Consider the following 71857-nt stretch of genomic DNA (forward strand, 5'->3'; position numbering starts at 1 on the left):
AACTGTCTCTGAAGTTTCACAGGCTGTGATCACAACAACTATCAGAGGAAAATAATCTGATATCACTAGTCATTAGCAAGGCAGATGGAACCAAGCCTCCCACCCAAAAGAGGTAGTTATCCATTACATAGTGTGGGTAGAAAAAAAGGACAAAAAAAAAGCAGCTTTGAAAAGAAGTCATTTTTTATGCACAGAGCCCAAGTGGAATCCCTTTGTTATGGCTTATCTTGTCTGCAGTAAAATTCATTATCAGAAGCCCTTGGATTCGCTTAAAGTCATTTGAGGATTTTATTTATATAAGGGAATACTTCTTAGTGGTCTGGTCAGAAGAATAAAGATATCAAGAACTATTATGTATGGTAGTTCTGTAGGAAAGTGAGTGGAGATAGGTTAGCTTATTGATTGTTTAGTTGAAGAAAAGGGATAGTATATTTAGATATGAATATATGTAAAAGATTTGAGTTAAGAGATATATCTATGAGGGTGGAGGAAATGGGCAGACTATGAGTTGAATAAATGTTAAATTAGGATTTATTATATAGTTTTATAGTGGAAGGTTGCTTTGAAATGTCATATTAATATACAAAAAAGATTTGATTTAAGAGATATATGTATTGGGGAGGAGTAAAAGAGTAGATCATGAGTAGAAATTGTTAAATTGGGGGATATAATAATATTACTATGCTAAATTAGGAGTTATTATATAATGTTATAGTAGAATGTTATTTCGAAATGTATAGTATAAGGGGGATATAATAATACTATTAGAAAGAAAGGGTCAGCATATGGGGGATGGAGCAGGGGGATGGTAAAGTATTATATAATCTGTTATGAATTTGGGTTGTATCCTGAAGAAGCCACAGGGGGAGGGGGAGGGGGAGGGGGGGGTCAGGGAGGAGGGGGGGAAAGGGGGGGGAAATCTGTATTTGAAAAACTTTTTCAATTAAAAAAAAAAAAGAAGCCCTTGGATTCTTGTGCACCTATTTAATTATTTCCAAGACAATTCAGACCTAACAAATAAGAAACTTTTCCAGTGTTCCTGCTCAACACAATTCTTCCTTTGTATTTTTAGCCTGCTAGCCAGGGTATTTCTGAACAACGGTCAGGTGCTCTTTCAAAAAAAGGATCAAACCCATGCTCAAAAGTTGCCCAGTTGACAGGTTAAAAAAATATGGAGGGGGGCACAGGGTCAAATGGGAGTGACTGAAAGCAAGCAGAGATGGCAGAAGTGACACTGAGCAACCAAGAGGCCCAGGTGACTGGCAGATCCAGAAATAGCTATGGGCTGCTATGGGAGTGCATGGGTTGGAGCAGATGTTCAGTACTGCACAATTGTAATGATAGTGCCACCAAAGTTGGAATGAAGGTTAAAATGACACAGTTCACCTAAGGCACATAAGTAACTAGAATTCAGTGCATGACCAGCTATTCCAGCTGTATATAATTAGGGTTCCAGGCTTGTTTACCAGGCAGAGGAAGTTGTACTTCTTGTACTCAAATCGACAGAATAAACGTAGTAAAAAGAATGGAAAATGCATCAAATGTTTAATCACAACATGACTGTGTGTGTCATCATTTTGATGAAGTCTTGATTTCCTCCAGACAAGTATAACGCCATGAGGATGTGCCCTAAAAAAGCAGTAATGAAGACATCTTTCTACCATGGTTAGAGTCAAATGAGGAAGATCCTAGACCAGGGGTCTCCAAACTTGGCAACTTTAAGACTTGTGGACTTCAACTCCCAGAATTCCTCAGCGCTGGCTGAGGAATTCTGGGAGTTGAAGTCCACAAGTCTTAAAGTTGCCAAGTTTGGAGAATACTATCCTAGACTGAGAAGGCTTTTTTAAAAAAATATTTTTGTTTTTAAAATAACAGGAAAAAAAATCCCAAAAGCAACAAGACACAAAAGTACATTTTTAAAGAAAAAGAAATACATACTGTGTTTCCCCAAAAATAAGACCCTGTCTTATATTTTTTTGGACCCCAAAATAAGTGCTTGGCCTTTTTTTCGGGGAGGTCTTATTATTTTGGGGCGCATGGAGCAAGATGGGGCTCCTCTTGCCATCTTACCTGATTTCCAGCTCTGTATTTAAATATTTTCGGGGAGGGCTTATTTTCGGGAGGGGGGAGGCTTATTTTAGCACATGCGCTCAAAAGCCCGATTTGGCTTATTATCAGGGGATGTCTTATTTTCAGGGAATCAACTTAAAACGAAGTGAAAACTTGTTCACTTATTTTTGAGCCCTAGAGAATGCTTAAAACAGTAATTCATTGTCCAGAATGCGGCTTATTCTTTGCTAATATTCAGCAGATTGCTGAATCAAATATTGTTACTTATTAATATTAATCTGGGCCACAAGCACAAATACTTGAGGCAAGGAAAAAACTTTTCATTAAAATGGTCAAAATGACTTCAACAACTTCAGTTAAGACTTTGGGGATACATACTACATACCCTGTATTTTAACCTTATTCATTCACTTAATGTAATGGAGTTGCAGGCTAGGTTAAACGTTTTAGATTTCTGCCGCCCAAAAAAACAACAACACCCCTAATCCATGTCCATTTGTAAAATGCATTTACGGTACATTAATACTGGCTTCGGAATTCTGGGCATTGAAGTCCACACAACTTTTAAAAGTTGCTAGGATTGTGAAGCACTGCCGTAGTTGTGTTGCAAGTTCTTAACATTTTAAAAATACGGGTGAGTTATTCTAAACACATTTATCTGAGAACAATATTATCGCATGTCTACATAGCGCTGAAGTCCAGGAGGTTCAGTGAAATTTAGCTGCAGCTAAATTTATCTAAAACCGAAAGACAAAATATCCCACCGATTTGTTCCTTCTGACCAAATTACCAATCGCGATAGGAGGAGTCAGAAGAACTTCCCTCCAGGCTCGTTGCAAAGAGAAGGCTGCCAGGACTGGATCGGCAGTTCCACGAATGCGGCTTGCCTTGGCCCAGAAATACCGAATTGTTCATTAATTTAGCCTGGGAGTTGCGGTGGCGAGAGGCGTGGCCTTGCTTACGAGCAAAATGTTACGGATCTGTTTGAGTCACTGCTCGCGAAGGACTTCCATTGTGAGCTTCGGAGGTTGGCGGAGTCGGCGGGCGCCCTTTTCCGCCTCTGCTTGTGTCATGGAGCCTCGCTTCAGCCTTTCTCCCCGCGACCACAGCCTCTTCGATCAGCCGCTGGCCATCTCGGTAGAAGGGCTCCAGCCCCAGCAGGAGATCGGGCTCCGTGCGTCCCTGGAGGATGAGAAGGGGGAGCGCTTCGAGTCGCACGCCTTCTACCGAGCAGACGGCGAGGGGCGGCTGGATCTGCAGCGCTCGCCGGCGCTCGAAGGCGGGACCTTCTCAGGTTTGGAGCCGATGGGGTTGCTGTGGTCGATGCAGCCGCTAAAACCCCTCAGGCGCCTGGTGAAGCGCGACGTCGAGCGCCCCTTTCGCCTTGAGCTGGAGGTATTGGAAAGGCTGGGAACGTCTCTGTCTGGTCGCGTCCTGGCCAAGGCCTCCCACGAACGGAGATTCCTGGGCGACGGGGTGAAGAGACTCCCGGTGCGGGAAGGGAGCATCCGGGCCACTCTTTTCCAGCCACCCGGTAAACTGTAATTTCTTCCTACAGAAATGGCTCTATTAATAATATACTCATGTCCCGGAGGATCAGCCAAGAGCGAGTTGATTAATAATCCACTTTTTGGATTCTCAAGATCACGCTGAATTGAGCTACGGTATAACTGATCAGGCAGGTTGACGCTGTTTCGATTCAGTGCTTTGTTCGAACTCAGTTTGGTGGTAGCTGATGTTTACATATTTACCCAACAGCATTACAGGTTGAATCACAACCTGTAATGCGACCATATTTTAGCCTAGTGTGTTATATGAATTATGAACTCAGGAAATAAGATTGAATAAGGTGTAATTACTTTTTTTTTAGTATGCTTTCAAACCAGTCTTGGCTCCAAGTAACTGCCTGGACTAATCCCTGCAGCTTTCTGGACACCATTTTTGGAAATTTGGCTTTCTGGGGTTGAGAGAGAGTGACTGGCTCAAAGTCACCTAGTTGGCTGTCTACCCAAGAGAGGCTTAGGAAATAGAGTCCCTCAGTTACCATAGTACTCTAGTACCTTCAACCTCTACACCAAATTGGCTTTATGATTTCTGAAATTAAAATCAGTGGAATACAATTCACCATCATTATATTAGCATACCCAGCCTTTATGTTCACATATTGTATTAAATAATGGTTGATTTACTGGAGGTTTATAAACCACGACTGACTGGTTTTTTGTAACATGCTAAACCATAAATTTTGATTTCCAAACCACAGTGGCTAGCTTTATGTGACAGAATAAGCTAAACAATGAAACCATGCTATCGCTTGGCCAGTTGTTTAAATCAAGCGATGTGCCCTTTTGTGCTTTATCTTTGATGCAGAACTTCGTTTAAAATATGCTAAATTCTTAAGAAATCTACAGTAACTAAAAACCACTGCTTTACTTTATATCTCTTGCAGGTAAAGGCCCTTTTCCAGGTATCATTCAGGTACCTGGAACTGGAGGAGGCACTCCAGAAAGTTCAGCATGTCTGATGGCCAATCATGGCTTTGCCGTATTAGCTTTGGCCTATTATGGGTATGAAGATCTTCCTAAGGACATACTGGATTTGCGTCTGGAGTACTTTGAAGAAGCTGTCAATTATATGCTAAAACATCCAGTGGTAGGTTGCTATATTCATGGCCTTTGCAAGAGGTTTAGCTGAGATATCTTTTTTTTAGCCACAGAAATATATTCAGTCAGTTGGGGTCAGACTCAGCTCAGCTTTCCAGACAAGATGATTGTCAAAGGGAAAATTGGAGGGGGTTAAGGTTAGTATACTGTTACGTCATACTAGATCAGAGGTGGGCAATTGATTTTCCCAAGGGGCTACAATGAGAAATTGGACTGTTGTGGAGGACCACTACCCACATATCCCCCACCACCACCCCACCTGCCATCCTGCCCCCCTGCCATTGCCAATTGGGACAGTAAAAGGATGGCCCCTGAGCTGTAAAAAGGCCAGGTCTGTCCTAGATAATTTAACCAGTAAATAAATGCATTTACAAGAAGTCCTTGTTTATAGACTGATACATTTAGCGACCATTTGCAATTACTATGATAATGAAAAAGTAATTAATTCCTGGCATTTATGACCTTTGCATTTCTATAAAGCAAAGGAAAACTGAAGTAAGATCATAAGACAACTGCAGTTTCACTTAGCAATCATTTTGCTTAACAACCAAGTTATTCCTCCTCCTGAATTTTTACAAGAGCCTTAAGACCTGGCTCTGCCAGATGGCGTGGGGACCCAATGTAGGAGCTTCACACTGGAGGTCATTGACTAATTAAAAGGTAATCCTACCTCCTTCCCCTCCTGTGAATCTGGCTCCCTCCTATGCTATCTTCTGTTATTTTACCTGCTTTGTTCTTTTATATCTGATGATTTAAATGTTTTTCTGCTGTAAGCCATTCAGTCGATGGAAAGGCAAAGAAATTTCTAAATAAATAAATACCGTATGTTTCAGACTATAAGACACACCTACATTTAGAACCGGAAAACAACAAAAAAAGTTTTTGGCATCCCAGCATTCTTTTTTTGGCTCTTTTCCAGCCTTTTTTCAGCCTGTTTTTGAGGCTTTTTTTGGCCCATTTCTTTGGGAAAAAAAGGGCTGAAAAAAGCCCAGATAACAGGTCCAAAAAAGGCCCCAAAATGAGGTGTGCAGAAGCCAAAAAATGGCCAGCGGATGGGCAATATTTGGTGTATAAGACGCACAGACATTTTCACCCCTTTTTGGGGGACAAAAAAGTGCATCTTATAGTCCAAAAAATACGGTAATTATATTGTGTTCTCCAAATCAGAATTACCAATATATAAATATATCAAAACTATCCGTAATCAGTTGAAAAGAAAAATCATGATTAGCAACAAAATCTATCCATATATTAGCTCAGTACGTCGCTTAACATGTAAGTTACTTCAACTAGTGTTATCAATTAAAGGTTTCCTATATTTTGTAAAGCTAGAAGAATGGTTAATTCTGTGAAATTAACTAAATTGAACTTTGTTACTGTATTGTTTCAGCATGTTGAATTTTTTGTGCTATGTTCCTGAAATAGATCATGGAAAGTTTAAGGATCTTAACAACTCATTTCTTTCCATTTGGGGCAGCCAAAGGGATGTAAGGTTAATTGAAGCATGAAAGCTTTAGGCCAGGGTTGTCAAACTCGATTTCATTGAGGGCTGCATCAGGATTATGTTTGACCTTGGGGTGTGTATGTGTGTGTGTGGCCAGCTTGACATCACTTGTGTCGGGGTGCGTGTGATGGCCCGAGTGCTCTGCCAATGAAAATGGACTCCCACGCTCTATTTTTGGTTGGGATGGCTTCCTGCAACCCACTGCCAGCGAAAACAGAGCTTGGGAGGGCCACATGCAGGAACTGTGGGCCTTCACTGTTTCCAGGGCAGCCCCACGGGCCAGATCTAAGCACCCCACAGGCCGAATCCGGCCTCCGAACCTTGAGTTTGACACCCCTGCTTTAGGCAGTTACTGTAACAGAAAGCGAAATAGCATGGATAATTTTCATGGAGGCTGTGTCCGCATAACACATACTTCTGGTTTGCTTAAGGGGTGGCTGACTGATTAAACCATAATATGCTGTGCTGGCTCCAGAATATTACTAAAATTGGAACAATACAAATTGTAATATGCTGTGCTTAACAAGATTCATCTGCTTATTCATTTAGGGTTACTGTATGAACATAGCCATAGGATCAGCATGCAGTAGAAACATTGTTAGCAGTGTGAAACTGATTTTCCTTTTATTTCTTTCCTTCTGTTTAGGTTAAAGGTCCAGGAATTGGGGTGTTAGGACACTCCAAAGGGGGTGACCTCTGTATCTCCATGGCCTCATTTTTAAAAGGCATCACGGCAATAGCCACAGTTAATGGTTCTATAGCCAATGTAGCTACAACATTACGCTACAAGGATATCACCATTCCACCTCTTGGCACGAATATAAATCTAATCAAGATTGATCAGAATGGGATCTATGACATTATTGATGTCCTGAACAACCCACTTAAGGGTCCTGACCGCCAAAGCTTAATTCCATTGGAGAAAGCTGAGGGACGTTTTCTTTTTATTGTGGGAATGGATGATCATAATTGGAAGAGTGAATTTTATGCCAAGGAAGCTGCCAATATTTTACAAGCCCATGGAAAAGACAAACCTGTAATCATTTGCTACCCTGAAACAGGTCATTACATTGAACCTCCTTATACACCACTGTGCCCTGCTTCAGTCCACTTTTTGGTGGGCAAAACAGTGATCTGGGGAGGTGAACCCAGAGCACACGCAGCAGCGCAGGTGGATGCTTGGAAGCATATTCAAGATTTCTTTCATGAAATCCTCAATGACAGCAACAGCAAACTGTGAATGAATTAGTTATGACCTGGGTTCAGCATGAATATTTGCTAAGCTAAATACTGGGGATGGGAGAATAATGCTGGGAATGGATATGAAATGAGGGCAAGAAGAAGGAAACTCAGGTGATAAATCGCATTTGAACATTGTTTATCTAGTCTTCAAATATTGTTTCTGCATTCAGTATTAAAATCCTGAAGATTAGAAATGCGATAAATTAAATTAAATTAAATTAAATTAAATTAAATTAAATTAAATTAGATTAAATTAAGACTGGGATCTGCATGCAAGCAAGAGCACCAGATGGTGGCCACGACTGATTTTGATTTATTGGTTTATTTAAATCTATATGGCCACCCCTTTTGCAACAGTGACCCTGGGTTATGAGCAGTTTAAATGGAAACCACCCTAGAAAACCTTAAGATACGTAATGCTAAATATATAATTCAAGTACAAACACCAGCGGAAAAGTCCTGGGGTCCATTGGGGGGGGGACGGGACACACCATATGCACACAATCGGGTTCAAAGCCCCAGCTCATTCCAAGTGACAACTAAATTCTTCAGCCAGATTGCACCAGACCTTCAGAAATAACCAGAAGCTTCCTTTGGAGCCCAACTGGGCTTGAATGAGGAACAGCATCAAGCACTGAGCCCACATTCTCCAAGAGTGACCTGCCCCTGGACTAAGTGCCTGCCTGCACTTGTGAATGCCTTAAAGGTCGTCCTCAATTTATGACCACAACTGAGACCAAAATTTCTGTTGCAAGACAGTTAAGTGAGTTTGCCCCATTTAATGACTTTTCATGCCACAGTTAAGTGAATCTTGATAATAACATTTTAATAAAGTTAATAACATGGTTGATAAGTGAATCTTGGCTTCTCCATTGACTGCTTGTTAGGTTGCAAAAGATGATCACAGGTCCCTGGGACACTGCAATCGTCATAAATACATGCAAGTTGCCAAGCATCCAGATGTGGATCACATGACCATAGGACTGCTGTGAATGTCATAAGTGAAAATCCTAAATTACTTTTTGTAGTGCCATTTGCAACTTCGGTCATTAAACGGATGGTTATAAGTGGAGGACTGCCTTTAATCTTCCCGCTCACCCTGAATTCCTCCCCAATAAGGTGCTAACCTCTCCATCAGCCTGAGGGTCCCCTCCTCATTTTCCCAATCACCCACTTTTTATATATGTTGTAGGAAGTTCAGTCACATGGTCATGGACTTCACCTTGACTTGTTTTTGACATGCTGATTTTACTCTTCCAAATTAGGAAGAAAAATTATTTGTAGGTTCCAGTTGTGCAAGTTAACAGTTTGGCAATTTTGTCTTTAACTTTTAATGACTTTGAATTTATATAAAACAACCTAAAATAATACTGGCAAAGAAAATTAACTTTAAAAAATGAAATAAATATGGTGAAATAGAAATGTGCCCTCTTCTCTCCAAGTTGTTTTTAGCACAAGAAGAATAACTTTATATGAATGAAGAATTTGCTGTATAATATTCATCTGCAAAAATAATTAAATTGCACTTAAGAAAATGTATTTGCTGCTTCTGTCAAGGGCCAACTGGGGGAAAAGACCAATCATTTCATCATATTTTAGATAGTAAATAAAGGTTGATCGTATAAATTAACTCATCCTAAATTATACAACTCTGTTATGCAGAAAAATCAAACTCCATACTACTGTGTTATGTGACTGGAGAAAACTTAATTTCTGGCTGCAGTCCAGTTTAGAAACTTTTCTATTTTTTAACTTTGCTCTAAATTTTTCTTACCTTGCTTTTAAATTGTTCTTATTTTTATTCTTACCAAATTTCATTACCTTTGTTGTTAAAATTAACAAGACAGCATGCATGTTGCTGCTAAGTTAAAACGAGTTTAGAAGTTCAAGAAATCCTAAATCAATATTTGCAGATCCAAATATGTGTGATTCCTCGGATAATACTTTTTCTTTTCTTTTTTTTGCACTGTTGGTGAAATGTTTCAAATGAAATAAAATTGCTAATACTTGGTTAAGACGTCTCCAGTTGTGTAATTCTTGTGGTCACAAAGTTTGACTACCAGTTTGATGCATTCAAATCCGACCTTGAATTCTCCGTTTCGGAAGCCTGATCTCTGCGATCGATTGCTATAGTCTCTCGCGTCTTAACCTGGAGGCTCTGACTGAAGAGAAGGGCATCGAGCTCTGCTTCTAGTCCCGACATTCAGCGGCTCTTGCAAGGAGTCCGGACGTCCTCGGGGAGCTCGTCATGTGGCAAAAAGTCATGGGCAGAGCGTGGGATTTCCGCCTGGTGTTCTTGCGCGGGCCGGGCCACCCTTTGGGGAAGATCTTTCCGAAAAGCTACGACCGAAGAGGACTAATAACGATGTCGGTCACTCCCGCTGTAGGCTTGTCAGATCAGCCCGCCAAAGTGACGATCGAAGGACTCGCGCCTTTGCAGGGAGTGACGCTCCGGGCGCTAGCAGTGAACGGGCAGGGCAGCCTCTTCGACGCCTGCGCGCATTACCAAGCGGACCAGCAGGGGGGAATAGACCTGTCCAGAGATGTTTCTAAGGGTGGGGATTATGTCGGAGTTGAGCCCATGGGGCTGTTTTGGAGCCTGACCCCCGCTACCATAGAGAAGCCTTACCAAAGGCTGGAGCCCGAAGACGTGGAGAGTCCCGTGAAAGTGCAGATCACGGTGCATAAGGAATACAGCCAGCCCGGGACCATCCCCGGACAGGTGCTTGCTCAAACGAGCGTGGAAAGGTGGTTCACTCTTCCTGACGTGAGAAGGATTAGGTTGAAAGAAGGTGCGGTAAGAGGCAGCTTATTCCTTCCGCCAGGTGAGTAGAGGAGGAGAAGAACCTTCTTATTATGATGGTTCAGGCTTTCCCGAGTTAGGGCATTTCCTCCTATCAGTTGTCTTGACAACTGATTCTGAACTTTTGCAGTCGCAGTCGAGGCAACCAAACGGGAATAAGCAGTGGGACATTAGTGGCACAATATATCTATATATCTATATAATACATACATACATACATATATATATAATATATACATGCATATATATAATACATGCATATATATATATATATATATATATATATATATATATATATATATATATATATATATATAATAGGTGTGTGTGTGTGTGTGTGTACAGTTAATATTTCGGGTTTTTTCCCGTGTAATTGTGAATTTACAATTACACGGGAAGAAACCCGAAATATTAACTGTACACACATATATACCCGTGAAAACTTACATAGACATTATATATATATATATATATTCTGATTCTGAACTTTTGCAGTCGCAGTCGAGGCAACCAAACGGGAATAAGCAGTGGGACATTAGTGGCACAATATATCTATATATCTATATAATACACTAACCCATGGCAGTCGTACCAAAAAGTCTTCTAAAATGAGCTTGTTAAAGACATTTCAATATTAAAAAAGGCAATTTTTAAAATCCTGTTAATAATGTCCAGGCCCAACACAATTTGATCAATATCTACTCCTATTAGGGAACGGCCCATTTCCAGCTGTGATAGACATGTTTGGTGACGAAGGTGGGTTAATCGAATTCCGATCCAGCCTTCTGGCAACCCATGGCTTTGCAGCTCTTTCCTTGCCATATTTTAATTTTGAAGATCTTCCAAAAGTCATGGATGATTTCCGTCTTGAATATTTTGAAGAAGCAGCCAGGTTTTTGTTGCGCCATCCGAAGGTGAGTGATGTGAACAAAACTTCTCTGACTATAATACAATTTGCACCAAGGCAACATAAAAAAAAAATTCCAATGGATTCTGAATAAAAAAATTATGAGGAAACTAAGGAAAACTTACACAAATATCAATCTTTTGTTTTTCCAGGAAATATACATCACTGTTAGGTGTTATGATCAAGCTTCCACATATTGATACAGATAACAAAATAATTAGCGCTTATATAAAGGTAAAAAGGTAATGTCCGACTCTAGGAAGCAGTGCTCATCTCCATTTCTTAGATGAAGGTTCCAGTGTTGGACGAAGTCATTTCTGTGGTTATATGGCCAGCATGATTACAGGCTGTGGCACATGGGATGCTCTTACCTTCCTGCCAAACTGGTACCTATTTATCTACTTGCATTTGCATTCTTTTGAACTCCTAGTGGACAGGACAATGCTTATATAGCTAGGTATTTTTTCTGGGCATTAAGAAGAATGGGAAAACTTTACAGGAGGTGGAAAAAGTCAGAGGCAATAAAATTACTTCGAGAATATTGGATGAAAACTTATTTATTTTATTTATTTATTTATTTATTTATTAGATTTTTATACCGCCCCCTCTCCCGAAGGACTCGGGGCGGTGAACAGCCAAAATTCAAAAACATACAATATAAACATTAAAAATACGTTTAAAACAGAATTAAATCCAAAATGGCTCCCCAATTTAAAACGCCTTACCCATGCCCCTATAAATAAGATGAATTTAAAATTTAAAAATTTAAAATTTCCACATTTAAAAAGGGGAAGATTTAGGCCAGGCCAGCTTGATAAAATAGAAAAGTCTTAAGCGCGCGGCGGAAGGTGCGCAGATCCGGGATCCTACGTATCTCCAGGGGGAGCTCGTTCCAAATCGTAGGTGCCCCCACAGAGAAGGCTCTCCCCCTAGGGGCCGACAGCCGACATTGTTTGGCCGACGGCACCCGGAGGAGCCCCTCTCTATGGGAGCGTACTGGCCGGTGGGAGGCTATTGGTGGTAGCAATAGTTTTATAAGAAACCTGGTTTCTAAAATCTACTGTATTAATATTTTGTGTATATAAGTATGCATAATTGTAATACTAAACAAATAGGTATATCAGTTCAAAATAGCATTTCATGTACTGATGTGCTTCTCAGTGATAATGCTTTCTATGTCAAAAGGCATACATTCATTAAAATATTTTAAACATTTTTCTTTATGTTTTGTCAAAATCCTGAAAACCATTGTTTCCAAGAAAACGATGGAAATATACCTAATAATCACAGCATATTACAAAGATTTAATCACACACATAGATATCCATTTTCTGAACAAAGTAGGATTGTTCTCCCCTATGCCACCCCTAACACAGGGTTAGGGTACAGGAGAATAACCCTATTTTCCTTATACTGTTGCTCATACATTTTTCATTCAGAATATTTTGAAGAGAATTTGTTTAGGTTAGCCTTAAAAATAATTTAATATACAGGAATTTGTCTACCATTCTGAAAGCAGTATGCAGTATAAAATAGAAAAGCAACTTTTGAGGGAGTAGTTAGATTTTTTTTTATTTTGAAAAACATACATTATACCCGTGATGGCGAACCTATGGCATGCTTGCCACAGATGGCACGCGGAGCCATATTAGTGGGCATGCCAGCTCAGCTCTGGGGCGCATGCGCGTGCCGGCCAGCTGATTTTCGGGCCTTCTGGGCCCACCAGAAGTAGGGAAACAGGCTGTTTCCTGCCTCTGGAGGGCCTGGGGTGGGTGGTGGGGAAGGCCCGTTTTTCTTTCTTACCTGGCTCCAGATCCTCTCTATTTATCTGGGAAGGGCGAAAACAGCCTTTCCCACTCCCTTGGAGGGCCTACGGAGGCTGAAAGGCCTCATTTCCCAACTCCCGGTGGGACAGGAAGTAACGTTTTTTTGCTGTCCCCAGCCTCCAGAGACTCCTCCTAGAGACTCCTAGAGAGGCTCTGGAGGCTGGGGACAGCGAAAAATGTCACTTCCTGTCCCACCGGGAGTTGGGAAATGGGCTGTTTCAGGCCTTTGGAAGGCCTCTGAGGGAGTGAAAAAGGCTCTTTTCGCCCTTTCCAGATAAATAGAGAGGATCTGGAACCAGGTAAGAAAGAAAAACGGGCCTACCAGGCCATCATGTGCCAGGAACGGGGGCGGGGGGTTGCGCGCACATGCACGTGGGCACGTGCATGCACGACCTTCCCCCGCCTCCCCCTCTCCTGGCACGCGATGGCAAAAAGGTTAGCCATCACTGCATTATACAGTTCTATTATGAATATACTAAGCTTTTACTCATGGAGGTTTCTTCATTAACCAGTGTTTTTAACAAATTAGCCTGAGATGCTTAGTGGCATTTATAATAACATAATTTAAAGAATAAATGTCTTTTTGAAAACAATTAATAAAACATTTCTATTCTTTTTAATTCTGTTCAATAATTTAACCCATGCTATTTCATTCATGAAGGTTAAAAAATCAGGAATTGGTGTTATTGGAACTGGGAAAGGAGGAGAACTGGCTTTGTCAATGATGACCTTCCTTCCAGAAGTAGTGGCTGCTGTCTGCATTTCTGGTTGCAGCTCCATCACCGCCACTTCCCTTCATTATGGAAAACAGACTCTGCCTGGGCTTTGCTTTAATATGAGTAGGATTAAGATTTTGGACAATGGAATATTTGATATTTACGAAGCTTTGGATGACCCAAGGAATCCAGCCAATTCACAGTCCCGGATCCCCATTGAAAAGGCAGAAGGCCATTTCCTTTTTGTGGTTGGAGAAGATGATCACAATTGGAAGAGCTCCTTGTATGCTGAAATAGCTACTACATGCCTACACCAGCATAAGAAGGCCAATTTTAATCTCTTGAGTTACCCTGGAGCAGGCCATCGAATTAATCCATCTTTTTCTCCTGTTTGCCTAGTAGCTTTAGACCGTGTTCTAGGGGTGCCTATTCTGAGTGGTGGAGAGAACAAAGCTCACGCCCACGCGCAGGAACATTCCTGGGGAAAGATTCTTGAGTTCCTGAATTTGCACTTGAAATGAGATGAGCAGGCAGATGGTTGAACACTGAAACAAATTGAGAGAAAAAGGTTCCAAAGAAGATGAAGAAATAGTCAGGAACTGAGCAAGAAGGATGGGCAGAGATAACATAAAGTGTATGCCTTGGGTTATATTATGAACAGATAACAAAATAAGGTTAGTTCAGATGGAGTGGCCAAAAGTATATTTTGTAGAAATATAATTTAGACTACTGCAGCGAAGAATGCCTTTGTTTATAGTGTTACAAATATCAGTTAACTCCTAAAACACTGCAACAAATTATACATAGCCAGCAGCACCAAGTGTAGCTTCTGCCATTTTGAGATCATAAATACAACTATTTCCTGCCTTCTGGAAATGTTATGTTTTTGGAATATAACTTCAGCACACATAGCAAGTACCGTATTGTTGCTTGAATAGAGAACACAAATGAGAGGTGGATATTATAATTGACAATGATAAATGAAGTCACCTGCAAAGGGTATTAGCCAATTTAATACGAAAAATGACTGGTTTTCTTTAGCTGCTAATCAAATTATACTGGCTTTTACAACACAGATACCTCTTTTCATAAGACACATTATAGCTTATGTGTAAATTCAGCAAAAATAAATCTTGCCAAAAGTGCCAAAATCTTTAGTTGGGATCAGATTTTTAAAAAAACAACGAAATTATATAAAGCATAGTACAGTTTCAAATTTTACTAAGACTGGAATTTGCAGTTTTAACTAAAATGTACTTCCAAAATATAAGAACTGTCCCATTAAAATGTTTAGAGCATGTCAGTTTTTATGGCTTGTTCATTATAGGGGTGTTCTATCACCAATCACTATAGTGAGAAAAACTATATATTTTATCTGCTCTGCATATTGGTACCACCTAAATTGACATTTATAATGATGCTAAAAATAAATTGTCAAACATTTAATGCTTAGTATGAAGTATTACCGAAACTATATTCTTTAAAGTATATTTTATTGCAATTTCTCAAACACTATATATTACTAAAACACTCTTGTTTGTATGTATACATTACCTGGATGAAACTGTGCATTGTAGGGCAACAATTTTTGAACTTCAAATGAGCTAATTTACAGAATGCATCCAAAATCCAGAATCTATGATTCCTGTGGAATTGAAATTTGACAAATTCTATAAAATATTTTATGATTTAATACAAAATATCATAAAACATTTCAAGTGGTCAAATCCTGATGTTTGACTGTGCTATACAGTTCAACATTAACTACTTTCAAGGCAGATACATCTCTGAATATCTCCCTGAATTTTAAAGAATTTTTCCAGTGAAGGCAATACATTAGAAACTCTGCCATTGTTGAAGGTATCTGGTAAGGAAATATCACTGAAACAATGACCTGATGGTTCACAGCTTGTCTAGTACTTTGTAAAATTACACCAAAGTTTAATAACTTTATGCACAAACATACTTGCTTTTCTACTGGGAAAAAAAATACATTTTCTAAAATCAAACCAGCAATTCTTTCAAATTGAAATGGGTACAATAACAGTGTGACCAAGAACAAATTATACATAACAATATGTCTTATTCCCAACTCATACCCAAGCTCAGAAAACAAAACAATTCACAGGGTAGTTAATGATGGCAAAGAAATTGGTATTGGTGAGTTCAAGCAAGCAGACACAATATTTTATTCCACTTTAGGGCTCTGGAAATTGAACAAAACTGTGATGTACTGAAATTCAGTCCTATTTATTTGTTCAACTTAAAAGCTACCTCAGGCAACTATGTGCTGCACTGCATATTAAAACAATGAAAAAAGTAGAAAAAAAGTATTACAAGTATTTCTTACTGTATCTGGAAAAAGCAATAACTAAAAAATCCCAATATCAGTTAACAGGTTGACAAATTTCTGTGCCCTAGAACCTCCTGAAAGACCTACTGTTTAAGGGTCTTCAGTGTTATTTAATGTATATGATGTATCTGATTCTGATTAATGGATCTGGTAATTGGAAAGTGGTTGGCAAAAGTTTTGTCATAAATGTGTTAATATGCCAATACAGTAGAATACTGTTTTTCCTTGCAGCTGGAACAGTCCAATATAATTTCTGCTCTGGGATGTATTTTTAGTCAGCAAATGTTTCTTCAGCATTTTTGCAAATCAAGTGAAACACTATTTACATTCAAAGGCTTGATCGTTGAAAAAAAATGATCTTTGCTTTTACTTTTGGGGAAATACCAGTATGTGACAGCATCGGATCACTGAAAAGCACTGAATTTCACTGTTAAGTAGCACTTAGCTGCCAGCTGCTTGCAATTACTGCGAGTTCAAATGTCACCAGGCTCAAGGTTGACTCAGCCTTCCATCCTTCTGAGGTAGGTAAAATGAGGACCTGGATTGTGGGGGCAACAAACTGACTTTGTATCAGCTGACTTTGTATAAAAAAGAACATCACTTGGGGGGGCCAAAAGCCCTACTAAGCAGGTATATACGAAAGTATGAAGGCTATTGCTTAATGCATTGTAAACCGCCCTGAGTCTCCGGAGAAGGGCGGCATATAAATCAAACCAATAAATAAATAAATAAATATTCAATGAATTAAGAGGATCATATCTGGCCTATAAAAATCTGGACGATCATGGCATCAGAAAACTCCGGATTTTTAAATCCCAATCATGATATGTCTCGATGAACTACAATTTTTGTCCTTTCCTCCCTCGATAACGACAGTCACATTCTGCTATTGCATAGGGCAGAGGTCTTCAAACTTGGCACCTTTAAGACTTGTGGACTTCAACTCCCAGAATTCTCCAGCCAGCTATTCTGGCTGGAGAATTCTGGGAGTTGAAGTCCACAAGTCTTAAAGCTGCCAAGTTTGAGGACTCCTGGTTTAGGGCTTCTACCCACGCGTGCGCACAGATACGCTCATGCAATAAATCTCATTTTTTTAAAAAAAATCTAAACCGAACTGCTACGGTCAGAGTGGTTCAACGCCTCGAAATCCCGCTTGTGTAGGACGCAAAGCGTCCCCTCCTCCCGCTGAAAAAAACAGAACGGGAAAACAACGCGCCTTTAGCAATAGGACCTTTCCCCCTCCCCCGCCCCGTGCCTCTAGGGGGCGACTGCCTGAGTGAAAAGTCCCTCTGTTTTCAGAGGGATCTCTATGATCCGGTTGTTGACTTTGCTTTTTGCTCACGTGTCCGCTCCACCTCCCCCTGCTCCCCCAGCTTTCAGGTGAGCATGCGCGCGGGTTTCGCTTGCCATAGCAACCAGGGCTGGAGATGGTAGCAACTGGAATCCTAACAATGGTGAGTTCCTTCGAGGGCTACCGAGGGGGGGAAAGAAGAGAGGCCCCGGGGGAAGATGAGGCGGAGGGAGGGGTTTCTCCTTTGGGAAGGGGAGTTGGGGGTCCCACGTTGGCTGGCTGGCGGTAAGTACCGGTAGTAGTGGCAACAGTTTTTAGATAGTGTCGATGGCTGATGGAGAGAAGGGAAAAACAGCAACGGGAATGTTCTGGCAAGAGAGGGGGGAGCTTTGAAGGGAGGAAGGAGTGAATGAGTGTCAGTCAGTCAGTTGCTGAAGCAACAGGTTTCGGACATTGCTGGAAAAAGGAGATTCCCTTGGGGGAAATGGGAGACCAAAGAGGCCTATGAGAAACCGGCTTGTGGAGTGGGAGGTACTGGAGAGTGTGAGTGCTTTTAAACGTTTTAGAGGGAAGAAGCCCCAGCAGGGATACAGTCCCACACAAGGGTACAATAGAGGAGCAAATGACCGCCATCAGTTATGTGAGTTGAAGTCTCAAACATCTCGCTTCCTCCTTGCAAATCTTCCCCCTTTACATCTACAGGTATAATTATTTCCTCTGATACTTCCTCAGATCAAAAAAAGACAAAACAAAACACCTTGTGAGAACTGAAAACTGTAAACAAACAGAGGAGAACTGAAGCTTTTTAAAAAAAAGTGAAATTAGTTTTTTTTAAAAAAAACAAAAAACCAGGCCAGGTACCTCAAGAGTTGTGCAGTTGTTCCATCAGCAACAACAAATTCCCCTTAGGACCCACTGCTGATGGAAAGTGGGAGAAGATTTGCTGATTTCTATCTCCCAGTTCAGCCTCCTGCGCCACTTCCTCCACTATTCAAGTGGTCTGCTGACTCTCTAGGAATTCTAGAACAAAAATCCAAATTTATTTATTTATTTGTTCAACTTGTATGCCGCCTTTCTCCGAAGACTCATAAGACTGCTTTTATGGAATCCCAGCTAGTATGTTTATGATAAGTGTAAAAGGACAGTGTTAGGCAGAAAGCACGTTTGGTTTACCTGCAGACATCTGCAGTAAGGATTTCAACCTGTCACTTGATAAGCAAAATTTCCTCATAATAATACAGCTATAAAGAAGGGATTTTGAGCATTAGGAATAAATTGTTATGTGGAAGGGCTTTTCATTTTATTTCTGTTTGAAAAAAATTCTGGGCTCAAGAATTCTTTAATTGGAAATGTTCATCTTATCCACAAAGTAGTAGGTAATTAATTTTTGAATAAAGCGACAAGATTTTTTTAACTTTTGCCTTTACTGTGGAGGTGATAGTTGAAACCTGATATAATCTTAATTTATTCCCATAGGTGGGGTGCTCATTTGAAGAGTGATCTGCATAATTAATGCAAATTAATCATAATCTAAGAGTTGTCTGAATATCGGAAGTCACCTTCAATAGAATGGTAAATAAATAATTTAAAATTATGACAGAGAATTTGCATTAAAGAGTTTGCCTGAAATTTTCCAAACCATACTTCTTAATATGTATCTACATGATAAATTTAAATATTGTTTCTCTGGCTTATGATTTAGTGTGTATTCAATATTTCATACATAGATTGACCAGTTATTCTTTCTTTTCACATATACATGACTATTTCTTTTTCTTCTTAAGAGGGATTAACATAGGTTTTTATTGCAAGAGTATAATACTTAAAGCTACATGTAAAACTACTAGACTGAGCTAGAGAAGCCTTTTCATCTTGCGCTTTAAAAAACCTCAGTAAGCTTTTTTAAAGCACAGATTATCTGTTATAAATGAGTGACACTACATAAAATGAAGTTGTTTCATTAGCTGTTAAGAATTGGCAGTCTAGCCTGAGTAGAGAAAAAGCAACTTAACATGATGTAAAGTTGCTAAAATATTTTGTATTACAAATCATATCTTCTGACCTCAATTTCTTTTACTTTTTGCATAGCTACTTATAAACTCTTGACAAAGGAAGTATATTGTGCTACCATAGCTTCTATGCAGAATTATGCAATGTTTTTTTTTCCTTTCACAGAAGTTTTCATTAGAGAGAATAGAAAAGTAGCAACATTTAAATGTAAAGAGTGAAAGCTTGCATCTCATGTACATAATGTTATCCTTTCAATGAATAAAAGCATCAAAAATAAATCATCAAGAATAAAGACTGACTATAGCTGTCATATCAATAATTCATAGGTAGTTTTATTTATGCTTTATTGAAAAGGTGTCATTTTCTTTAATATCTGTGAACCATATAGTTTTATCCTATATTACTTGATTCTCTTTATAGTGTTTTTATTCAATTGAATCACAATTTTCCATATAAAATTATAGCACTGTCAGATGAGCCCTATAAAATAAACAGTGTGTCAACTAATTTTGGATGATTTAAATGTAAGAAACAGCAGTGTTACAGTTTGATTTTGTATAGATTATCCTGAACATGAAGTTGGACTTACCTTTTCAGTAGGATTGTTACATGCTAAAATGTATTTCTTGTCAAAAATAAGATTGGAGATGAAAAATCCTGAAGGAAGAATTTTAGATAAAGACTCATTAAGTGTCGAAAGAAACCAAATTGCTAAACTGTCGCTCTAATAGGTCCTCTGATACCACCCAATGAAAAATCAGAAAACACATTGAATCATATAATTCATATCTTTCATTATTTCTACAGAACTCTCAGGGAGTGAGAAACTCAGGGAGTTTGAGCTTATAATACAGAAAGACAGATATGGCTGAACAGATGCAGCAATATTATGGAATGTACCTATACTGGGCACCATAGTTAAAAGGTTGCAGAGACCTGGAATATTAACAGAAGGGCAACAGAGATTATCGTAGAATGAGAAACTAAATCCCATGAAGAGAGATTAAAGGAGCTGGGTTCCTTAAACCTTGAAAAAAGAAGAGTGAGAGGGATTATAATAAAATTTCAAATATCTCAATTACCAAAGTACCCATTTACCAAAGCAGTAATCAGCTTCCTCTCCTTGATTATGTTCAAACAAAAATTAGGCAGGCTTCTGTTGTAGATGTATATTCATTTATATTCCTGAGCTGAGGTATCATACTTAACAGGCTCTTTGTATGTTATGATTATTTTTTTATGTCATGGATGTTCTACTGGCACCCATTAGCTTATAGTTTACTCCAGCTGCTTTTTCTTGTATCACATGGACCTCCAGCAGTGGCCTTTTTGATTGTAGCCCATGGTGCTGTCTATTATAGCAAAAGTTCACAGGCAGTTTTTGCTGCCAAGAGACAGAGGGGGTGGAGGATTGTTTAAGGAGCAACAGCTGAGTTTGTTTGTTAAGTGAATAACATTAGCCTTTGACAGATTTTATTGTAATAGGTGCATTCATACAAATAATAAAAATAAGTGATGTGAGGCTGAGTGAAATTGTTAATAACAGTAGAATCAGTAAGTACCGTATATCACTATAAATAAAACCCATAGCAACTATTTGTTCAGTTCTTCCCAGTCTCTAAACACAGGCCCTGCTCTTTTCTGTATGTGCTGCTTTTGAATTGTTTGAAAAGAGCAACAACAGCTCAAAAGGCCCCATATTCATTAGATAGCATGAGGCTGGAGAGTAAAATAGAAAATCATCTACCAGTTCTGAGCCCTATAGCTCACATAAGATAAAATGAACAGGTTTTTCTTCTTCTTTTAAAAAAATTCCATTGATTTCAGACTTGTATAGATGAAGCTCATAGGATTTTTAATCTGGGACCAGAATAAAATCGTAAATACTTATTAAACTGATCCCTTCCTTGCTCAAGAGTTAATTTAATTAATATCAGTGTGGTTTACTGGTGAAGGCATTGGACCGGGACTGAAGAGACAAAGATTCAGGTCCACCCTCTGTCACAGAGCTCATTGGCTGACTTTGAGCCAGTCACCCTCAGCCCTACTTAGTTCAATCATAGGGTTGTTATGTGGGGAAAAAATGGAGTAGGGAGTGTTTTATATGACTTCATGAGCTCCTGAAGGAAAAGCAGGATATAAATCTTAACAGGCAAAGAAACAAATGATAAAGCCAGACAATTATCTAAGAGGGTTATATAAATCCAATATATTTTATTTATATGTTGTTGGGTTTTTTTGTTAGGCAAAAGCAACAACTATCAAGGAAGCTCTAGCCAAATGGGTAAGTAAGAAATACATTGTGTGTTCTTAATTATATGGATTTTCTTTAACAAGAAAAGTGATTTTCATTGTACTTTTTATTTTTAGTTGATGCGAAACAGTTGTTTGCAAGGAACCCAGAAAAGCTATGTGATCAAACTTTTTAGCTTATTTAGTATTTAAACTGCAAATGTACTTCTGTGAAATTTAATTAATATTTATATAACACTATGAGCTGAAAAATGCCTCTTATAGACATTCCATAATCATTGTATGAGAAATAAATATTAAAAATCATGTCAAGAACTCATAGAAATCAAGATTTGTTAATTCATAACAAAGGGAACACATATAGTGGATAAACAGACATGTTTGGGAAGGCTTTATTAAGAGGAGCAGTAAGTAAAATGGTTTGATTATTGGGCTGCATATCTCATAATAAGGCACAGAGAACCTTAGTAAAATTGAAGTTGTATAGAGCAATAAGGAAAAGGAGAAATATTGGGAATCTAAGTAAATGTGATTTAGTTAATTGCTCAAAGATGAAATGCTCAGAATGGGAATATGTAGAATAAGGATTTGTATTTTGTATCCAGCTAAGAATAAAACAGCCCCCGCCCCCAATCTATTGGAATATTCCATGTTGGTGGCATATGAGCAGATGAAAACTTGAAACAGTTTGATTGTGGTATATTGTGTTCAGGACAAAATTCCAATGTTTCAATGTCCTGGTCAGGTAAGGTGCTACAGCATTCCAAAGCTTAAAAGACAATTGATGACTTCTTCCATATTTATCTGTGGTTTACAATGGTGTGGACAATAATAGCATGACTCTTCAAGCTCAGGTTTGAAGACTGCCCTGCTAGCCTGCTCTTGTCCCCAGTAGGATCCAATACTCCACTTGTTCCTTTCTATCACCTTCACAACCACCTTCTTCCTTTTTATCCTCAACCCCTAGGTGAAAGTGGATTAAGTGGATAAAATTTCAGTCCAGTATTACTTCAGTTTGTGTGAGGGAAGAGCTTTATTCCTATTTTGAGCTTTGCATTCAGCTTCACTCTTTTAATAGGTAATAGCACACAATTCCACAGGAAGAGCTGTCATGCCATTAATAACCAATTTCCTTACTGCTGTCATCCTCCCTGTCCTTTGAGTAGTGAAGCCTTATTTGGCCCTCCTCCTGACTATCATCCTTCCAAAAGCTCTTGTCCTTTTCCCGTAGTTGTTTAGGAGAGTCATTTTTTTATAGAGGAGATATAATGGATGGAAATCGAGGTAAGTAGAGGGGAGTTTTTAAAGGTTTAAAAAAGAAAAAAGTCTTTATAAAGTTTGTAATTGCATCTAAGAAGCAACATAGCAGTGGCATCACTATCTCTGTGCAGGTAATTTCTGATTGGAAGAATTAATTCCATCAAACACATAGAGAATTTTTTGTGTGTGACAGGGAAAGAAAAGTGTCTTTCAAAACATGAAAGGGGGATGAGGAGAGTCCTTTCTCCTTATGTTGCTTTGAAAAGATGTCAAAACTCAAAAGGAGCATACTTGATGGGGTTGTGTAAAGGCTGCCTCAGAGGTAGACATGCTCTCTAGCTTCAAAAGTAGCAGTGCTAGTATTGAAATCAGTCTAGTTGCAAGTCCTAATCCTTCTCCCTTAAATCTTTAACTAACAGCAGTTTAATGCTGGCCTGAGCTACTCCACAGTTACCATTCCATACCAAAATTCAGTCCAGCCTACGGGAAAAAAACCCCTAAGAATCAGACTCAGTGCTTAGATTGAGAAGCATGATAGCATATATAAAAGGAGTTCATTTCTTTTTCTCTGAGATTAGAATGAATATTCTCTAAATTTTGAGGAAGTTGTTGTTTGTCATTCTTTTTTACTTCAGGAAGAAAAAACTAGTCAGAAGCCATCGGAGGCCAAAGAAGTGAAACTCTATGCCCAGGTTCCCCCTATAGAAAAGATGGATGCTTCTCTTTCCACTCTTGTTAACTGCGAGTAGGTCCTGAATACTAAAATAAATGTATCCTGGGTTGTTCGTGCTTTCAACAGTACAGTTTGTCCTTATTTAGTGATAATTGAGACTGGCAACTCCATCATTAAGCAACTCTATCAGTCACTATGTGGGAAATTACAAGACTGGGACCAGTGGTGGGTTCCTCCCTGTTCTGCCTGGTTCCGCCGAGCTGGTAGCGGTGACGATATGTCACCGAACCGGTTCTGCTCCCCCCGTTCCCCCCGCATTATTCTTACCTTTTATTTGGCCCCACCCTCAATCTATTGCTGCCTCCTGAGTCCCAGCTGATCAGCTAGAAGGAAAAAAACTGTGTAAACTCTTGCTGCAGGGCTTCAAAGGGCCACCCTACAGCTGATCAATGTTAAAAGGCAGTGTGGTGGTAGACCAGTGCCTCCCAAAACAAATGAGTAGACCGGTTCCTGCAAAAACAAATGGGTAGACCTGTACAGCTCTGCAAGCAGTTAAAAGCCTGGTAGACCAGTACCTCTGCTAAATCCTAAAGAATTATCACATGACCATCAAGCCACGCCCACACCCACAGAACCGGTAGTAAAAAATTTTAGAACCCACCCCTGACTGGGACTGTGCTTTCCTTTTCCTACTCACTGGGCAATGTTCCATGTTCAGCTTGAAACTGCAAGACTAAACAGTGTTACACCTTTAGTTTTGCTTGCCTCTTAACTATTCCTTTGCCCTTTGGAATGTTAGCTCCAACTGGAATAATTAACAAAAAGGGAATTAATGTTTGTATTTACATTGATTGGAGAGGAAGGGATTACAAGAGAGTAAGCAAGCACACAATGGGAAATACATTGAAAGCAGTGTTATTATTTTATTTTTTAAATTGATTTGCCACCTACCTCATCATGGGGTTACTCGAGGCAGCAAATAAATTTAATGCACTGATGTTGGCAACTGCAAATGCAGGATAGAGAACATTTAGAGAATTCCTCATTGTGGCCCTTCTTATTCTCTTGGAATCCTTTCCTCTCCAATTTCTTCATTCTTCAAGAGGGGAGGAACTGGTCTGGCACAGGAGAGATTGCTATAAGAAATAGTTGATTCCCCCCCCACCCCCGTGAAGAGGTTTCCGTAGGTATATTTTGCCACAGGATCACCCTGTCAACCCCATCCGATTTCTCAGTTTCAACATTAAACTTTTTTTTTTAACATTATACTCTCTTGAACAACTTTATAATGTACACAAGGCTTAATTGATATGCCACATCATGATTTGAATTAATCATATTAAAAACTGAGCTGGGTTTTCAGTTTTGAAATGTAGAAGTTTTGAGCTATTTGCCCTTTAGTCTATATTGAGCAATTAGCTTTCATAATCAGTGCCACAGTGCTTCTTCAGTTCCTGTCTCCCTCCCCAATAATAATTGTCACAAAGTGTTTACAAATCTTCAATCATTACAGAATTACAATTAATATAAAATCCTCTTTTTTCTTTGTTTCAAGAAAACTGTCTTTATCTACAAACTGCATTGAAAAAATTGCGAACTTAAATGGGCTAAGTAAGTAATAATGAACAGATTGCATCCTTTCTCAAACTTATGTAAACCACTATTCTAGAAATGTAGCTTCTATATGTCACACTTGCTTATGCCACTTTATCAGTTTTGTTCCTCTTTCTATTTATAGAAAATAATTATTATTGTATGTATTTCATACTGCAAAGATAGGAATGTATCCTTTTTAGTACACTATATAAGCAGTTTATAGCTTTCTTAAATATTCAGTTGAATAGAAAGTTGGGATATAAATTGGATAAATAAATTTTAAAAAGTACTGTTCCCATAATCCTCAATGAACAGATTTTTCTCCTCCTGTGGATTGATTCAGGCTGATAGTCATAACTATTCTTATTAATCTGTCATACTGTGCAGCAAAATACAGAATTAATTTTAAAATCAAGCTTTATTTGAAAACAATATAAGCAGTAGAATATTATGTTGATTGGGTTTATTTGAGTACTGATTAGAGTATAGCTTTTTGCATTGATAACCTTTTGCATCATTTGAAATAGTAGGCTTGAAGCATTGTTGAAAAAAAGTTTGAGTATTTTTCAAGATATTCAATATAATTTTTTTCCACTTAAAATGAATTGATTGTTTTTTAAAAATATTCCCCTCAATTGTTTTAACCTCTTGGGAAGCTTGTCATCTTTAAAGCTTCTAGCTATGTCATGAATCCACAAATGCACAATTCAGTGTGCTAATGAGGAAGTTGATTATTTTGGCTCATTACATGAGTTGAATTTATGGTTCTCTGAATAATAATCTGTTCAAAGCATGAGAAAGATTCAGGAAGTGTTTAGGAAAACTCAACTACCTGTTAATTCCTCTGTTATTTGCAAAAAGGAACAGCCAGCTCTCTGGCTCACAATGAAGCCATTAACAAGAAAGTGAAAAAGACTCTCTCTTAATGAAATATAAGATAATTGGGCTCTGTAATTTAAGTATTTTAATACAGTTGCTGAAATTTCTGTAACCTTTCCCCTTAATCCTTTTAGTAAATATTGTTAAAGTAGCCTGAAAACCTTGGTTTTCATTGAATCAGTTACCAAAAGCCTAATAGTATGGTTAAAGCAACCACAAGACATTTCTAAATAGCATCTGTTCAGTGCTGAATATCTATTTCTATTCTGTTTTTTAATTCAAATCCTTTTTCCTTTTACAGTTAGATATAATGGGTAAGGCACCAGGCTAGAAACTGAGAGATTGCAAGTTCTAGTCCCATCATAGATAAAGGCATCTGGGTGACTTTGAGCCAGTTTTTTTTCTCTCAGCCCTAGGAAGGAGGCAATGGCAAGCCACTTCTGAAAATCTTGCCAAAAAACTGCAGAGATAGTAGTCAACGGTAATCAATCCACACATTCTTTGACCAACTGGACTGATATGCGTTATTCTTAGGTATCATGTGCTGGGCTTTTATTTATTTTTTAAATGTATATACTGTCCAATTCTCAAAACTTCTGGATGGTTATAGTATTTCTTAACTAATAATGTAGAAAAATAAGCATGTTTCTGTTACAGAAAACTTGCGGATATTGTCACTGGGAAGGAACAACATAAAAAATCTGAATGGGCTGGTATGTTATCTTGATGAGATACTTGTTTCTCATAATAATAGTAAGAACATCAGTGCATGTAGTGGATATTAGTTTGTTGGGACAAATATTGAATAAAACCAACAATACTGTGTAAGTTAAAAAAAATATTGAAGAACCATAGATTCTCAAAGAATTATAAGATCTCTACCTCATGTCAAGAGGATATATGAGGTTTTTTACAGCTGATCACGGTCATTGATAACACCTCACTAAGTAGCCAGATTCACTTAATGGAACTTCATGAGAAGGGTTTCAAAATATACCTTAAGGTCCAGTTACAACTCGCAGCTAAGGCAGATAACAAACAGTTTACATAATCATTTGATCAGCTTGTTCCATTTAACATTGCTGCCATATGGGAAATTTCATACGTTTTTTTTTTTAATTTGATTTATATGCCACCCTTCTCCGGGGACTCAGAGCGGCTTACAATGCGTTAAGCAATAGCCTTCATACTTTTGTATATTTATACAAAGTCAGCTTATTGCCCCCACAAACTGGGTCCTCAATTTACCTACCTTAGAAAGGATGGAAGGCTGAGTCAACCTTGAGCCTGATGAGATTCGAATTTACAGTAATTGCAGACAGCTGGTGTTAATCACAATGCTGTCAGTCTGCTGAGCCACCAGGCCCTTCTTATGTAAACCACGTTGTTCATTGCATTGTAATAATTCATCCACGTGTTGCTAGAAAGCTGCAGCAGCAATCTATCAAGACAAGGTCACAGTATATCTGCTAAATTGTTAAATGGTGCATGATAAATATGTATGTTTGCACCAAAATAATGAAATCAAGAGCACTTATACTAGGAACTGATTTTTAGGGAAGTACAACTTCTCTGAAGCACCATTATGTATCTGGATTGTTTATTGTTCTTGCCCAGTCTATCGCTCTGCTGAGTTTAGAATACCTTCTGTCTCATAAAAATTAGGTTATTTCTTGCAACAAATTAGTATCTTAATAGATCATAACTCTCAAATATGCCAGTTTAGAACAGGCTAAAATCCCAGTGAAGCTGCCTGACATGACTCTTGCCTGATTGGTGAAATCCAAAAGGCTTTGAAATCTGTGGATCCCTCTTACTATCCCCATCCCAACTTGGGAATATAAAGAATGAGGATTTGATTTTTCTTTCAACTCTACTTTGTCATTTTTGTATTTTAGATTTACCTTAATCTATGCTCTGGTACTATTTTTTTTTTTTGGGGGGGGGGGGCTTTTTTTAACTTAAAAGCTTCTGATGGTAATAGAACATTTTTCCCAGAACATTATTGTCTTTCAGGAAGCAGTTGGGGATACGTTAGAGGAGTTGTGGATCTCATACAACTTGATTGAGAAGTTGAAAGGTCTCCATGTGATGAAGAAGCTGAGAATTCTCTACATGTCCAATAATCTGGTGAAAGATTGGGGTAAGGCAATGTCATTGTGTCTACTTTGAAACATATTCATAATTTTACTAGGGTTATATTCAATAATTTATGTTCTGATGCAAGGATTTTTATCTTAAAATAAATTCACAAGTACCCTTCTGCCATATTTTTATTTTGAAAGGTCATAATCCACATATAATATGTAATAAAATTAAGTGCAAACCAAAGGAGGAGGATATATAGAAATTATTTTCTGTCATTTGCTCAGTATTCATGTATATTTATATTTCATATATGCTTTGCTATTGTTGAATTCATACAAATTTGAATTTGTATGCTATTGTATGAATAGGTAGCTATTTGCTTGTGCTTATGTATTCCATGCTTAGAAAGTATAGCATGCCTATTTATAAATATAGCTAAATATATAAATATACCTAAAACAAGATGGATTGATGACATCAGCAAATATTGTGGGCTCAATTGGCAAAAGAAAGCTCAGGATCATATAGTTTGGAAACATGCGGAAGAGGCCTTCATCCTGCAGTGGACAGACAATGGCTAAAATGATGATGATGACCTATTTATAAACTGGCATTGCGTGTTTTCTAATTCCGATTAATAACGTAGCAGTTCTGATTTTACTTTTTTTAATGTCACTATATAAAATAACAGAAAATTGTATACATACAACTGAGTTAACTACCCTGTTTCCCCTAAAATAAGACATTTCCTGATAATAAGCCCAATAGGGCTTTTGAGCATATGCGCTAAAATACCTCCCCCCCACGGAAAATAAGCCCTCCCCGAAAATATTTAAACTCATGCGCGGCCAGTCCCCGCCATTTCCTCTGGTTAGGGTTAGGGAGACAAAGTTGGAAATCAAGTAAAATGGCAAGAGGAGCCCCATCTTGTTCCACACGCCCCAAAATAATAAGATATCCCCGAAAATAAGGCCAAGTACTTATTTCCCGGTTCAAAAAAATATTAAGACGGTCTTATTTTCGGGGAAACACGGTATATGATATAACATTAAAATGAAGGAAAATAATGAGATTTATAAACTGAAATATTTTTTTTAAAAATGATCAAATTGCTTGGAAATGCTTTACCTTGTTCCTTTATTAAAATAAGACTAATTTGATAGTTTGAGAGCAAGCTTGACATAATGATTAAGGCACCAGACTTTGAACTAGGAGACTGTGAGTTCTACTTCCACCTTAGGCATGAATCTAGCGAGGTGACTTTGGGCTGGTCACACAATCTCAGCCCTAAGAAGAAGGCAAGAGCAAACCAGTTTGAAAACCTTGCCAAGAAAACTCTAGGGCAGAGGTGTTCAAACTTGGCAGCTTTAAGAATTGTGGACTTCAACTTCCAGAATTCTCTAGCCAGCTATGCTGGCTGGAGTATTCTGGGAATTGAAGTCCACATTAGTCTTAAAGTTGCCAAGTTTGAAGACCTCTGCTTTAGGGATTGGTCCAGACAGTTGCCAGGAATTAACACTGACTCAAAGGTACACCAAGGAAGGTTGGAGGGGGGGGGGAGAGATTTGATCAACAATGTGTACCAAGTTCATATTTATCTTTTCAGTATTGTATAATAATTTTTGTCATTGTCCCACTTATGAAAATTCCATGATTTTTAATATCTTAATTAATTCAAAATACTGGGCATAAAGCCAAGAAGAATTTGTCACATAAAGGTTGGGTTAAAATTGCTAATTGGCTTGGATGTTATCCAGAAATGTGGAAATAATAGGACAAACCTAGCTGAACAACGTCTTTGAATGTTCTAGTTTCTGAATTGCATCTCTAACAAGGAAGCCATTGCAACCAACCTGCTTTAGGCATTCTCTGAAGTACACAGTACAGGCTGACTCTTTTTTTTTTGTTTATTCTTAGATAGAGACTAATTTTTTGATTTTCAAAAACAGCAACTCATTATTTCATATTGTTTCAATATAATTTTCATCAAATTTCTTCAACTTTTTACAAAAGTATGTTGTTAGTTTAGAAGCCTCAGTGAATTCCTCCAAAATCTCTTAACAAATGCAAAACTTAAGATGCAGCAATAGTATCAATCCCCGGCAGTCCAAGTACAATTTGAAATTCTCTGAGGTCAGTGAAATGGTTTCAAGTTTTACAGAAGTTTTAAAAACGTATTCATTAGTCCCAACTAATATTTAGAGAAACCAGTCTATCCAGAAAATGGATTCATCCACTATTTTTATAGTTTGTTTTGTTTGTGCCTTTGAATCAGTCTTGACACCTGGCAACTGCCTGGACTAGGCCCTGCAATTTTCTTGGCAAGCATTTTTAGAAGTGGTTTGCCCTTCCCTTCTTCCTAGGTCTGAACCAGAGCAACAGGCCCAAGGATCACCAAGCTGGTTTTGTGTTCTAAGGCAGGAACTCAGTCTCCCAGCTTCTCCCTTGGTGTTTTTGGCTACTACACTAAACTGGCTCATTGTGTGTTGCAGTTATCTTATAACATTAACTTGACTATTGATTATTGTACACTACCCAGAGTAATTTCTCATGAGACGGACTGCTATATAAATTTGATTAATAAATTACTTAATAAATAAACTTCAGAGTAAAAAGATTAAATTGTATCAGCAGCACAATGTGTTCCATACACATCTATCTATTAACATTAAGTGCAGCTGTGGATTTTCATTTGTTGTTAAGTGAAAGTTGTGTGTTCTATAATCTTCAAAGCCAGCTCCACGTATGCCATTTCACCTGATAATTATTAGAAAAGAAATATCTATACCACATTATCTACATTAGCAGGACTGCACCACCTGGAACACCATATTCTAGATAGTGAGATATATTTGTGTTATAAATGCAGCTGATCTAGCAACCTCTGATCATTTACCTTGGGACTGCAATTCTGATGAGGTGCACAAACATTTTCATGAGCAGATAGTAACTTTTAGGATTGCACAGTGCTTTGAATTTCAAGAGTACCGCTAGCATTCCCATGCTTGCTCTGAAATATTTTTGGGTGCGTGTTTTAGAGTGACCGTACATATGCAAGCAGTATCTGTCAACAGCACCAAACCCCAAAGATGATTTTTCCAGCTATAGAGAGTAGCCAGGTAAACTTGAGGAAAGACACAGCGGCTTTAACAAGTTGTTAACAGGTGCTATGTGAGGAGCCACACAGAGATCTTTACTGAAGTAGAACATTGTTTATTAGCACTTTATCTACCTCATTGATTAATACATATCTTAATTTTATAAAAAAAATAATTTCTGTATTTGGTTGAATGGCACGACTGTTTGAGAACCAGAACTAGAAACCTGGAAAGTTCATATAAGAGGTAGTTAAATATTGCACAGTAAGTGAATTAATCTCTTAACATCTCCCTGTCCTTCTGACATGGGCATTTGGTAGAAGCCATGTTAAGCCACACATCATGATATTATCATGCAGATAAAATAAACTCTCTAATTTCAATGATGATGTACTGACTCTCTCTCCCTGCAGGCTCCCATGTCTTTTGGTTTTGAAGTTGGGAATTTTTTCTCCTTCATAATAATTTTTTCTCCTGAATATGTCTCTTTATGGATGCAGCAGAGTTTGTGAGGTTGGCAGAGTTGCCGCTACTGGAGGATCTGGTGTTTGTAGGCAATCCACTGGAAGAGAAATACTCTGCTGATTCACAGAGTGCCTGGGTTGAGGAGGCAACCAAGCGAGTGCCCAAACTGAAGAAACTCGATGGTGAGAACTGAGGAGGAATAGCATAGCATTAATAATTGAGTCAAAAGTTCATATGAAAAGTTAAACTTGGGAAAGACCAGTTCAATTGTGAGCATTCATTTTGAGTATTTTGAAAAGTCAAATTACGGTAAACATTTTTACTGGCCCTTTTGGTCTCAACCAAATTATTCAGCAAAGACCTATAGTAGAGATAAACGAAAATCTGTAGATTTTATTCCTACCAAATATTTGTTTTCAAAATGAAAATACTGTGATTTAATAGATTGTTGCTATTAAAAACATTACAAAAAGCTGCTGTAGCCACATATCATCAGTGTTAGAAGAGAGAGGAGATAAATTAAGCATGTTGGAAATAAAGACTACCTCCCAATAGACACTGATGTTAAAAAACTGGTTTTATCTTAGGCTTTGGAATAATTTCCCTCCTGTATCCTTAAGTCTTGATCTGAACATATGTGATGATATAAATAACATCATGGGAGAATTGGTGGATCCATTAGTAAATTCACTGAAGTGGGTTGGGCAATCATTTGTTTTACTATTTTTATGCTAATTTTTAATTTAGTTTTCAGTAATAATTTTAAGAAAAACTGAATCTAGCTAAGAATTTCATTTTTTCATTTCATTTTATTAAATTTGTATACCGCCCTACTCCCGAAGGACTCAGGGCGGTGAACAGCCATAAAATAAAACATATAAATACAAAATTTAAAATGGAGATAAAACAAATTAAATAAATTTGGCTGAACCATTTTAAAACCCCAATAATTTAAAACCAAATTTAAAATTCCCATTTAAAAAGAGGAAAAGTTTAGGTCAGGCCAGCTTGATGGAATAGGAACGTCTTAAGCGCGCGACGGAAGGTACGCAGATCCGGAATCCTCCGTATCTCGGGGGGGAGCTCGTTACAGATAGTAGGTGCCCCCACAGAGAAGGCTCTCCCCCTGGGGGCCGCCAGTCGACATTGTTTGGCCGACGGCACCCGGAGGAGCCCCTCTCTATGGGAGCGTACTGGTCGGTGGGAGGCTATTGGTGGTAGCAGGCGGTCCCGCAAATAGCCAGGCCCTTTAAATTCTTGTTAACAATCTTTACAAAATGATATATGGTTATGAGTCTTCACACACAGCACAGGGTTGAGGAACTGGAAATGATAGGGAAAGAAAATGGAAGAAAATGCAATAATGATTGTTGTGATTTATGTATTTATTTATTTTAGGTATCCCGGTTATAAAACAGGAAGAAACGGAAGAAGCAGAAAACTAGCACCTTTTCTTTCACATTAAATTATTGATGTATCTCCAGCACTACATAGGATGTCATGCTTTTGTATAAATATGTCTTTAAAGAAAAATTTAGGCAACATTTTAACTGATTCATCTCCATGTTCTTCTCACCCAAAGAATTCTTACTTTTTTATTATGAATTTTTATTTTTTATTTAATACCTGGAGGGTTTTTTTGCAAGTGTATGATTTTTTTTAAAGAGCAGGTTTCTATAAAGCACATGTTAAATAGTTTTCTCTAATCATTTGAGAAATGGCAGAGGGGTTCTATATACAATAGTATGGCTTTTTAAAAATATCTTTCTTTTAAAGAAAGAATTCAAATAATGGTATGCTTTAACATTTATCAACTGTCTCTTGTTTTTTCTCCTGAGTTAATATCCAGTATTAGATGAAAGAGTGAAGGCAGTTTCTTTGTTCTAAGTGAAGTATTTCTCTCCTCCTTTGGTTTAATATGCTGGCTGAATTTTCCTTTACATTCTTTGTTTTAAGCAACATGAAACTCTTAAGCAAAGGTTTTGTGCTGATTATATGTTGCAGAATGGCTGAAGTCCTTTATTATTTTGGAATCGGAGTAATCTGAGAAGAGAAAGCAGCTGTCAAAAGAAGTTGAAACATAGCATAGTGTTCAAAACTAAGACTCCATTTTAGTAATTGATAAATGACAACTGAAGAAACAGTTGTCCTGACAGGAAAGAAAGAAGAGAAAAGCAATAATGCTGTAGGATATATAGTACACGTGTTCCAATGCAGATTATTTTTTTGATAAAGAAGACCATAAGTCTTCTCACTTTGTCAAAGCCTACTCCCTCCCTAGAATTTTTCCCTGATATGACTGGACATTTTAGTCATTCCTAAAGATGGAAAGGAGAGAAATAAAGTAAGGTGTTACTATTTTGTTGAAGATAAAATTTAATTTTATAAGGCTTGCAGCAGTTTTTCTCTGCTCTGATTTTTTTCTACTTAAAAGTATTGGCTCTGACAATCCATTTCTCAGCTAACAGATGACAGGCATTCAAAAAAGGGATGGAACTGCAACACTCTGCATAGTTATATGGGAATAAACACTATGGAATACAGCGGGGCTCCCTTCTTTTTTACACAAATGCTGAGCCTTTGCCCAGGAATATTTATTCTTTAGCCTTTGGATTTATCCTAATCATTTAAATGTGGCAGTTGGTTAATATGATTACCCCTGAGATTCCACTCTGTCTTAAATCAATGTATTTATGAGGCATTAAGACAGTTATTACTCTGAAAGAATTTTACGGTTCAGATTTTTTTGAAGAGGAGAGTTCCTTACTATTTTAGGTCTGGTTACTTCAAAGAGCAATCCCCCAAGATATTTCACAAAGCTTCACTCGAGGTTCAATGGAATTGTTCTTGCACATCCACAGATTGGATTTTTTTTTAAAAAAAGAACTTTCAGATAATTTGATTTTTACTTTCATCCTATTTATATTTAATCTTAGTTGTTTCTGTGAATCAATCCATGTAGTTGCATCATTTTTAACAAAGATGTTTATATGTTAGGTTTAGTGCTTGGCATTGTTTTTCTAATATGTTCTCATTAGTATCTTCCTTGTTGTCTTCACATTAGGCCAGGTGTAGGTAATCTTTTGTTGGCCATGAGCCCAGCTGAATGCTGGGGAAGAGGTTGTAAAATGAATGGAATATTTCACATAAGTGAGCAGAATTATGTTCAGGGTTACAGAGAAGAGTACTAGATTTGAAAGGCAGCTATGAACTGAATAAACAGATGTTTTAGGGCTTATCCTACTGTACAGGTGTCATCTTTTCTTATTTCAACAAATGGGAAATGATGCTATCAGTTTTCATCAATCATGACAAGCTTTAAGACACTTTAGGGCTATAAAAAAAGGCCAGATTTCACTATGATGTCCTTAGAGGTTGCGCAGCTCTGCTTTACGAAATAAGTCTGCTTGGTTGCAGTAGAAGTTACTTCTGAGTAAACATGCATAGGATTGCACTGCTTGCAACTGGGGAAGTTTATGAACAGATAAATGATTATTGTTCTCGATGTAGAACTTTTTTTTGTTAACAGTTTAAAATAAGGTACTCTATAAGGCATTGTGTTCCCAGAGCAGTGATTGTCATTTATGTACATCATCTTTGCGTCTTAGCAATAGATTTTTCTCTTGGTACCTGTGAGGCAGGAGAAACTGGTGAACTAATTAAGAGTTGTCATTTCTGGGGTACAAAAATTGGAGCTGCAAATATTGGGGCATTTGCTGGATGACGACAAACATTCATAGTATTGTGTATCTCTTTCCTGCCATCTACTGGTCATCCAGAGTTTTGCAGCCTGGATAACCTTTAACTGGGCAAAAACAGTGCCATAAACAAAACTCAAAAGTACTTCAAATGGGCTAACATGAAATTCATCCAAAATCTGGGACACATAACTCTTGTGGAATGGATCTTTGACAAGTTTTAAAAAACGTTTTATGACACAAACATTATCCTAAAGCACCTTATGGCATAATACAAAGTATCATAAAAAATTTCTGGCCTGATGTTTGACTATGCTATACAGTTCAGCATGGTTGTTTTCAAGGCAGAAACATCTCTGAATGTATCCCAGCTTTTCCAGTGAAGGCAGTGCATTAGAAGCTCTGTCATTGTTGAAGACATTGAGAAATCTGGTAAAGAAATTTCTCTGAAAGGATGACCACCACAGGCCACGGGTTGCCTATGGATTGGTTATTATAGTATGGGTTTAAGAGGCTGGTTCTCTGCAAGGACTTGCTCTTGAAGCATTTAGTGCTTGGAATTAAGATAAAGTCAGGGTTCTTGCTAATGAAGGGTCAAATGTCCAGTCACCTCCAGGGGATCTGGTAGGCAGGCAGCTCTAAATGCCAAATTGGTTCTTTTAACCCCATTCTTGGCATCCCTCAAATGGTCAATGCGTTTGAAGGGGAAAGTCATCAAAATGTTTTGACTAGCAATTTTTGTGGAATTTGGTTTGAATTCAGCTTAGCATTCTCTTTGATGCTGATGGTATAGCTAGTATATTAACCATGCAAGTAATGTCATAATCTTAATAATAGAAATCTCAATACTTTAAATAATATTTTTTCTCTTGAAAACAGTTTTTCAGAGAGAGTTCTGTCGTTTCACCTACTTCTTGTCATTTAGGATCCCTCGTGTACTGTCAGTTGTGTGTAATTGTATCTGGGAAGTAAGATGAAACACATTTCCTGGCAAGGAAATATCTAAAATGAACAAGGCCAGTAACTAGGAGTTAATCTATAATTGTTCAGAAGCCAGCCATGAAAAACAAAATTGTTATAGTTTTTTATAAATATTTTATAATACTTTTTTGAAGTGTGATGAGATACTTAAGTTTAGAAGTAGGTAATAGTAATATGACAGCACATCTTTCTTTAGCAAATAGTATCTTAGTAAAGAATTAGTGCCTTTCTTAAAGAAACTTATTGATAAGTTGTTATTGGCACTGGTATTTCTTTTAGGTTAGATGGAAATCCTTTACTATAACCAGCATTATTATTATTTTTGTTGCTTGGCTTCCAATTATACTTCTTGTGCCCTTTGTGTCAGCTGGATTGCTGACTAATATCATTTACTATAACATTTAGAGAAAATTCAAAATAAAAATTTAAATGGAGGAAAATGAGGTGTTTGACAATTTAACTGTTCTGTCTCTTGCAGAATGATCATGGATGATCAACAGGCAAAATTTTTTAAAAGAACAATTAACAGGCTTTTTCATATTAAATAAAGAATTAAGATATATTTATAAGTTTATTTTTGGTATGCTTATAGAAAAATGTGATCGTGACAAGCTTTAGTGATTTGCTCAATTTCCTGTTTCATTCAGCCAGTACTAATTGAAATGCTTGCTTGCATAGAAGTTGGCTCAGTTTTATATTTTTTAAGAACGTTGAATTGCACTGGTGTCTCCAGACCCATAAACAAACTCATAGGTTTGCTGCAGTAGGGAAAAGGAAAAGCAAAGGGAATATTTTTGGATTTTAGATTTTAAAAATTGTAAGGCTGGCAAGAGCTTGATGAAATAGATGTATATTGCATTTATACATATTCAATGTACAACAGATTATACAGTGCTGCACTGGACTGCAGTATAAGATGTAATTCATAAATAAAAAAGTAGTGATACTTGTGGAAGAAGCTTTTTAACAGTACCTAAATTTCCAAGGAACAGTATAATTGGAAGGCATTCACCATGATAATGTGTATAATTATAATAAAAGTTTTATTTAATGATAATATAGCTTCTTTCAGAAGGAAAATGAGATTTAAGAGTTGGAATTTGAAATGGAATGATTTCTCTTTAAAGATATGAATTACAATGAAATCTACTACCAATTTCAGTGCCATTTCTTCCACAACCTAGAAAGTGCAGGCTACACAAAGGAACTCCTAGGAGCCTATGTAAAAATAGGGTTAGTGATAGAGAACTTCCAACTGCAGAGTCTTTGCTACATCTTTCCATTTTAGTCTTCTTGAAGGCTGTTCTTGAAGGCTACACCAAATCTTGTAGTAAAGATGCTTCTATAGCACATTATCTTTATTTTGCTAAATGACAGATAGATGGCTCAGCATGACCTGGAGTGTCTTTTCCAAATTGCATATAGAAGAGTTTCTTTTTTAATAACAAAGCAACATTTTCTGTTGCGAAAAGCAATTGGCGGGATAATGAAATTTTATCTACCAAGTAATGTTAGAAGATGAAATGGACATGAGGCAAGGATTGGGTTGATATGGCATTACAGTAAAATTGTTCCAAATAATGTATTTCTGACTTTGTTGAAATAGATTAGTGTTTGTAGTGCAAAACAGAAATCCAATTGCTAAAATAAGGAGTGTTTCTTTTTTAAAAAAAATTGCACTTTAAAATTATGCACTGGATACTGATGGGAAGTAATGCAAATGGTTGTGTTATGATATGTGGATTATGCAGAGAAAGCTTCTTGGCAGAGCAACAAATAAAAAGGGCTTCCTTGCGTTGCTCTGAGCTGTTATGGTTTGCCACCTCCCTGGAAATTATTTAGCCTAATATATGGATTATGGGTGAAATAAATATCCATATAAAAACATGACAGCAGTGTTGAATCCTGCTGTCCACACTGGAAATAGGGTGGCTTATGTTAACCTTATTTAATGGCATTTTAATAAATTTAATGCATACTAATAAATTGAGAGGTGTCAACTTGCATTTCAGTCTCTCTGGCTGCAAACAGACACTGCATTATTTATGCAAAGATGTCGAAAGACATTTAAAGCAGGCAGCTCTCATGGATCTCTAGTTTTGGTAGAAATTTAGGCTTCTAAAACAAACTCCAAGTTGGAGAGCAATTTTCAAGCAATTACTGTAGCATGGTAACTTTTTAAAAGTAGAGTATAATTTTGTAGCACCATCATATTGTCTGACACTATTACGAAGTTATTTAGATCTGTTTTAAGTCATTTTGTGAAACTTGCTCATAGTAGTAATAAATGTTTTATACAAAGGACATTGCTGTGGTGTGTGAATTATTCAATTACAGCCCAATTACAAGTCAAGGTGGCAATATATGTTTTCATCTAGGCAGGGCTGTCAAACTTCCTGCCTGTGGGCCGGATGCATCACGGGCTGGCCACGCCCATGCCCGGTTTAGCGAAGGGGGGGGAAGTCCCAATACGTCACTTGACGCCGTGACTTTGACACCCCTGGTATAGGGGGACCCTTAAAGCATTGTTAGAGCCATACATGACTTAAGCAAGAAGAAAAAAGATTTACTGTATATACTAAGCTAATCTATGAACAAACCTTTGCTTTCCTTAAAGGTAATGGTTTTAGTCGGGTTCAATTACGAAAGCCACCTTAATGTGACACAATGAAACTATGATTCTGAGTTAGATCTAAAGAATGATAAAGCAGATTTCTGTGCAGGATTCTACTACAGCATCCACAGCTGGTGGCTATCCAGCCTCTTTAAATACATCCAGTGAAGGAATATATACCATCTAGATCAGTGTTTCTCAACCTTACTATGTGTGAACTCCAATTCCCAGAATTCCCTAGCCAGCGAGAATTCCAGTGTAGTTCACATATCTTAAAGCTGCCAACACTGGTTTAGGCTGTCTGTTAAAATACTAAGCATGTTTCAACTGTTGGGAATTATCCTGATGTCCACTTGAAATGTGCTTTTTCGCAATTTAAATCCACTGCCTTATTTTCCCTGAACTACACTGAGTAGGCCTGTTTTTTCAGTGAGAGTGCTTCAAACTCCTGTTCAAGGAGGCAGGAATCGCATACTTATTCAAATAACTACAGGCAGGAATGTGGGGGAGGGGCGTTTGAATGATGTCAAATGTGTCGTCAAATTACATAAATTGCAGCAGTCACAAGTGGCAATTATCTATGCAAAATTTTCCTGATGATATTATGAATCCTGATGTCACCAAGGGCATTTACAGCTGCCTCTGCAAAAATAAATAAATCCTGCATTGGCCTAGCCCTAACCCAAAGGTGCTAGACTTTTCACTGTGTCCAACTTTTTAATTCAATGGGCAATCCAATGCAGGAATATTTCCATTCTTTGCCAGTTCACGACAGAATGGCTCCACAAGCTCATATACAAACATCAGCCAGCAGAAAAAGCACAGAACCTTTGCAGCACACACATCTTATTTAATTACACCAGGCAGAAATGCACCATGATAGTCAAGAAAGAAAAAAAAAGAACACCCTCTTATTTCAAAACATTAAATTAAAAAAAGAACTTATTACAAAAGCTGCTTTTAAACCTTATTTAATTAAAAAAAGGTTTAAAAAGATATAATGGAACCTCCAGAAGTAAATAAGTTACAAGTACATTAAATCACATCAAGACTTTTAGTGTATTAATAGTTTGTAAAAAAAACACAAAAATAAATTGTCTGATCTATCACATTTATACACAAGAGGTATATAATACTTTCGTATGTACAATATTTTAATATGTAACAGTCTTTTTAAAAGGTGCAGCAAATACACAAAAGGCAATTTCTGCTCATTTGTTAAAATAAAAGCTCTATATTAAAAGCATTTATACAATAATTACAAGAAAACAAGACGGTTTCTGTACTGTACATCAAGAAAACTTCAGCATTAAATACAGACTAAAAAACTTATACTAAATTTGAACATCAGGAGAATAACATGAAACGTAAATATGCAACTAGATTTTCTTTCAACAAAGCATATTGAAAGCACATCGTTATTTTACATACATACATACATACATATATACACAGTCTCGCACAAATTTATATGAATACAAGCAGGTGGGAGATTTTTATAGCTTCAGCTGTTGATATAAAATCTCACATTCCAAAAAGGAAAGGAGAGAGAGAGACAAAAAAGAAATGAAAGCAGCTGGAGATTAGGGCCACAACCTGTCTCAAACTTCACTCATTTCTATACAATTTGGGCAGGAAATTCTGCAGTTCCCTGAAATGAACACCAAACTTGGCTCTGGAAGAATTCAGCACTGTAACATACATGGGATTAAAATTATAATTGATCGGGGGAGGGGAAGGAGGAAAAGCATCTGTGCAGCTTCCATTTCTTTTGAAAAAATTTGAGCCAGTGAGTCACAGCAGAAGGCCATATATATGAGAAGAGAGTAGAGGCACACTGGGAAGTATTAGGATGCAAACATTTATAAATTGGGCGAGGGAGGAAACAGCAACTTTTTCCAGACATGAGTAGTACATTATTCCACACTATTATTCTGGCAAGCATAAAGCAACAAAAAAATGGGAAAACGGGTCAGAATATATGAGTAAAGCAAGCAAAATGTTGAATTGCAGTTCTCCAACTACATCAGAGATTTAGTGATTATGCAAAGGGAGGGACAGCCTAATTAAAACTAGTTTTAAAGATGACTGATGACTAAAGGAATTTTAATTGGCATCTTCAACTATCTTACACTCAATGGATGGGCAATGCATGTCCACTCAGAAGTCTCAACGAGAACAGAAGAACCTCACCCCTAGCTAATCTTTGTTGATCTCCAAATCTAAGCAAAGTTGGATCATAGTTAATACTGGATTGGAATGTTGAACTAGCATTCCAGAAGATGGGAATGGAAAATCACTTTGGTATTTCTGCCAAGAAAACTGCATGGATTAGATCACTAGAAGTGCACTGAATTTAAGCCCACAGCTTCTAAATGAAATTATCCAGCCGTGTATTACTAACAATTGCTCATTTGCAAATGTAGCAATCATAGAAAATAAATGCACATATTAAGGGCTTCCAACTCCCTTTTTTCAGCATTACCAATCAAGCTGTCAGAACCTTTAATATAGTTGTGCCTGATGTAAAGTAATTGCAATGTATTGGGAAACTACAGCATCTACCGTATCAAAGTGTTTCAAAATGAAGTATTCTTCTATTAATGTTGATTACACCTGCAATATAAAGTTATTTCATAATAGGTCTATCAGCTGCAACTGAGTAGTAGAGTATTCAGTGTCTTAAATGCCATACATTTTCCATTATGAGCAGGAAGAAAAAAAAATTCAAGCCATGTTTATTCATGTACATTTATCGTAAGAATCTAACAGGTTTGCATATAGCTGCTGCTCTCACACATCGCATTAAAACTATGATATGATTGTTTACCTACTAGTAGCAACCTAGGAACTGTGATGCGTAAATAATCATGCATAGTTTATGTGTGATTTCCTGACATGCCCCTGGTTTATTTGTGTATTCTTTCACAAATTTCATGAAGTTATAGGGCAAGAAAACAATAAAATGAAGAAGAAATAAATCAAGAATTAGATGAATAAGCCATAACTTTGCTCATTTACAAGGCTAATTTTAACTTCTTGTGTTTAAACAATTGTATTTAAAATAAACATTCATTTTATTGATTAAATGTATATGCCACTCAACTCCCTAACCAAAGCAACTGTGAATTTAATACAATGTGCAAATCTATCTACCGTCTTTAGTAAGAAAAAGATCTCTGCATAATAGGGAAGCTTATTAATATGAAAATATCTGAGGAAGAATGGACAGGTAACATTGTGCAAAATGAAAATCTGTGGATTTATAAAGGTTCTCTCACCTAAAGTTACCTTAGTATAAGAAAACTAATGAGTTTTATGTACTGGCTAATTATCAGAAACAGGATATTCCAGATTAGTTAAGAGTGTACTTTAAATAGAAAGAAAGTAGAAAATACATTTGGGCTACAAAAGTAATCAGGAAGAAGAAGAAGAGCTCCAATATCTGGACTGATTATTATGAGATCAATTAAAATTGTAGAGCTAGTATATTGCACCCAGCAATTAACTTGCCACTGGTGACTCTACCCACTGTTGAAACAAGCTGGTTCTATAACGAGACTTCAATTCAGACACACCTTTAGTGTAAGCATGCACCTCGAAATCACAGGTGTTTAACGTACATATATACAAATCTTCAGCATAGTGCCATGACCACTGAAATAAATCTCAGGTCAGGACATGACCTTTCTGCTCATCAGCTGTAGGCTGATTCTAGAACATATTCTATCTAGTCACCATTGCTGCTTCTGCCCAGCTTCAGAAAAGGGGAGCAAGGCAGCATTTCCTGGCTTTTATCACTTAACTCCCCACTTCACTGATGCATTATTACTGATTAGATATAAATACAATTTTAAGGAATCCTATTTATAAGTCTTTTAATAGCTACAAAATGCCACACAATGAATTGCAAAGTGCATCTGTGCTGGATTGTAGCGATTATATTTGGGAAGAACATGTTCCACCCAGGAACAAAATACTTTTGTAATCCCTTTTTTCTTTCTAAAAAATACCATTTGGATACTTTGTTCATTCCAAAAAATATATATATTCTCTCTTAACATATGACATTGATTACATTTAATGCTGACTTTCAAGGCAGCAACGCTCTTCTCTTTTCTGAACGGTTGGGAAAGCAAATGTTACCTTTCTCAAGATCTCGAATGAATTATTTGAACAAGATAATTTTCTTGTTTGGGCTGGAATTCACACAGTCTAACTGCAAAGGAAAACATGATTGAGACCAACCGTTTTTGAAAATGCGGTCAAAAGCCTGGTTGCATTGCTTTTACTTCATTATATTATGTATTAAAAGCTAAAATGTGTGCAAAATTGTGATCTGGAAGGAAAACATTGACCCAGTGCAAAAATAGTGGACATTCTTGAAGCTCTAATTGTAGCTCTGAAGCAGGTTACAAAGAAAGTAATTACCTTTAATTGAAGGCTGCTTTTTAAACACACTGGAAGAACTCACTTTAGAGGCAGATTGGCATTGTCCATATGTTATAGGGAGAAAAAGGTTTAAAGGCAAATATTCTGCATTATGAGACCCTGAACCTTTTAAAAAAAATCCTGTACATTACACCAGGGGTGTTAAACTCAAGGCCCGGGGACTGGATCTGGCCCACGGGGCCGTCCTAGAAACAGCAAAGGACTGGCCCGCAGTGCCTCTGTCAGCAAAAACAGAGCTTGGGAGGGCCTCCTGCAGCCCTCCCGGGCTCTGTTTTTAGCTGCGACGGCCTCCTGCTGCCCTCTGACAGTGAAAATGGAGCTCGGGGGCTTCGTTTTCATTGGCAGAGTTTGGCAGAGGGCTGCCGCAGCTGAAAACAGAGCTCGGAAGCCCAGTTTTTGCTGGCAGAGCAATTAACAGACGCCCCTGACACAAGTGACATCAAGCTGGCCACACCCACTCTGGCCATGCCCACCTCCCGAGGTCAAACACAACCTTGATGCAGCCCTCAATGAAATAAGAGTTTGACACTCCTGCATTACACGGTCTACTTAGCTCAGTAAGTATTAAGCCGCAACAATGGCCTGAGAACATCCCCTCTAACAGATTGCCTTCCTAGCTCTATTATTGGCTAATCTTGAACTCAAACAGAGACCTCCTGCATGCAAAATATCTGCTCTGTTCTTCAAAGAACAGGTTCACATGATCGGCTCCTGGGATTGTTTCTGCCTCGGATTGCAAGTAAGGGATAGTCAATTTCAGCATTCGTTCACAACTAGCGTAGCATGTTAAGAAAGAAGGCTGAAATTTATTTTCAACATTCAAAATGCAATTTCTTTGCATATCCCGATAGTGGTTTTGTTTGTGTGCTATGAAATAGAAGTATTTGAAATATGTAATGTCTTGTAGCTGTACTAGTAATCTTATATAGTAAAAGTTGCTCCATAAAAAATTATGCTGATCATGTAGCTTAGCAGGCAAAATATATCCAGCAGCTGGTAGGATTAATTGCCATCTAGTTGTCGGGGCAATCCAACTTTGGCTTGCTGTCAAATCACTCTGTGATTTGCCCTTTGTTCAAGAGACTTTCAATCTCCTTCTGTGGTTGGGAATCAAATTTAAAACTTCTAGCTTTTCGATACATTTCTAAGTAAACTTCTAGAAACTTGAGTCTTGAATCGGTTCTAGAAGAAGAAAAAAAACCCTGCTGGAGAACAATCCTAGCATGATTTATTCAATAAAGGTTCTTCTGCAGATTATTAATGCAATTCCTTGCTTTCGTGGCCCCTGTGGCTGTAGAAGACTGATTTTTCAGGACTTTTTCATTTACAGCTGAATTAGCACTGTATTTTCTGCGGACACGAGAATTTGAAAGTTATAAGCAAGCAGTTTAGGTGCCCCATCTTTATTTGCTACGCATTCTTTTTCTGTCCTCTGCTGCACCCTCCTTTTCTTTGTACTGCCAGACAGAGAGAAAGTTGCTCTTTACTGTAGCAATGTGAAGATAACCATCCATAAGTATTAAGATAATTGCAAATACTTGCTGCTTGATGCAGAAGGACAAAGTTCTTAGATAAATTTGGCTTGGTGCACCATTTCTAAATACTTTTCTTTTTCCCCGCACATTTGGTATTCTTGACTCCGGATATCTGGGCCCGGGTACCAGTGCAGAACATCTAAATGAAACTGTCATTTAGTTGGCAAATACCTCAACCGAAGGGTAGTCCTGAGGTTACAAATACATATGAATCAATGCAACATGATCCTTATTTCTATTATCTTGAGTATACTCAGTCTACCTTTGCAAACCAGGCTTTTTTTAAAAAAAAGGGAATAAATATCATAACTGTTTTAAAAATTAGCAGCTACTCTTTTGTAAGCCAGTTGAAGCATTCAAATGGACAATTAAGCAAAACTACACTCAAGTCTATTCAGGTAAAAATAATGCACTTTCATGGTGGACAACTAGTTATCTAATCCATTGGGCTACAGTATCAAACTGTATACCAGCTGTATACCACACCCACGCCCGGTTTAGCGAAGGGGGAAAAAAGTCATGATATGTCACGTGACAACGTGAGTTTGACACCCCTGATCTACATGCTCAGTTTTGGAATAAGAATGGTTATTGCAAATGGACTCTGATGAATGAATGCTATCCCCCAGCAGAATAATGCCATGGATAAAAGGTCATCTTCTCATAATTGTGGCTCTTTAATAATTTGGGCAGGATTCTATCTCAATCTCATTAACCCAAAATCATACATGGGTACTTGTGCAAGCAAAGTTTGTTTTTACCACAGAACTACAGAGGTGCAATATCCCAGAACTCATCACTAATTCTTTTGGCCAACTCTGGAGACATACGTGATCAACTTTCTATGACTCAACATAATAGGGGTAGTTCCAAACAAACACTAACTATAATATTTCCACTCTTAAAGAGCTATATCTTAAAAGCAATAGTCTCTTCATTCACCCTAGAGAAGTTCTCACTTCTGGTTCTGGTTTATCTACCAACTGGAGAAACAAAAAACTCTTGTATGAAGGAGACAAAAGAAACCGTGAATAGCTCCAAGCCAGAAAGTAAACTTGGAGATGAAAGAAAAGAAGTATATGAAGAACACTATGTGGCTCCTTGAATTTACACCCAAAGTAATTCAGTTACTATCCAGAGCATTTGACAAATTTCTCTCTCAGCAGAGGGTAAGATATTTAAGGCTTTTGCCACGATTCCTGGCAAGTTCAGGAGCTGAAGGAAAACAGACTTCCATTCATTAAGTTGATACAGAAAGTTATTTATAAATAAAATAATCCATAAAATGTTTCTTTTAAAAATAGAGATTTTTGTGGTCACTATATTTTTTTTTTTTTCGTTTAAAAAAATCTACCGGTACGGTTCAAGCAAGAAGGAAAGGAAGTAGACGCAAGGCTGGAGCAGTCAGAACAGGGCTCTCAGCCTCTGGGGGTCCTGGGCTAAACATCGCCTTCTTCATCCGAACTGCTGCTGCTGCTCCCATGACTGCTCCCACTGTTGCTGCTTCCTTCCTGCTGAGCCCTACTGTGTGCTTGTGCTGCTGCTGCCGCCGCTGCCGCTGCCTCCGCCGCCTCCTTCTCCCGCAATTTCAGAGCTGCAGCCTTTTTCTCCTGCTCGGCATGGCTTTTCATGTGAGCGCTCCGACTTTTCACCTTGTAGAAGATTCTGCAGGGCACAATATCCACAGCACAGTAGTTAAATCCTGGATTTTTATATCACCTTCCACCCTCCTTTGTTTGAACACCGACTTACTAATCAAAGTCAATCTTGCAGATTGTTAAGCTAAACAGGAAATTCCTGTTATCTGCTTTTGCCTTGCATGCTTTTAAAGCAGCTAGAACAAGAGGAGGCAACTTGTAAGCCCTCTCGATGTTGCTGAACTGCAATTCCCAGCATCTCTAGGAAGCTTGGTCATGTTAGTGGAGGCTGGAAGCTGCAGCTGAGAAAAACTTGTAATGCTACAGGTTGCTTTGATCAAGATTCGAAACTTGGTTAGTAGACAAAAATCAACCAAGAAATCACATTGCACGCAGTAGCCCAAAAGCAAAGGAACAGCACTATAGTTTTAATATGATGGGCAACCCAACTTTATATCATAGTCCTGGACAGCCATTATCTATCTACTACTAAAACTCTCATTCCAGTAACATTTAATTGGGTGAAACAGTTTATCATAGGGCAATCATTTCTCAAGCAAGATACCTCAAATGGGCTAACTTACAGAGTACACCTAAAATGCAGGACCCATGACTTCCAATGGAATTGTAATTTTAAAAAACATGTTACGACACAAGCATTATCACAAAGCAGTCTATGACACGACATGAAATGTCCTAAAACATTTCCTGTGCTGATGTTTGACTGTATGGGTCAAAGCAGTCAGCAGTGAGAGAGGCAAGTAACCCGGCCCGCGCCCAGGCTGCAAGAGGCTGGCGCGGCCGTAGAAATTCCAAAAAAGGCAGCCAGAATTCACAAACGTCCCTACTCTACAGCTGAGCAGCAGGGATCAAAGGAAAGCTGCGGCAAGGCTCGTGAAGGCTGGCGCGGCTCCAGCGGCTTCGATGCAGGCTCCTGATACTTCCGAGCCTAGCCGCAGTTACTGGGGCGACGCCAAGCCAGGCAGCACCCCAAAATTAAGTCCAGCACCTGTGGGGATTGGGGAGGGTGGGAGGTGCCGAAAAGGGCCACCCCCCCAGCTCAAATCTGTATCCATGGAGAGCCCTCCCAAGCTGCAAACAAGACAAGTAAAAGGAAAGAGGAAAAAAAATTATTTTTAAACCTAAGGAAAGAAGAAAAAAATAAAAAATAGCTATCCAGGGAATTAAGTTCCAAGCTCAGCTCTAAAGCTCTGGAGCTAAAAAAATTGAGTCCATAGCTGAAGCCGAGTTGAAAAAAACTGAGGAATGTCACCAGGGAGGCGGAACCTCAGAAGTTTCAACTCAGTCCATAGAGCTAGAGCCTAGAACAGTGATGGCTAATCTTTTTGCCATCGTGTGCCAGGAGAGGGGGGGGGCGGGGGAGGGTCGCGCGCACATGTGCCCATGCACATGCACACGCAACCCCACCCACCCAAACCCACTCCTGGCACATGATGGCCTGGTAGGTCCTTTTTTCTTTCTTACCTGGTTCCAGATCCTCTCTATGCATCTGGGAAGGGAGAAAACAGCCTTTTCCACTCCCTTGGAGGCCCTACGGAGGCTGAAAGGGCCCATTTCCCAACTCTCAGTGGGACAGGAAGTGACATTTTTTGCTGACCCCAGCCTCCAGAACCTCTCTAGGAGTATCTAGAAGCCTCTCTAGGAGTCTCTAGGAGCCTCTCTAGTAGTCTCTGGAGGCTGGGGACAGGAAAAAACGTCACTTCCTGTCCCACCGGGAGTCGGGAAATGGGCCCTTTCAGCCTCCGTAGGGCCTCCAAGCGAGTGGGAAAGGCTGTTTTCGCCCTTCCCAGATGCATAGAAAGGATCTGGAGCCAGGTAAGAAAGAAAAACGGGCCTTCCCCACCCCCCTCCAGGCCCTTCAGAGGCAGGAAACAGCCTGTTTCCCTACTTCTGGTGGGCCCAGAAGGCCTGAAAATCAGCTGGCCAGTGCTCTCATGTGCCCCAGAGCTGAGCTGGCGTGCCCACTAATATGGCTCCGTGTGCCACCTGTGGCACGCGTGCCATAGGTTCGCCATCACGGGCCTAGAATAACCCAGCCTGGCATCTCCCATTTCCACACTATGGAGAATATACAGTTCTCAACATGGGCTTCTTTCAAAGCAGAGACATCTCTGAGCATATTTCAACTTTCCCAGTGAAGGCAGTATCATTAGAAACTCTGCCATTGTTGAAGGCATTAAGGAATCTGGTAAGGAAATATCTCTGAAATTTCCCAACGGGTTACAAATTGTCTGGATATAAATTATCATACTAGGCTTGGCCAAAATACATGAACACACCCTAAGTCATTCCTGATCTCAACCAACATGTATTTACCTTCCTGTTTTCTCAACTGAGATGCAAATAATTTTGGGTACCTGGTTCCGCTGTATGATATCATCCATAACTGGCTAACTTTTAACTTTTAAAGTGTGAAGGAATGATTATATTAGAAGAAGGAATGTTTTACATTTCTCTACCTAAAATGGATGCATAGGGATTGGCTTATTTTTTTTTTTTTTTTACCCTAGCACTCTAGATATATTGGCATTGCAACTCTCAAAATTCCCAGCTAGTTTGACCAAACTAGCTGGGAATTTGGTTCATTTAGTTGCCACAGATCTGGAAGGTGCTAAATTAAGAAAGTTTGAAGGGATTATCTTGGACCTTACAGAATCAACCAAAGTCAAGACCTGGAATTTCTACGGTTGATTCTTTTAAGCAGTGCAGAGTGGAATCCACCCAAGTGCAATCCATGTTGTACTTTTGAGATGCTACCTGTGGCTAGTTTTTCTTTATTTATTTCCCATTCCAATTCAAAATGACTCTTGGCACTTTATATGATATGAAGAACTTTGAAAGATCCATCCTGGTATTTAAAAATGGAAATAAAAACAATAATAAAAAACAAAGAGATCCAAATAAAGGAAAATGTGAAAAAATGGCTAACACTGACTAGAATGCACTCTGAAATAATAAAATATGATTTAAAACTTCTATTAGGCAGTATTGGCTGGACCTCAGATTCTATGGAGGAGACTACCAAAATTCTCTATTGTCATTTTTCTGCATAGAACATGAACCCAACATCTGATTTGGACAGACATAAGCCTTAAATTTGGGTTTTGTATTAATTCTGAGGCATCACCTAGTACTTTTCATGCCAAGAGCAGCTACTGATGAAAAAATTTCTGCTAACAAATTGACACAAATGAAGTGCACACAAGTCCTGTACATTTGAAGAGACTAATTGCAATGATCATTCTATATGAAAAAGCTTCTTGCAATCACAACTTTTGAAAATCTTTGAAGTTCTTTATAGATCCAATTGCATCATTTGCATCTGGTTATTTGGTACCCAAGCATTTCACATGTGCTTCCTTTCATTTGCTGATAGTCTTTTAGATTTTGCATGATTATTATGATTTCCATAAAAGCCTTTTGTGAGATATTTTATACAAGACTTTTGAATATCCAAGTATTAGATTACCAGGTAACCTCTACCTACATGCAGGTTGGAACAAGTGAGTGATCTTTTTACCTACATTTCTACTGACAGGAAAAACCCTATAAAGCCCATATTTTTTGCTTGCAAGTTTATAATCCATGAGGATCATATATATTTTCCTAGCACAAATTAGAAATTGGATGTTTCATTCATTTCATCATTTAAATGCTTGATAAGGTTCATAAGTCACTGGGTTTATGCAGTCTAGACAAGAAGTTAACTTTCCAGTCTAATGATGCTTCCAGTCATCAAACATATTCTTCTTTAGTCTAGCTCCAGTTAACTGAGAGAGACATACAAATTGAAACAGATATGTGCAAGCTCAAGGCCAGCTGATGTTTAATCTTGCTCAGTCTTGAACTGGTGCCTGCTATTGTACAGTAAAAAAAGAATAATAATTATCTAGGAGGCTGTTGAAATATTCCCTCAAGACATCCCTAGAGCATCTCTACATCATTCTGTTCATATGTGAAAGCCATCCGAAGTAGAAGATAGCATTTTTGCAGGGGTATTGCACAGAAATTACATAAGATCCTAACAATTTATAACAGAAAAAATGTAATTGTGTGAGCAATTCAAAAAAAGCAAAACCCTTTTACCTCACGCACATCCAGATTAGGCAACTTGGTGGCTTCTAAATACTGTGGACTTTAATTCTCATCAGTCCCAGTCAGCAAGGAAACATATAATTTTTATTCCAAAATGCCTGCAGCATAGCAGTTACCTTAAGACCAATGGTTCTCAACTTTAGCAACTTTAAAATGTGTGGATTTCAATTCCAGAAATCCCCAGCCAGCATGTTGGAGCTGAAGTCCACAGATCTTAAAAGTTGCAAATATTGAGGAATACTATTTTAGACTTAGGTTAGCAAATATTTTTCAATTCCATATTCATTTTTCCTGTTGAACAGAAGAAAGTATGTCAGGAAATTTTCATCTCCAAATCTTCCCAAGTTTACCTGCCACATTTTTTACATGGAAATTCCTCCTCTTGATTCTGGGTTTTGTTGGCAGTTTCTTGTTTGGGTTTCGGTTTTCTCCTTCTCTTTTGCACTGGTGGCGAAGTCTTCCGATATTTAATGGGTGTCTCCTTCGTCCTTCTTGATGTTCTGCCTCTGACCTCTGTTCTTCCTGGGGCACCAGATTCCAGATGTTTTTCCATATGAAGATTACCAGCCTACAGAATAAGACACCATTATTGCAAGATGTAGCTAGAAGTATTCCTATGGAATAGATTTATTCATTTATTTCATTTATATCCCACCTTTATTATTATTTTTTTAAATAAATCAAGGTGCCAAACATACCTAACAACTTTTGAGCAGGGCGCTGGACTAAAAGTTTTCCAAGGTCCCTTCCAGCTCTATTCTATTCTTATGAGCTTCCTTTTCCTCCTATTTTTCCCACAACAACTCTGTGAGGTGAGTTGGATTGAGAGAGAGTAACTGGCCCAAAGTCACCCAGCTGGTTTAACAAAACTTAACAATGGTCAGAAAAATTTGGGGTGATTAAAGCATTGATATAATTATATTATTTTAAGAAGCTAAACCTCAGCTTTCATGCGTTCAACACATTACAACAGGAGTGCTTTTTAATCATGTCTTAAATAAGCTCTGAATATTTTGAGTTCCTCTTGGAGTTTTTCTTCAGGGCTGTTAAAACATTAAACAATGGTTTTGGGTTGTTTTTGTTTTTGCAAAACCTGTAAGAAACATACTATAGCAGCATACTGGAGGCCGTGCGGGTCTGGATGGGGAGAAATAGGCTCAGACTCAACCCTTCCAAGACCGAGTGGCTGTGGCTTCCGGCTCCCGATATAGTCAGCTGGTGCCATCGCTGACTATTGGGGTGAATCTTTACCCCCCCCACCCAGAGAGGGCTCGCAATCTGGGTGTCCTCCTGGATGCACGGCTGTCTTTAGAAGAACATATGACGGCCGTGGCCAGGGGGGCTTTCTATCAGGTTCGCCTGATCCGCCAGTTGTGGCCCTTTTTGGACCGGGACGCCTTACGGACGGTCACTCACGCCCTTGTCACCTCCCGGCTGGACTACTGTAATGTTCTCTACATCAGGCTCCCCTTGAAGACCACTCGGAAGTTCCAGCTGGTCCAGAATGCGGCCGCGCGGGTGGTTATGGGCGCGACTCGTTGCACCCATGTGACACCTCCCCTGCGCGAGCTGCACTGGCTCCCAGTGGTCTTCCGGGTGCGATTCAAGGTGTTGGTTACCACCTTTAAAGCGCTCCATGGCTCAGGACCTGGATACCTTCGAGACCGACTTCTGCCACCAGTAGCCTCCCACCGGCCAATTTGCTCCCACAGAGAGGGACTCCTCAGAGTGCCATCGGCCAAGTTATGCCGGCTGGTGACACCCAGGGGAAGGGCCTTCTCTGTGGGAGCTCCTGCCCTGTGGAATGAACTGCCCCCGGAAATTCGCAAGATCTCCGACCTCTGTGTGTTTCGCTGTGCCTTTAAGACCCTGCTGTTCCGCCAGGCAGGGCTATCTATGTAAATGATTTTTAAATTGGTGTTTTAAATTTTGGGTTTTAAATTCTGGCCAAAATTGTTTAATACTTTTAACTATTTTAAAACTGTTGTTGTATTTTGTGTTTTTAATTGGCTGTACACCGCCCCGAGTCCTTTGGGAGGGGGGCGATATATAAATTAAATTATAAATAAATAAATAAATAAATAAATAAATAAATAAATAAATAAAAATACTAATTCCCCACAGTCTATTTTAAGTACAAATTATGAAAGCACTATTGACCTATGAAGTAAACAAGGAGTCTACTGTCTCTTGTATACACATCACATTATATTAAAAGAAACATTTCAAAGCCGAACGTTTCTGCTTACAAGCTCCCTTGAGAAAAGGTATGCAAAAGTAAAATGAATATTACACAGAGTATTATTAAGACAGCAAAATAAATGTTTTGAAAGTTTTCAAATACACGACTGCAAATCCAAGTTCAGTACACTTCGAAAAATCCATAAAAAGATCCAAACTGTGTTTTAAGATTATTGGGTGGGATGGTTGTGTTGCAACTACTTTGCTGATTAAAAATATTACACAGGTAGTACTCTCCTTACAATGGCAAGTGAAGCTGGAAACTCTTTTATCATTAAGTGACACCGTCATAAACTACAATGTCATGTGACTGTACTATGTAGCAGCAGCACTTTCAGTAGTTTTCAGGTAGCCGTTGTTAGCAAGGACCATGCAAGTCATTAAGTGAGGACCTCATGTGATCACAATTTCCGACATCCTGCCAGCTTCCCCACTGATTTTGCTTGTGGGAAGCCAGCCAAGGAACATTAAAAATTGTGATTAAGTGACCACAGCTTGCTACAATATTGTAATCACAAGCCAGAAGCTGAGAGTCCAAATCTCAATCCCATGACTAAGGGCATCTGTCCTAAGTCTGCCTCATTCAGCACCATCATAACTTTGAACAGTCATTGAACAAAGGGTTGTAACCAGAGGACTACTACCTGTATCTACACTTCTGTCATCTTTCTTGACTGAAAACATCAGGCAGCTGCCAAACAATTATTCATACCATGAATAATTTATGTCACTAGTGATGTTAACTAAGGACAAAAATTACATTGATTCTGCTACAACTGGTCAGATGTTTTATAAGAAATGCTCCAGGCAGAAATTGTTGACTGTGGTTCATTCAACACTTACTTGTTCCTCAACATCTCGAAGAGGAGTCGATTTGGAAGGTGTGAAATTGCTGCTTTTGCCATACAACTCATCCCCTTCTACAGCTTCCTCTTTAATTGGCATGATGTCCTCAACTTCTTCAAGATCTTCATCTTCTGTGTTTTCATAGTCTTCATTGTATGTTCTGGGAGGAAGAGTACGTGTAAGCCTGTGGGAACTCTTTAGAAGAGTACAAAAAGGAATGCAGGTTAAAAACAATCACTTCAGCACAGATTAGGAATATATATGAATCCAATAGGGCTCATTCTGCAATGGTAGGTGGGAATGAGCTTGGGAGGCGGGGCAAAGAAATGCAGCCTAAGGCAGTAGCCCCCAATCTTTTGGGCACCAGGGACCGGTTCCGTGGAGAGAGGTTTTTCTGTGGACCAGAGGGGGCATGGTTTCATGTGCTGCCTGCATCTCGCGAATGGCCCTTTGCTTGTTTGCACAGACCAGTTTCTGGCATGCCACAGCCTGGTGCTAGTCCACGGACCGGGGGTTGGGGACCCCTGGCCTAAGGAACGGTCAGCTAAGAGAGAGCAGAGAGTAAAGCTTACAACTGCATAACAAGTGGAGCAAGAGACCCAGAAGGGGTCCATGTTCTTCAGCTGTAAAAGTTGAAGAACTGTAGTTTCAGACTTGAAAATTCTGTTAATGTAGCTTGACAATAAAATAGTTAGCTTATTTGATCATGTTTCCTGTGTGGTCTACCCAGTAAAGCTGACGCACATTCATCAATATTGTAATAGCTCCTGCCAATGAGATTAAGGTAGAACTCTGCAATTTTCCCATTTTCTCTGGGAATTTCTTTCTACTGTATACATGCGTAGTAATTCACAGCGACAGAAAATGCCCGTTTCAAGTTCCATGCCTTTGCCTGCAATCTATGAGGTCTAGCATAATTTTTAGCATCGAAGCTCCTGCTTGGTATCTGTTACCTTTATATCTACTTCAGCTTCATCTTTAACAGCTCTTTCAGTGGTAGCGTCAACATCCCCAAAGATGAGAGTCCCATTCCGGCCTATTTTGACTTGTTTTTTGTAAGTATAGTAGAATTCCACACACTGAGCTACAGTCTTGGTTTTTATCTGCAATATTGTGGGATAGAGAAACAAAGGAAGATACAAGGAAAGGAATCAGAGAATTCCAAATAATCACAAGGTTTGGTGCTAATAATTTTTTTTTACTGAAAGTATCTCAGAAAAAAAGGGGCATTGGCAGAAATAGAATCTAAACTTGACTATAAAAAACAGCTTGAAACGAAACTAGAAAACTGGAAATCCAAAGTGTTCCATCAAAATTTCTGACAACAGAAACTGTTGGAAAATCAGATCTCAGCAGAATAGGGCAGCAGTTTAAGAATACAGTTAGTCCTCTACTTACAACAGTTCATTTAGTGACCATTAGAAGTTACAACATCACTGAAAAAAGTGGCTTATGATCATTTTTCCCACTTACAACCATAACATAATCCCCATGGACATGTGACCAAAATCCAGATGCTTGGCAACTGACTCATATTTATGACGGTTGCCATGCCCTGTTGTCACATGATCCCTTTTTGCGACCTTCTGACAAGCAATGTCAATGGGGAAGCCAAATTCACTTAACAATCGTATTATTACTTTAACAAGTGCAGTGATTCACTTAACAACTGTGGCAAGAAAGGTCATAAAATGGGGCAAAACACACTTAACAAATGTCTCACTTAGTAACAGAAATTTTGGGCTCAATTGTGGTTCTAAGTCAAGGACTACCTATAGTATATTAAAGAGGAAATACAAGAAATGTGTTTTACGGTCTAAAACCCAGCATTATACACAAATGTCATCAAAATAAAAACAGAAAAGACCAGTTTGGATTGTTCAGAGATAAAACAGGTGATCATTCATTTGATTCTGCAATGGGATGCATGGACTGAGATCACAAACACCCATAAACTGTACACTGTATTGTGATGGTTGAAAAATTTTCGGTTGATCTGTCCTGGGATAGTCCCGAGTATAACTTAAAACCATTACAGGACCAAATGGAAGTTATTAGCCAATACAGAAATACTTTCTTTCTTTTATACCTTAAATTTCAAATAATTTATTTTCTTAATAATAAACCTATTATTCTATACTGTATTACTTCATATGCATTCCTTTCTGAATTTCTCTGTTGCAAGAGGGTATCTCGTGTATAAATTAGATGCTAATCTTATGACTCCAAGTCCTTAAGTAGGCTGGAATCCTATAGGAGAAAACCAGCCAACATGATTACAGGAATTGGAATAATAATCTACTCTATTAGAATATTACTGAGTTGTTTACCAATCAAACAGGTCAAATTTCAACACAAAAAGCAATTATATTACACACACTGGGTAAATTCATGAGCTTCAAAGCCCCTGGCTGCTATCCAGACCCATTGTCCTGAAGGTTGACACATGTGCAACAAATCTGAGACTAAATACTGTGGAAATTGATCTCTGGGTTTCAAAGGCCACTTGTCTGATGAAAACTGAGGAATCATGGAGTTGCTACATATGAAATAAGAGAGATTCAATTTTGTGTGAACTGCAGTGGGGGTTTTCAGACTGTGGCGGCAGCTGAATGCTTTGCTGGGCTTTGATTATGAAAACTTAAATTCTAAATAAAGAAATCTGATGCAACCACTGAAGCAATGATAGTTGTTCATCCCTTGTTTTGCAATATATTAGGCAGATAATTTGAGGGCACCCGTGAAATGCTTCTGGTTGCACATAGATTTTACATATGGCTTTTCATAGTTTGGCTCAAAAAGGAACTAATTTTTTTGGCGATGCTTAAAGAGTTCCTTCACTCCTTCTTTCACATGAAATAGCGTATAAATCAAGATATTCTTCAACTAACTATCCTGCTGCTTCATTCTGAGGAAGAAACAATCCTTAACTGTTTTAGAACAAGTCTGCTGGCTTGTTCCTCTTCCTTCCTCTTGTGAAAGGACAAAGAGATTATGTTGGGACTCCAATCATTGAAATTATCAGCACTTCAGCATCACTGCCCCAAGTAGTATTTTAATACTTAATCTTTAATATTACCTTTATTCTGGACTCCAGTATTTTAACACTGGACTCCAGAATATAGATAATATTAAAGATTAGGTGCAATGGCCACACCATTGGATTTCCATACACACAGCAGAAGGCTCCAGCGTTTGGTCCCATTCACTTCCCAAAATTGCACTGGAAGGTCTCCCAAGCAAGCTTTAAGCAGTGTCTCTTTTTCCTAGTGACTGGTCAAAACCCTGCAAAATTAATCAGCCGAGACATGTCTATGTATCCCGGTCAATTTTTTGGCCATAAGTTAGGGACCTGAGAAAAGACTCACAAGTTTCTGGACAAGGAAGAAGTCTTTCTTATAGATAGCAATTCCCTTATTGAAGTGTTTCTTCTCAGCCACACTCCAGCTGTCTGACCCTGGAAAAAGAAAAAAGTGGAACGTAAATTCCATTCCATTCCTTATTTTCCAACACAAGTTTTTTCTTGTCAAGACAGATCTTACATGAACATTTCAGCTATCCTGCTTCAATTAATTTAAAGATATTATTCTTGGATTAAATCAGAAGCCTTGCCAGATGGTTTTTCTTAAAAAATTAAGCCTTTTCGCTGGAATCTGATAATTAATTTTAAATGAAAATTAAAAAATTATATTCCTGAATATCCAAAATGCTGAAGTCTTATTCACAAATTGACAACATATAAAAAACACAGAGAAAATAGATTTTATAGACCTAAGGTAGTCCAAAACATTTTGAGGGGTCGAGTTTTACAAATGAGGAAGTAAAAAAAAATAATATCCCAGAAAGAAGTCATAACAAACCACTTTGGCATTCTGCTAGCAACACCACCATGCAGGGTGGATAAAAATCAATGATTTTTTTTAAAAAAATCAAAAAATCAGATTTTTTTTTATTTAAATCAGACTTTTTTTGATTTTTATCGAATTTATTTTAATAAAAAACTTTTGGGGTAAAAATCTATCGTAAGGTAGTTTTCTACTTAAGATACATAAATAATTTAGTTTATTCAGCATGAAATGGAGCTTCGTTATGTAGCATGAGGCTGTATATTCTGCAACACTGGGACTATCGGAGAGATGACAGTTGCTCTTTAAAAATTATGATTTAAATTGAGTTGATTTAAATCAAGCCTTTTTACTAGTGATTTAAATCATGATTTAAATTGTGATTTAAATCAACTCGATTTAAATCAAATCCATCCTGCCACCATGTTACATAGATTTGTCCGAATGGCAAGATAATTCAAGGGAAACTTTAGTTTGTTTTTCAACGTAATGAAAGGAGCCAAGAAAAAACAAATTTGGAATGAAATGGAGGGATGTAAGTACTTCTCTTCACAATCATAACCTACTTTGAATCAAGTTTTGATTCAACTTTGAATCAAGGCAGGTATCTGCTTAGGGAAATGGGTTCTTAGGCGATCTGGTTTTACCACTGAAGTTGTACTACACGGACAAAAGACTCTGAAAGACTCTCAAAAGACTCTGTGGTTGGACAGCATCATTCTACATTCTATAGGGTCACACATGCCGCTGAGCATTTTCCTGCCCTGCCAAAAATTTAGTGACCTCAGATCAGTGCTAAGTAAAGAGTTCACAAGGACTGTGCACATCTCCCAACTATCTTCTTATGTAACATCAGAGCAGATTAGCCAGTGCTATCATGAGAGATGAGACAAGGAGGTTAGTATTTGGGGTAAATTCCAACACTGTATAATGGCATGCTCCTATATTTGTCACAATGCAAGTCTGTGCCAGTCATCATCTCTAATCTGTTGGCATTTAAATTAACTGTAGATAGTCACATGTTATGGGTTCTGCCCAGTATGTAACTGATATAAATAATAAAATATTGTGCAGTAAGCAAAACTGGAAGTTTTTCAAATATTATTTCTATGAACTAAGAGAGGTTTAGATTTGTTTCTGTCAAATATTACAACCTGTGAACTGATACACACATAATGTACATTCAGGTTAGTTGTTCTAGGAGCAATCTACAGGAACACAATACATTTTCTTCCCATGCTCTCACTTCACCTGTCACAGAAAAAGTGAACACAGCCTTTGCTCTTATTTAAATGAATTAAGATTTTACAGAGATCAGAAGGATTGCTGATAAAGGATTTGCTTATCCTCAAAAGTACTCAAAGACACCCACAGGTTGCCAAATTTTCAGACTGTTGAACTAATTTCCGGTACTGCTAGTCTCTTTCCAGAAAGATCCTGGCTACTGATAAACCTGGTAATCCTTTCTGTTGTATCAGATAAAGTGAGAAGTATACATATCACAGGGTAACCTCAAAATTTATTTGCTTTTCAGAGAACTGTTCAAAACCACAAAATTTGTGTGCATTTTTTTCTTTAGCAGGGATAAAACCATCAGTAGGAATGGGTTTTTTCCCCCTGTGTGGTAAAACAGCCTGAGATTAAGGAAACAGCCAATGCCACTAAATCTAATATTCTAAATCTTGCTATCCTCTAGAACTGTTGGCTTACAAGTTCCAGAATTCCTAATTAGACTACTAATTCTGGGAGTTGTAGTCCAATCTACTTCAGAGGCAACAGGTTAGGGACAACTGTTATGCACAAATTTATTTCAATTATACTTAAGGTTCTTTAAACATAAAATTGCCATTTATTAATAGCCTGATTCGTCTTTTTCCCCCAATTCCCTATGCATGCACTCATGCACACTGGACCACAAAATGTTTTTTCAACTTTATTTCTAAGAGTAAACTGTGTTAAAGCCAGCCATAGCTTAAATTGGAGAATAGCAGTATCCTAAAATGAAGAAATTATCTCCTGCATGTAAAAATGTTCCTCCAATTTATCAGGGTGGTGATTCTAAAAGTTCCTTGTGCTTAAAATTGGGAAGGAGAAAAGGAACTACAGTTATTATTTATTGCAACATACCAGTGTAGTGGTAATCTACCAGCGGGTGGCTCAGAGGATGCACCGATTTCTTCAGCAGCATTTTGGTCAAAGCAGCCTGAAGGGAAAACAAAACCAGTTTCAGCTCAAATAATAAAACCTGAACAAGGTCATTATTTGCTAAACATCTTTGATCATTGCTGCTTAATTGCTGTGTATATTTAGGGTTTAGGGCCCACTTGATTAGTAAGATTCAGAGTGAATACCGTTGGCTAATTTATCCTTGCAACTAGCCTTTGAAATAAGGCTTTAAGTGACACAGCCCCAGCCTGTTTAACAGGAACGAGGAATCATAGCACATTAAAGGCTAACAAACCCATCAGGGCTGTATTGGGCCAAAGTTCACGAAGATGCTGCTTTACAAACTTGCATAAGCCACTGAAAGCCTTTGGGCCATGAATGGTTCTCATTCAAATTTTTATTCATAATCCTCCCAGATACAAACCATCAAGACATTTGGGCAATATATCATGGTTTATTGGGAGAGGAACAGACTAAGCCTCCTGGGCTTAGCTGTTTCCCTTCTTTTCTTTGTCAGAGTTTCTTCCAAAAATCAAATCCAGAAGCACACACAGATAAACTGGTTCAGCAGGATTCATTAACTTCTTTATATACAAGAATACATATACAATACCAATATAGATTCTTCTTACAAGCAAAACACAAGGCAGGAGAGAACAGTTAATTTCATTTCAGCAGAGCAGACAAGCATGCACAGAGTGCTTTCAGTTTCAATTTCTCAGCACAGACTCAGAAGCTGCAGACTAAGACACGCCCTGGCTCCAGTCTGTCTCAGCTCCCAATTGGCTGACTTAGTTGCTATGCCTAGTCATTGGCTGACCTTGTTACCATGCCTATATTCCAGTTCATGAATATATACTCTTGACTCTTCTACTGCTATTGCAATCCATTGTGGATTTATAGATAGTTCTCAACTTACAACCACTCATTCAGCAACTATTCAAAGTTATGACAGAACTGGAAAAAAATGTCTCTTGATCAGTCATCACACTTATGACCATCGCAGCAACCCGATGATCACGCAATCAAAATGTGGGTGCTTGGCAACCAGCTCATATTTACAATGGTTGTAGCATCCTAAAGTCATGTGATCACGATCTGCGACCTTCCCAGTCATTTTCTGACAAGCAAAATCAACAGGGGAAGCCAGATTCAATCAACAAGAGCCAGGGGAAGCCAGATTCAATCAAGAGCCTTGGTGGTGCAGCAGACTAAAGCACTGTTAATAATACCAGCTGCCTGCAATTATTGCATGTTCAAATCTCACCAGGCTCAAGGTTGACTCAGCCTTCCATCCTTTCGAGGTAGGTAAAATGAGGACCTGGTTTGTGGGTGCAATAAGCTGACTTTGTATAAAAAAGAACACCGCTTGTGGGGCCCCCGAAAGCCCTATTAAGCAGGTATATACAAAAGTATGAAGGCTATTGCTTAACGCATTGTAAACTGCCCTGAGTCTCCGGAAAAGGGCGGCATATAAATCGAACTAATAAATCGAAATCGAACCAATAAATAAACAACTACGTATGTGAGTCACTTAACAACTGAAGGGATTTGCTTAACAACTGTGGCAAAAAAGATAGCAAAATTGGGTATGACTCACTTAACAATCATCTTGTTAGCAATAGAAATTCTGGTCTCAATTGTGGTCATAAGTCAAGGACCACCTGTACTAAATTTAACATTTATGCTTTTTTGAAACAGGTTTAAATCATGTTTTTTAAAAAACTAATCTATTAATCCTGCGAGAATGAAAATTACCCATGATAAAACTGCTCGAGTCAGTTAGAATAATGGGCTCAATTGTACTCAAGAACTGAATGATTTTACAGGTAGTTTTTGGGTTACAATGGAACCAGAAGTGCCATTGCTAAGTGACGTAGACAAAAAGTGCAACATCACAACAATTCATTGTTTAGTGACCAGCAGTTCTGGTGGTCCCAGTTGTTCATGTTCCATGAAGATCATACAGTCATACAGTCATGTGAGGATTTCATGTGCCCGCCGCTTCCAATTTCCTTGATTTTGCATGTGAGAAGCTGTCAAAAATTGGGATCACATGATGTTATAATCACAATGTTATAATTGTGAACCAGACATCAAGCAGTTCGGTTGTAATCAAACAACCATGGGGGTGCTGCGACAACCGCAACTACGAGGATCTGTGCCCCTCATTCAGCACAATTACAAGACTGCTGAATAAGACTGAACAGCTTACAAGACTGAACAGCTGCTGAATAAATAGTCATTACCACCTGTAATCTCCTTGGTAACTTTTGGGGTGAAGTAATGATTGCTAAATATAATGATGTCCCAAGAAAACTGTGCCTTACATTGTCATCCAAATGCATTCCTATAAGTCTTATGTACAGGATTTCATTTGCTCCCTTTTGTTCCTCTTGAGGTTTAGCTTAATCCTGTATATAAAAAATAATTAAATATCTATTCCTAAACTATGTACCTCATTTGATAATGATGCCTGCTAACTTATGCCTAACAATAACAATTAAAAAAAGAAAACCAAGAACTCTGAAGAGGTCTTAAATCATCATTCTTTGCAGAATCAGTTAACGCCCATGTTTAATCATGCCCAAGTAAACAGTATTTCACAGCAAGAACATAAATAAATGCCAAAATTATTCTAGGCCTTCCAGGAAATCAACAGAGTCAAGCACAATGTAGCCACATATTTCCGACATCTGTTTTTCTCTCTGAGAATATTATCAAAAGCTACATATGCTACCTTAATTTTTTCTAGTTAAATAGTTGTATTACACAGATGGAATTTATAATTCAGTTTCTCCAAGGTGACACCAATCCCATGCTAGTATTAGACAGTCAGTCCTTAGAAGCTAACAGATAACCTGAATTTTGCCTATGCTGACCAACTGCAGCTCCTCAGGGTTTCAAATGAAAGGCTTTCCAGTCCTATAATGGAGGTAGTAGTAGTGAATGGGGGACATTCTGAATGTAAGGATCTGCTCTAGCATGGGATGGGTAAGACAGCTAAGCCATAATGTCATGTATCCAGTTCTGCTTATTCTATGAATCCAGTCACTGCAGTTAGTAAAACATAGTTAGTAACTATGAATCCAGTCACTGCAGTTAGTTTATAGCATATAGCAATAGCACTTAGACTTATATACTGTTTCACAGTGCTTTACAGCCCTCTCTAAGCAGTTTATAGAGTCAGCATACTGCCCCCAACAATCTGGGCCTTCATTTTACCCACTTCAGAAGGATGGAAGGTGGAGTCAACCTTGAATCTGGTGAGATTTGAATTGCCAAATTGCAGGCAGCCAGCAGGCAGCAGAAGTAGCCTGCAGTACTGCACTCTAACCACTGCACCACCATGGCTCTTTATGGCTTCGCATGTTGAATAAACCCAACTAATTATCATTTATTCAAAGAAAGTGTCAAGCAAAGTGTAGCTTTGGTAATACTCCCTGCAGTATTAACTTACAGCAACTTTCTCCAACCTGTTACATGTGCTGGCTAGGAATACTAGAGGGCGCCAGGTTGGGAAGGCTGACCTACCAATAGTAAATGTCTATGGAGCTGAAGTCTTCAAACTGAAGAAGTTGGATGAGAAGTGAAATGTCTTCAAGGAGAAACAAAGTCCAGTTGTCTTTTGAAAAAGCACCTTAGGGACTACCAATAGCAAGTTTATGATGGGCTACAGGCAAATGCATCATGAGCAACAGAAGGAAAATGGAAGATACCAAGAAGAGCTGCCAACAGCTCTTGATTTGACCCAAATATAGGTAAAATATAGAACACATTATCATGAATGTATTAACAACAGAGTAGTAAAACCGTTTGCAAAGCCATTAGCTAGCCTATATAATACTGTTAAGTCCTTGCTAGACATCAGAATTTTATATTTATCAGCAAACTTTCCAGTCCAATCAGAGGTTACTGGAGTCTTACCACGATGTCTCCTTTTGCTTCATGTAAGCAGTGAAATGCCAGCTCTTGATTGGTACCACCTCCAGGAAATATGCTTGAACATGCCGCTGTTATCAGGTTGTCCACTGTTATATTTAAAAGAAAGTTCCACAGTGTTATGAAATAGATAGATGGAATAAACAACCAGCAAATATATGTACAATTTGGCTGATAACACAGGCAAGCTTCCCATCATTTTGTGATGAATGGTTCCCCCAATCCTTAACTGGGAACCTATTGTCTTCACAGTGTGATTGCATCTTAGTTTCTACATCACTTCTGACCACTGGCCATGCTGGCTTGGGTTGATGGATACCAACATTCCATAGAGGACCAAAATGGTCAATTTCCACCTTCATGTTTCCCAGTAACAGGGATTAATCTCGATGTCCTGTTTTTTGCTATGATATTGTCATATTCATCCCATTCCATTCAGGGGCAGAAGAATACTTCCATTTTATGAGAAAAGTATGCCTGCAGGTCATTTTCATCCCTTACTGGATAAGCAGTGGAAATAAAGGAGAAAATATCCAATTAGCTTTGATTTTGCTTTAGAATGTTGGGATCCAGAAGATAAGTACTATTTCTAAAATTTGCGATGATGTGAATTATGGGACAGCCAAATTATGTGATGATGTGAATTATGGGACAGCCAAAGAGAAGGTCCAAAAATACAAAGCATGGCCTTTTTTGAGGCAAGCCCCTCTTTAAGCAAGCCAATCACATCACATTAAATTTAGTACAAATGTCATCTTTATGGCCCAATAGCTTTTCCATAGCTTAACTTAGCTAGTTTACTTGCCTACTAGCATTTTGAGACAGCATCTGACTCCACATGATTTTTTTCTCATTTATCATTCTGCAGGTGTCTAATTTTTACCAAAGCTTTTAAAAGAGAGGATAAAAACAAACATAAAGATAGTGTAAGGAAAAAAAAGAGAAAAAGAAAGCAAAGAAAAAGCAAAAAGTGAAAGAAAACAAAAAAAGTTAAAGAAAAATAGGAAAAAAAAGTGGCTTCCAATATTCTTCACAGCAGGTATATTTTAACCTCTCTCTCAAGTTACATTATAACACTCTTTATTTCTAAAATCCATACCATCTTATCATCAAAACCATAATCACAAGTTCACAATTTTTACACAAAAATCATCCAGAATCTTCTCTGTACTTTCAACATTGGAGCAGATTTTGAGGAGGGAGGTGAACTGCAGAAAGAGAAGCTGTCAGTGGAAGACCCCATTTTTTTAAAAAAAAAAATCTGGTCAGATTGACGACTTTATGTGCTGCTGATGAATTTACATGTTTTTTTAAAATGTGGGACGAAATGACAAAGAATAATAATTTTCATTATTACAATTACTCTCAAGTTTCCCACTTTCACAATGATTTTCTATTGAGTGTTTCTTGCTCTGGTGCAAACTTTATTGAAAACAGGTTGTCCTCAACTTGCAACAGTTCATTTAGTGACCATTCAAAGTTACAACATCACTGAAAAAAGTGACTTATGACCGTTTTTCACATTTACAACAGTTGTAGCATCCCCATGGTCATTCAAGATGCTTGACAATTGACTCACATTTATGACATTTGCAGTGTCCAGGAGTCTTTTGCGACCTTCTGGACAAGCAAAGTCAATGGGGAAACCAGATTCCCTTAACAACCATGTTATTAATTTAACAACTGCAATGATTCACTTAACAAATGTGGCAAGAAAAGTCGTAGAATGGGGCAAAACTCACTTAACAAATTTCTCACGTAACAACCTAAATTTTGGGCCCGATTGTGGTTGTAAATTGAGGACTACCTCTGCAGTCAATCAAAGGCCATCAACTTGGTTGACTGTCCAGTAACTTTTAGAAGTTCTATCACCTCCCTCCTTGTTTTCATGGCCATTCAGATATACATTTATTATTATTTTTTTTTACCATTCTCCTGGATTGCTGGATTATTTTCCAGTTCCTCCCAGGGCTGCCACACCAACTGCTCCTTGGCCACATCGGAAGCTGCCAGAGATCGATCTCGAAGCAGTGGGATTTCTGCTTGAAACCGAGACCCCACATTGATCCGCCTTAAACAATAAATGAACATCAACAAAGTGATACACCAAGGCAGAGCCTGCTTATCTGAAACAAAGGACAGTTTCACGGGTGACCGTGACGTGAAATAGATATAATAATCTGTTCCCAGATCTACTTCAACCATTTCAACTGCCTAAACATAAAAGATTCTTCTTTTATACTCTTAGCAAGCCAACATATGCTAATTAGGAGACATGGTTTAAAAATAGGGGGAAAAAATTCAGAAGCTTTCAATAAAGAAAACAGCTGTAATCTGTTTACTTACATATAAGAAGACCCAAATATGGCTAATTTTTTCACATAATGCTTTTATCATTCTATACAACTCATCTGCTATGTGATAATTGCTAACTATGTTATTAAAATGCTAAGTGATAATTATGGAAAAATCAAGGGACCAGTCCAAGACAGGACTGCTTGTTAAATCTTCATATCAGACAATTTCAACTCTAGTGCCTGAAGATTAAATCATTGCTAAACTGTTCCATTTGTTTAATGGACTTGGTATCACCATAACCTATTTCAGAGTAAAAAGCCAGAGAGCAACCCCCTTGCTAGAACAAGAGGAATAAGCAACACATACATATTTAAATAATTTCCTCAACAGATATAAACATGAACGTATGAGTGTGTGTGCTTATGATATAGACGTATATTCAAAATGCATTTGTAGCAGGACTGCAATCTGCCATCTACAAACAAGTATGGCTAAAGGATACCACAACTAAACATAATGTAGGTTGAGTTCCTAGGTTATTTTGAAGAAATGGATAAATCTATTAGTCTGGAAGCTGGCTTAGTTACAAATATTAACAATATTATACTGGAATTATTCAGGTTGTGTTTTGCTTATAAAAGTGATTCTTTTAAGCCTTGAAAGGGTTTGGATTTCTTTTCCAAGACTCTAAGAAGGATCAGCTGTGGTGTTTAAATACACTTTCTATCTACAGATACTGTTGTCGGACCAGAAGTAAGGCTCCTAATCATAGGCTCCTGCAACAAAACTGCAATTATGTCAAAATGACAACATGAACACATATCGCAACTTCAGGTAGAAATAATGTACGTTGTGTGGTTTGTATCATGACTTCTTGTGTCACTCCCTATTCTCACCCTGTCATGGATGCCTATGTTCCTAATAAAGCCTTCATTCATTCTACATTCTTGCTCAATCGCGTATCCATTTCTGTAGGAAATCAGAAGAGAAAAAATACTGGGCTCAGTCATTCCCACTACTCAAAGCCCTTTGTATCAGTCAAAGGTAAGAGATTTTTAACAGGTATATGATTATATGCTTAATTAGAACACCAAATAAAATGTCTTTTTAAAAAGAAAATCTGCAAGATAGCAATTCTTATCCAAATGTGTCTATGGAGATCCTCAGTCATCCAGGTCATGGTTGTCCCAAAGGTGCTTTTTCGAAAAGCAACTGGACTTTGTTTTTCCCTTGAAGATGTTTTGCTTCTCATTTAAGAAGCTTCTTCAGTTCTGGCTTCAGAACTGAAGAAGATTCTTGGATGAGAAGCAAAACGTCTTCCAGGAAAAATGAAGTCCAGTTGCTTTTCAAAAAAAGCACCTTTGGGACTTATATTAGGAAGTGTCTCTACATTGAAATAGTGTTATGAACTAGCAGGAAACGGTGATTTTACTTTGCCTGCTTCTCCATACTGATGAATATTAATGGTTCCACAAATGACGGTCTTTAATAAAGCCTGTCTCAAGATACAATAGTGAAGGAAGAACCATTTTTGGCCTAAGGATCAGATTGCCCTGGGTAGGAAAGTACAGTCTGGGAAGCAATACCACGAAGAGTCATTCTTGCCATACAATCCTGGCCCTCTCATGAACACACATCTACACAAATTTACATTATGTGTAGGGAGTAGGTGATTCTCCAACTGATATACTGGAACTTTCAGCATCCTCAACATGGGCCACATTGCCTGAAACTATTGAAAGTTGCAATAAGAAGCATTTTGAGGCCTCCACATCTCTTACCTCAGTTCACACTCTTACTTCACACTTCACTCTTCAACTGAGCTGGGAAAACTAACTGAATAGAAGAACATCTTCCTTCCTTCCTTCCTTCGCTAACAGAAGCTAAAGTTCTCAGGAATTAAGTTAGGGAAAAGGCTTCTCATATGACCAAGAAGACAACTCTGTCACTAAATAATCATGCTCTCTATTTTTTCAATTGAATACTTACGGTTCAATGCTGACGGGAGTGCACTCTCCCATTACTGAGAGGACAGGAGGGGTGGCTTCTGTACTGTCTTAAAACAAAAATCATTTAATTAAATATATAATCCAAACAATCTAAAAGACTGATGATGATGTACTAACTTATATATAAAACTGTCTTCTCAATACATAAGACAAGATAGCAACTTAAAGATATTATTTATTGAGATCAAGTTTTGATTATAGACTGCACATAATTACCATGGTATAAACAAATATTTTCCAACCTGGCACCCTCCAGATTCATTGGCAATGTCCAGAATTCCCAGCCAATCGTCCTGGAAATTGTAATGTAACTGGAGAATGTCATTATGAGACCCTAGCTAAGCAAAATCCAAGATGCTTCAGCCTGAACAAACTCCCCAAATTTATGAGTATTATCTACAACTGTCAGCTGTTATCCATTCCTGGAAATCCTCCCATCCCAACCCAGCAAGAATGTTGTCCAGAAACTTACTAGATCTGAGTAGGGTCCTGTGCGCAGCTTTTGGAGTCATTGGAGGTGGAACTGCATTACCGGTAGCAGAAAGAAAAGCATGGAAATATAGTCCTGAGCCCTCTCGTACTGGGCTGAGAATGGGCGGGGGAGTATAAGGAGGTAGCTCAAAGTTCCTATCGGAAGGGTGATCAGCTAGACGGACAGGTGAACGCAAGTGGCTCTGGTACGGTGTGATATTGGAATAGACTGGTGGAGCAATGAATGTGCCAGCTTTGGGGGGTATGAAAAGAGGTTCTGGTCTTGGTCGTTGCTTTGGCTTCCGTGCAAAACCATCCACTTCTTTTGGAGCGGCGCCTTCGTGCTATGTAAACATATAAAAAAAAGAAATATGCTTTGTCGCTCGTAAAGGAAAGTATTTTATGTCTCAAAACCTTCCCTGCATCTCTGAAACAATGAACTGTCCCTTGTGTTCTTCTGTTCACAGAAATCTGTTCAATTCATTAGGGACCGCAAAGGGAAAGGGAGAGGATTTTTTCTTTCCTCTGCCCAGCTTAGTAAAGATGGGATAAAAATAAAATAAATAAAAATAAGCCATTATTGGGCATGGACTGTGAGGACTGTGTATGAAAGACTGTATGTTCAAGGACAGGGAGATGTAAACCAAGCAGCCAAAATATACTGGCATTTTGTTTGTTGTTTCTATCAGAACTGGGGAGGGGATGATGGCTTAGCGGTTAAAGACGCTGGGCTTGTCAGCTGGAAAGCTGATAGCCTGGGTTTGAGACCCGAGCGCTGTGTAATAGGGTAAGCTTCCATTCTTGCCCCAACTCCTGCCCACTTAAGCAGTCCAAAAGCATGCAAATGCAAGTAGACAAACAGGTACCATTTTGGTGGGAAGGTAACGGCATTCTGTGTGCCTTGGCTTATAGTCATGCTGGCCACATGACCACGAAAGTGTATCTGGACAATGCTGGCTGCCTCAGCTAAGAATCAGAGAGAAACAATTCTCCCTAGAGTCAGACATGACTGGACAGGGGAAACCTTTACCTAATCCACGTATTATTTCAATGCAAACTATCCAATACATACAGCTTTGGTCCTCAAAGAGAACACCCCTTAGTCCTTCCTTGTTTCCCTTTTTCGCCAGTCGAGGAAAGAACTGGAGAAACAAATCGGTCACTAAGTCAACCTATCTTTGAATATTAAATACTGCACAGCAATAAAAGATCTATTGCAGTTTCTGAACCAGGTCACAGTAATTGACTACAGCCTGAGACCCTCTGAGTAAGTTGCCTCAGCCAACAGCTAGTAGGCTCCATGTTCATGGAAATATAGAGCTAGAGCTTGAGTCGCCATGGCAGCAATATAAATCCAATAAATAAATAAAAATAAATAAATAGAAAGAAGTATTTAGGCCAGTGAGCCCAACCTCGAGTCCCACATGAAACCAAACCAAACTGTCTATGACAGCCAGATGTTTAGTTGCTCTCTGTACACATTCAGTGAAGAGCAGCCCACCAACCTTCTTAGTCAATGGCTCCACTGTTAAAGCACTCATCCTATTTCCTAAGACCAAGAGAGAGTTGCCTTGGGAAGGCTGACTGTTGACATAAAGGGAAATGTATATGGGAAGATTAACATCTCTAGCCCTCAAATCTACCTGAGCTGATGAGTCCATATTCAAATTACGATTGGACCTCCTCCGGGTGACAATCACAGAAGGCTTGCTGTCTGCAATCCCATGATCATTAACTGAGAACCGCTGCTGCTTCCCATCCTCGCCCTTTTCCCTGGTGATATCTTGAGCATCCAGCTTCTTCACTGGTACAGACACTGGAATAATGAGAGGCACATGGCTATTATCCTCCCGGACTCTCTTTGGGGCTGGGGAAGAGCTGGCAAATTCTACAACACTCCTTGGTGCAGCAGCTGTTGCCTCACTCTTGTTTTTTTCTTCTGACATTTCAGGTTCCTGAAATTAAAAAAAAGCATGTGCACATTAAGGTATTTGGTCTTTGAAAATGACACATTGAAAACTGATATTGTCTCTTTCCAGTGAGTGAAGATAGTAAATTGGCCTTCCTTTCAATAGGTAACATCTCACACTGTACCAAGCCATGGTTTGTTTGCTGAAAGAACAATTGTTCTTCACTTATAGTTAAGTAATAAACTGTGTCCTATAAACATATCAAGCTAAGCCAAAAACAAATCACATCTTGTCAATGCAGACAAGAGTTAGAGATGGGGACATTGGCTTTCAAACAACAGAACTAAGTGAAAAAGAAATTACTGTTCAGAAACATTGCGGAGATAAAAAGTTGAATACAACCATTCATAAATACACCAGTGTTACACACACACACACACTCAATCCTCAATTCTTTTCTTTCAGTCCAAGGGGTCTTACCACTTTACTATTTCTTGTTTATATCCCATGGCTTAATAACTTTTTTAAAATAGCTTATAAAATTACCAAGTAAAATCACAAACAAACCATACTAAAATATCAAACTTCAGAAGAACCAATCAATTTCCAATGAATTCATATTTTGTTTTGTTTTGCACTTCTGTAATAGAAAGGAGGCTATTTGAATCGTGTAAATAATTAACGGCCATTCTCTTATTTTTATTTATTTATTTATTTATTTATTTATTTATTTATTTATTTATTTATGATTGATTGATTGATTGATTGATTGATTATATTTATATACCGCCCTTCTCCCGAAGGACTCGGGACGGTGAACAGCCAACAGATAAAACACAAGAAACACAAAATTTAAAAACAGTATTAAAATCCGATTAAATTAATTTGGCCCACAATTAAAAGCACCCCTGTATTAAAACCCATAATTAAGCAATTTAAAAATTAAAACAATTTAAAAGAGTTAGGCCAGCCTGGCTTGTTGGAATAGATACGTCTTTAGGGCACGGCGAAAGGTGCGTAGATCCGGGATCCGCTGTTATCTCTGGGGGCAGCTCATTCCAGAGGGTAGGTGCCCCCACAGAGAAGGCTCTCCCTCTGGGGGCCGCCAGTCAGCATTGTTTGACCGACGGCACCCTTAGGAGCCCCTCTCTGTGGGAGCGTACTGGTCGGTGGGAGGCTATCGGAGGCAGAAGGCGGTCTCGTAAATATCCGGGTCCTAAGCCATGGAGTGCTCTAAAGGTGGTAACCAATACCTTGAAGCGCACCCGGAAGACCACCGGGAGCCAGTGCAGCTTGCGCATGAGAGGTGTTACATGGGAGTGCCGAGTCGCCCCCATAACCACCCGCTTGGCCGCATTCTGGACCAGTTGGAGCCTCCGGGTGCTCTGGGACGTGACGA

General features: G+C 38.4%; 4 protein-coding genes across 4 annotated transcripts in view; 3 read left to right on the forward strand and 1 right to left on the reverse strand.

Moving 5' to 3' along the window:
• The first annotated feature begins 2918 nt into the window (after window positions 1-2918).
• On the forward strand, window positions 2919-9494 carry LOC139314213 (acyl-coenzyme A thioesterase 1-like). Its single transcript, XM_070939783.1, has 3 exons — window positions 2919-3604; window positions 4520-4722; window positions 6884-9494. Exons 1-3 carry the CDS (start codon window positions 3040-3042, stop codon window positions 7475-7477), a joined length of 1362 nt encoding a protein of 453 aa, XP_070795884.1. The 5' UTR covers window positions 2919-3039; the 3' UTR covers window positions 7478-9494.
• Window positions 9495-9660: 166 nt separating this feature from the next.
• Window positions 9661-14882, forward strand: LOC139314222 (acyl-coenzyme A thioesterase 1-like). The gene is made up of 3 exons (XM_070939795.1): window positions 9661-10304; window positions 10994-11196; window positions 13677-14882. The coding sequence occupies exons 1-3, from the start codon at window positions 9728-9730 to the stop codon at window positions 14250-14252; spliced, it is 1356 nt and encodes a 451-aa protein (XP_070795896.1). The 5' UTR covers window positions 9661-9727; the 3' UTR covers window positions 14253-14882.
• A 2573-nt stretch (window positions 14883-17455) lies between these two features.
• DNAL1 (dynein axonemal light chain 1) lies at window positions 17456-33419 on the forward strand. Its single transcript, XM_070931279.1, has 9 exons — window positions 17456-17538; window positions 18852-18947; window positions 21631-21669; window positions 23534-23643; window positions 25127-25182; window positions 26704-26759; window positions 28063-28189; window positions 31733-31879; window positions 33096-33419. Exons 2-9 carry the CDS (start codon window positions 18945-18947, stop codon window positions 33140-33142), a joined length of 585 nt encoding a protein of 194 aa, XP_070787380.1. The 5' UTR covers window positions 17456-17538; window positions 18852-18944; the 3' UTR covers window positions 33143-33419.
• Window positions 33420-46217: 12798 nt separating this feature from the next.
• The window catches only part of MIDEAS (mitotic deacetylase associated SANT domain protein), a 31214-nt gene continuing 5574 nt past the window's right edge, over window positions 46218-71857 (reverse strand). Inside the window, exons 2-12 of the mRNA XM_070931281.1 lie at window positions 70192-70503; window positions 68550-68892; window positions 68058-68124; window positions 65699-65841; window positions 63756-63859; window positions 59790-59865; window positions 57186-57274; window positions 54771-54920; window positions 53815-54012; window positions 51081-51298; window positions 46218-46642 (exon numbers count right to left, since the gene is read on the reverse strand). Of these exons, the coding sequence (XP_070787382.1) occupies window positions 46417-46642; window positions 51081-51298; window positions 53815-54012; window positions 54771-54920; window positions 57186-57274; window positions 59790-59865; window positions 63756-63859; window positions 65699-65841; window positions 68058-68124; window positions 68550-68892; window positions 70192-70503 (1926 nt within the window). The 3' untranslated portion in view covers window positions 46218-46416. The remainder of the gene's footprint in view (window positions 46643-51080; window positions 51299-53814; window positions 54013-54770; window positions 54921-57185; window positions 57275-59789; window positions 59866-63755; window positions 63860-65698; window positions 65842-68057; window positions 68125-68549; window positions 68893-70191; window positions 70504-71857) is intronic.

This window comes from Pituophis catenifer, unplaced genomic scaffold (genome assembly GCF_029215685.1).
Source record: "Pituophis catenifer annectens isolate HBS135680 unplaced genomic scaffold, rPitCat1.0.hap2 SCAF_1, whole genome shotgun sequence".
Classification (NCBI taxonomy): Eukaryota; Metazoa; Chordata; class Lepidosauria; order Squamata; family Colubridae; genus Pituophis; species Pituophis catenifer.

Excerpts from the sequence above, each read along its gene's own strand:
- LOC139314222 (XM_070939795.1), top strand. The coding sequence starts at position 9,728 with ATGTGGCAAAAAGTCATGGGCAGAGCGTGGGATTTCCGCCTGGTGTTC. Across the intron at positions 10,305-10,993 it reads CAGCTTATTCCTTCCGCCAG|GGAACGGCCCATTTCCAGCT; the intron begins GTGAGTAGAGGA and ends TACTCCTATTAG. Across the intron at positions 11,197-13,676 it reads TTTTGTTGCGCCATCCGAAG|GTTAAAAAATCAGGAATTGG; the intron begins GTGAGTGATGTG and ends TCATTCATGAAG.
- LOC139314213 (XM_070939783.1), top strand. The coding sequence starts at position 3,040 with ATGTTACGGATCTGTTTGAGTCACTGCTCGCGAAGGACTTCCATTGTG. Across the intron at positions 3,605-4,519 it reads CACTCTTTTCCAGCCACCCG|GTAAAGGCCCTTTTCCAGGT; the intron begins GTAAACTGTAAT and ends TATCTCTTGCAG. Across the intron at positions 4,723-6,883 it reads ATATGCTAAAACATCCAGTG|GTTAAAGGTCCAGGAATTGG; the intron begins GTAGGTTGCTAT and ends CCTTCTGTTTAG.
- DNAL1 (XM_070931279.1), top strand. Across the intron at positions 25,183-26,703 it reads TGCGAACTTAAATGGGCTAA|AAAACTTGCGGATATTGTCA; the intron begins GTAAGTAATAAT and ends TTTCTGTTACAG. Across the intron at positions 31,880-33,095 it reads CAAACTGAAGAAACTCGATG|GTATCCCGGTTATAAAACAG; the intron begins GTGAGAACTGAG and ends TATTTATTTTAG.